The sequence below is a fragment of the Leucopleurus acutus genome (assembly GCF_964270905.1).
Source record: "Leucopleurus acutus genome assembly, chromosome: X".
Taxonomy (NCBI): Eukaryota; Metazoa; Chordata; class Mammalia; order Artiodactyla; family Delphinidae; genus Leucopleurus; species Leucopleurus acutus.
In genome coordinates this window covers 54,759,573-54,831,661 of record NC_139148.1, presented here as the reverse complement: position 1 = coordinate 54,831,661, position 72,089 = coordinate 54,759,573, and the positions used below count along the sequence as shown (strand labels likewise).

The following is a 72,089-nucleotide window of genomic DNA, read 5'->3' as shown; positions in this document are numbered from 1 at the left end:
GATTAAATGCTCCCACCAAAAGACACAGACTGGTTGAATGGATACAAAAACCAGACCCATATATATGCTGTCCACAAGAGACCCACTTCAGACCTAGGGAAACATACAGAATGAAAGTGAGGGGATGGAAAAAGATATTCCATGCAAATGGAAATCAAAAGCAAGCTGGAGTAGCAATTCTCATATCAGACAGAATAGACTTTAAAATAAAGACTATAAGAAGAGACAAAGAAGGACACTACATAATGATCAAGGGATCGATCCAAAAAGAAGATATAACAACTGTAAATATTTATGCACCCAATGTAGGAGCATCTCAGTACATAAGGCAAATGCTAACAGCCATATAAGGGGAAATCGACAGTAACACTATCATACTGGGGACTTTAACACCCCACTTTCACCAATGGACAGACCATCCAAAATGAAAATAAATAAGGAAACACAAGCTTTAAATGATACATTAAACAAGATGGACTTAATTGATATTTATAGGACATTCCATCCAGAAACAACAGAATGCACATTTTTCTGAAGTGCTCATGGAACATTCTCCAGGATAGATCATATCTTGGGTCACAAATCAAGCCTTTATAAATTAAAGAAAATTGAAATCGTATCAAGTATCTTTTCTGACAGCAACGCTATGAGACTAGGTATCAATTACAGGAAAAGATGTGTAAAAAATACAAACCCTTGGAGGCTGAACAATACACTACTTAATAACGAAGTGATCACTGAAGAAATCAAAGAGGAAATCAAAAAATACCTAGAAACAAATGAAAATGGAGACACGATGACCCAAAACCTATGGGATGCAGCAAAATCAGTACTAAGAGGGAAGTTTATAGCAATACAATTCTACCTTAAGAAACAGGAATCATCTCAAATAAACAACTTAACCTTGCACCTGAAGCAATTAGAGAAAGAAGAACAAAAAAAAACACAAATTTAGCAGAAGGAAAGAAATCATAAAGATCAGATCAGAAATAACTGAAAAAGAAATGAAGGAAACGATAGCAAAGATCAATAAAACTAAAAGCTGGTTCTTTGAGAAGATAAACAAAATTGACAAACCATTGGCCAGACTCATCAAGAAAAAAAGGGAGAAGAGTCAAATCAATAGAAATAGAAATGAAAAAAGAGAAGTAACAACTGACACTGCAGAAATACAAAGGATCATGAGAGATTACTACAAGCAACTCTATGCCAATAAAATGGACAACCTGGATGAAATAGACAAATTCTTAGAAATGCACAACCTGCCAAGACTGAATCAGGAAGAAATAGAAAATATGAACAGACCAATCACAAGCACTGAAATTGAAACCGTGATTTAAAATCTTCCAACAAACAAAAGCCCAGGACCAGATGGATTCACAGGCAAATTCTATCAAATATTTAAAGGAGATCTAACACCTATCCTTCTCAAACTCTTCCAAAATATAGCAGAGGGAGGAACACTCCCAAACTCATTCTATGGGGCCACCATCAACCTGATATGAAAACCAGAAAAAGATGTCACAAAGAAAGAAAACTACAGGCCAATATCACTGATGAACAAAGATGCAAAAATCCTCAACAAAGTACCAGCAAACAGAATCGAACAGCACATTAAAAGGATCACACACCATAATCAAGTGGGGTTTATTCCAGGAGAGCACGGAATGTTCAATATACGCAAATCAATCAACGTGATACACCATATTAAAAAATTGAAGGAGAAAAACCATATGATCATCTCATTAGATGCAGAGAAAGCTTTCGACAAAATTCAACACCACTTATGATAAAAAACCCTCCAGAAAGTAGGCATAGAGGAAACTTTCCTCAACATACTAAAGTCCATATATGACAAACCCACAGCCAACATCGTCTTCAATGGTGAAAAAATGAAACCGTTTCCACAAAGATCAGGAAAAAGACAAGGTTGCCCACTCTTACCAATATTATTCAACATAGCTTTGGAAGTTTTAGCCACAGCAATCAGAGAAGAAAAGGAAATAAAAGGAATCCAAATAGGAAAAGAAGAAGTAAAGCTGTCACTATTTGCAGCTGACATGATACTATACATAGAGAATCCTAAAGATGCTACCAGAAATCTACTAGAGCTAATCAATGAATTTGGTAAAGTAGCAGGCTACAAAATCAATGCACAGAAATCTCTGGCATTCCTATACACTAATGTTGAAAAAATCAGAAAATGAAATCAAGAAAACACCCCCATTTACCACTGAAAAGAAAAGAAAAAAAAACATCTAGGAATAAACCTACCTAAGGAGACAAAAGACCTGCATGCAGAAAATTATGACACTGATGAAAGAAGTTAAAGATGATACAGATAGATAGAGAGATATACCATGTTCTTGTATTGGAAGAATAAACATTGTGAAATTGACTCTACTCCCAAAAGCAATCTACAGATTCAATGCAATCCCTATCAAACTACCACTGGCATTTTTCAGAGAACTAGAACAAAAAAATTCACAATTTGTATGGAAACAGAAAAGAACCCGAATAGCCAAAGCAATCTTGAGAATGAAAAATGGAGCCAGAGATATCATGTGCCCTGACTTCAGACTACACAACAAAGCTACAGTAATCAAGATAGTATGGTACTGGCTCAAAAACAGAAGTTTAGATCAATGAAACTGGATAGAAATCCCAGAGATAAACCCAACACATATGGTCACTTTATCTTTGATAAAGGAAGCAGAAATATACAATGGAGTAAAAGACAGCCTCTTCAATAAGTAGTGCTGGGAAAACTAGACAGGTACATGTAAAAGTATGAAATTAGAACACTCCCTAACACCATACACAAAAATAAACTCAAAATGGATTAAAGACCTAAATGTAAGGTCAGACACTATCAGACTCTTAGAGGAAAACATAGGCAGAACACTCTATGACATAAATCACAGCAATATCCGTTTTGACCCACCTCCTAGAGTAATGGAAATAAAAACAAAAATAAATAAATGGGACCTAATGAAACTTAAAACCTTTTTCACAGCAAAGGATACCATAAACAAGACCAAAAGACAACCCTTAGAATGGGAGAAAATATTTGCAAATGAAGCAACTGTCAAAGGATTAATCTCCAAAATTTACAAGCAGCTCATGCAGCTCAATAACAAAAAAACAAACAACCCAATCCAAAAATGGGAAGAAGACCTAAATAGACATTTTCCCAGAGAAGATATACAGACTGCCAACAAACACATGAAAGAATGCTCAACATCATTAATCATTAGAGAAATGCAAATCAAAACTACAATGAGATATCACCTCACACCAGTCAGAACGGCTGTCATCAAAAAATCTACAAACAATAAATGCTGCAGAGAGTGTGGAGAAAAGGGAACCCTCTTGCACTGTTGGTGGGAATGTAAATTCATACAGTCACTATGGAGAACAGTATGGAGGTTCCTTAAAAATCTAAAAATAGAACTATCATACGACCCAGCAATCCCACTACTGGGCATATACCCTGAGAAAACCATAATTCAAAAAGAGTCATGTACCAAAATGTTCATTGCAGCTCTATTTACAATAACTAGGACATGGAAGCAACATAAGTGTCCATCATTGGATGAATGGATAAAAAGATGTGGCACATGTATACAATGGAATATTACTCAGCCATAAAAAGAAACGAAATTGAACTATTTGTAGTTAGGTGGATGGACCTAGAGTCTGTCATACAGAGTGAAGTATGTCAGAAAGAGAAAAACAAATACCGTATGCTAACACATATATATGGAATCTAAGAAAAAAAAAAGGTCATGAGGAATCTAGGGGTAAGATGGGACTAACGACACAGACCTGCTAGAGCATGGACTTGAGAATATGGGAAGGGGGAAGGGTAAGCTGTGACAAAGTGAGAGATTGGCATGGACATATATACCTTGCCAAACGTAAAATAGATAGCTAGTGGGAAGCAGCCGCATAGCACAGGGAGATCAGCTTGGTGGTTTGTTACCACCTAGAGGCGTGGGATAGGGAGAATTGGAGGAATGGAGACGCCAGAGTGAAGAGATATGGGAACATATGTATATGTATAACTGATTCACTTTGTTATAAAGCAGAAACTAACACACCATTGTAGAGCAATTATACTCCAATAAAGATGTTAAATAAAAGCAAAGATATTACAAATAAATGGAGAGATATACCATGTTCTTGTTTTGGAAGAATCAATATTGTGAAAATGACTATACTACCCAAAGCAATCCAGAGATTCAATGCAATCTCTATCAAATTACCAGTGACATTTTTTACGGAACTAGAACAAAAAATATTAAAATTTGTCTGAAGACACAAAAGACCCCGAATAGGCAAATAGTCTTGAGGGAACAGAACGGAGCTGGAGGAATCAGACTCCCTGACTTCAGTCTATACTACAAAGCTACAGTAATCAAGATAATATAGTACTGGCACAAAAACAAAAACATAGATCAATGGAACAAGATAGAAAGCCCAGAGATAAACCCATGCACCTATGGTCAACTAATCTATGACAATGGTGGCAAGGATATACAATGGAGAAAAGACAGTCTCTTCAATAAGTGGTGCTGGTAAAACTGGACATCTACATGTAAAAGAATGAAATTAGAACACTCCCTACCACCATACACAAAAATAAACTCAAAATGGATTAGAGACCTAAATGTAAAACCAGACACTATATAACTCTTAGAGGAAAACATAGGAAGAACCCTCTTCGACATAAATCACGCAAGATCTTTTTTGATCCACCTCCTAGAGTAATGGAAAGAAAAACAAAAATAAACAAATGGGACATAATGAAACTTCAAAGCTTTTGCACAGCAAAGGAAGCCATAAACAAGACAAAAAGACAGCCCTCAAAATGGGAGAAAGTATTTTCAAATGAATCAATGGGCAAAGGATTAATCTCCAATATATATAAACAGCTTATACAGCTCAATATTAAATAAATAACCCAATCCAAAAATGGGCAGAAGACCTAAATAGACATTTCTCCAAAGAAGGCATACAGATGGCTAAGAAGCACAAGAAAAGCTGCTCAACATCACTAATTATTAGAGAAATGCAAATCAAAACTACAATGAGGTATCTCCTCACACCAGTTAGAGTGGGCATCATCAAAAAATCTACAAACAACAAATGCTGGAGAGGGTGTGGAGAAAAGGGAACCCTGTTTCATGTTGGTGGGAATGTAAATTGATACAGCCACTATGGAGAACATTATGGAGGTTCCTTAAAAAACTAAAAATAGAACTACCATATGACCCAGCCATCCCACTGCTGGGCATATACCCAGAGAAAACTATAATTCAAAAAGACACATGCACCTCAATGTTCATTGCAGCACTATTTACGATAGGCAGGTCATGGAAGCAACCTAAATGCCCATTGACAGATAAATGGATAAAGAAGGTGTGGTACATATATACAATGGAATATTACTCAGCCATATAAAGGAATGAAATTGGGTCATTTGTCACACAGTGCCAGTGTCAGAGCTGCCATAATTTCTATTTCAGTGCTCTTTTTACCATACTATTCTCTTTCAGATCCTGCAGAAGATGAATAATGGCTAAAATTTATGGAGCAGTTATTCTTTTCCAATCTCTGAGCCAAGCAATTTATGTTTATTAGTTGAATTGAGAAGATGGTTGGTGGTATACACAGAATGAATTGAAGAAAGATTGAGGGTGGAGGGCATCAGATGGAAGGCTATTGAAATTGATTAGTTGGAATAAAATTCATACTAGGAAACTGGTGGTGAGAATGGAAAGGAAAGGGGAAGTGGGAGATACTTCCATTGGATTAGCTGGAAACAGCAGGATCCCTAGGACACTGGACACATGAGTTTTGATGTAGGAAAAGATAAACAAATGTGTGCTCTAAAGAAAGGTGCTATCCAGATTGCTATCCAGCATCTGTGAAGCTAGCTAGTTTCTAGAAGAATCCCAGCCTATATATATATCCCATATTCCTGTCTACTCCTCCCTCAATATGGAACTTCTCTCAAATGTGGGTATTCATTGGTAGCGTAGCTCCAAATGCATCCATGTGCTTGCCATAAATCCTGCTCCACAGCCCCTCAAAATTCCATTAGCTTTCATTTCTGCAATGGGTACATCTGGGCAAAAGAGGAATTGGCAGGATCTCCTGCAGAATTTTGGTTCTGCATAATCTAAGTGAGGATGCTCCCTAGCATGTCCAGCTCCATCCTATCTTCTAAATACACACTTATACCCACATCTCAAATTTAGCATGTTTAAAACCTGCCCTTGATTCAACCTCTTTGATTTTCTAGGTTCTATAGACAGTCTCTCCATTCTCCCATCCTTGCGAGTTAAGTCCTGGAATATCCCAGACTTCTTCCTCTCTCTGACCTCCCACATCAAATCAATCACAGAGCCCTATCAATTCACCCACTGCAGCAGAGCTGACATCAGTGTGGGCCTTTTCTTCTGCACTGCCCAAATTAAAGCTCTCATTACCACTGATACAGGTTATTGTAATATGTGTTATTCCTGCCTCCTCTTTCTTACTCCTGTGATATATACTGCACCAAACACCCACCTATTTACTGAGGCCTTATGATGGCCTCTACACTGAACTAGTTGTGGAGATACAGATAATAACAACATTGCCCTTAAGAACCTCACCATCTGGTTAAGGAATACAGGTGAAAAATCAATACAAAAATATTTTTGCAAGTATTACATTGGAAGCGTGAATGAAAATGCTATAGAAACTTTGTGCTGATTGGGCGAAATTATTTGAAAGGACAGCTTCACAGAGGGGGTGACACTTGAGTATGATCTTAAAGGTTAAATAGTCGACCTGGTGGAAAAGCAGGAGAAAAAGCACTGTAAGCAGAGGAAGAACATGCATGATGATATAAGGTGGTTACACCAGGACTGTTGAACAGTCTGAATGGTTAATACACAGAAGAAAACCAGTAAGGCAGGGGATAGGGCTCAGCCAAACCAGGCAGAAACCCATGCCCCTTTTGTAGGAAGTGGGGGTGGGGAGAGGACTGTACAGCCGTCTCAGACAGGATTCAGACTGGTCAGTGGAGCTGTCCAAATGCGGGCTTGTTTCTTGGCAACAGTATGATAACCCAATAACTGTGTCCAGGGGACTGTCAGAGCAAGACTGTCATTCAGGAGCCACCTCCTTCTGGCCCCACTTGAGCAGTCAGCCTAGCTCATGCGCCTTGCACTTTTCCCTAGGGCTACAGTCAGGGTTGTCTCCAGTCCTCGTCCCACCGAGCTCTACCATCAGCTAGTTCTGCCTACCTCCCCATCAGCATCTCCAGAACCTCCTCATCTCCACCTTGTGCTTCCCTGAAATTGCTTGTGCTTTTCCCAAGGAAACATCTGGTCTACACATTCTTTTCCAGGCCGCATCAACATTTGGCACTGTACATATCCAGAGCACCCCCAAATTCTTTGCTTTTACTCTCTCATCCCCAAATACTCTCTCTTGCATGAAGCCCCTCAGTCTTGCTGGCTCATACTCTGTGTGTGTGTGTGTGTGTGTGTGTGTATGGTGTGCTACTTCCACTAGCTCCCTCATAACAAGGGAGGGAAGCACTCACCACAAGGTCTTGAAGATTGGAAAGATCCAATGAGAGCAGGATTGAGCTCTAAACCCAAATCATTTCTTCTTGCCCTTTCCTATGTCCTTGGGGTATAATTCCTGTCACTACAAATTAGCCAGACATTCTTCCAAACATTCTCCTATGCCTTCATCCCTCAGTGCCCCCCTCCTTTCATTCCCCACTCCCTTCAGAATCACTCAGCTAGAGGTCTTTTCTTGCCTTGTACTTTCCTCTCTGCTCAGGATCCCCAACCCCTGTCTTCCCTGGGGCACCCTAGCCCCTGCATCTCTCTACAGTGGCCCCAATCCTGCCCTCTCTTTCCTGGCCTCCCGAAGCATAAGGGAGACATGGTCCGCTATACCCCCAGCCCCTTACTCTGAAGCCCTATTCTTATGGAGTCTTCTGCAGCCCCCGCCCCAAACACTGCGCTGTCAGATCTGCACCAGATTCCCTCCCCTCCCCTTCGCAGCTCTCCAGTAGCCCCTCCCCAGGGCGGTCTTAAGGTCAGAGGCTCTTTCCAGCTCAATTCCGTCCAATCCGTCCCAGTCCAATCCAAACCGCCCTCAGCCCCCGCCAGATGACTCACGTACGTATTTAACACGCGAGGGGGGTGATCGGCGGCTGGCAGGCTACAGGGAGGTTCTGAAACCCTCCAGTGGAAACCAGGAATTTCTGGTCAAAGACTGTTCCGCGCTTTCAGGGTCAGTTCTCGCTGCGTCCCTGTTCACCTTCTTCTCTATCGGTCTCCAGGCACTTAGGGCAGCCTCACTCGCTAGCCCGCTGGGCGCCGCCACGGGCCTGGGGCCCCAGGGCGGGGACGGGGAGAATACAGCCGATTGTTGAAGAGAGCTTTATTCCTGCGGCAACCCGCCACCATCCCGGCTACTGCTGCTGGCCCATGACAGCGCTGAGGGCTTCTGACAGGCTACCACTGCGACCTCGCGGACCATGTCTCCCCTATCCTTTGGGCGAAACGCTGGACAAGCCCCGCCGATCGCTCTCCACTAGCCAGATCTGGCCAACTTTAGTGCCTGGGCCCCCGTAAAGAAGATCAGAGCAAGGTATGTAGTTGGGGCAGCGGGGATGGAACAGGAGGCAGTTGAGCTCTACAACGTGGCCAGGCTCCGCACGAGAAGGTGCACGTGGGAATAGCAGCGAGGGGAATCAGGGCTGAGGGAGGGTCCTCCAACACCGACTCCACCTCCCATAACTTCAAAGCCCTGTCAACACCCTGATCTCCCACCCCAAACTTGAAAGTATATATATGACCTCACTTCCGAGGTGCGAAAATCACTTCCTTCTTCCCTGACATTCCTGGAGTGCGAGCTGGAGAGTCAAATCCTAGAGTGCCAGGGACTCTGCAGGGCTGGGTTCTTCCCAGTCAGAGAAATGTAGCACAGGCAGAGGCAAGCCCCCTCCCCAGACTGGGCATGATGATTCCCCACTCCCACTCAGCATTCAGAGGGGGTGGGGGTTCCACTTTGCTCCATACAGCCCCAGAAGCTTTTCTCCACTAAGCCACAGTTTATTCATCTGTTAAATGAGGCTACCAAAGTCCACTCAGAGGGCTGCTGTGAAGATTACTGGAGGTAATGTATGTGCATAGCTCTTGACACACAGGGGTCACTCAGGTTTTTTTTTTTTTTCCATACGCGGGCCCCTCACTGCTGTGGCCTCTCCCGCTGCAGAGCACAGGCTCCAGACATGCAGACTCAGTGGCTATGGCTCACGGGCCCAGCCGCTCCGCGGCATGTGGTGTCCTCCCGGACCAGGGCACGAACCCGCGTCCCTCGCATCGGCAGGCAGACTCTCAACCACTGCGCCACCAGGGAAGCCCAGGTCACTCACCTTTACTTTTCTTTGCTCTTGCCCCTACAACCTTTGAATGATAGAAACCTGGCACATTTCCTATGGGGTGATATTCTTGACCTCGCAGGCACAGATCATGCTGAATTAGCTACCTCAGGGACAGAGGCTCAAGAGACAAGTAGGAGTGGGCCGGAAAAGTCCAGAAGAAACGAGGAACTTGCTAATGAAAGGAGAAACTTTGGTGACTAAAGAATCCCAAGGAGAGGAAGAGCCCTGCAAAGTAGGAGGAGATGCCAGCAGGGAAGTAGAATCTGAGAAAGAGGTAGAGTCCAAGGGATTTGAACAGGGTAGCCCCAGGAGAAAAATTAAACCCCCAAAATAAAAAAGATTGAAGCCTCAGATTTAGAAAGGATACTGAAGAAGAAAAGGTGGTGCCACAGAGACATGGGGGACAATGAATCCCATGAGACCTAGAAACCCAGGCGAAGAAGAAGATTGCAGAAAAGTGGTGGAATCCCAAGGATGCCCAAAGGAAATAACTGGATAGAGATGAGACTGCAGAAAATGAGTGGGGTCCCAGTGGTACAAGGAAGAGTCTCTAAAAAACAGTACTCCGGAAAAGGGGTGGAATCAGGAGAGGGAGAGAAGGTTTACTGAGAGAGATAAAAACTGCCCTGCCAGGCTTCCCTGGTGGCACAGTGGTTGGGAGTCCACCTGCCAATGCAGGGGACATGGGTTCGAGCCCCGGTTGGGGAGGGTTCCACGTGCTGCGGAGCAACTAGGCCCATGCGCTACGGCCGCTGAGCCTGCGGGCCACAACTGCTGAGCCTGAGTGCCACAACTACTGAGCCCGCGTGCCACAACTACTGAAGCCCACGCTCCTAGAGCCGGTGCTCTGCAATGGGAGAGGCTGCCACGGTGAGAAGTCCGCACACCGCAGCAAAGAGTGGCCCCCACTCACCACAACTAGAGAAGGCCCGGGCAAGGCAGTGGGGACCCAAGGCAGCCAAAAATAAAAATAAATTAAAAAAAAAAACCTCCCTGTAGTGCCAGGGATTTAGGGAGAAGAAAACATAAAAAAAGATAAGATATGCAAGCATAGGGGTTCCCCAGGAAAGGTAAGATTCCAGAAAAAAAGGTGAAGCCCCAGGGAAAGATGGAATGGGGGCCTAAATAAAATTTGGACCCAAAGAGGGGTAGGACTCTATATCTAAAGGGAGGGTATTTTAGAAATGAAATAGAACCTTTCAAAAGACTGGCCTGTATATTGGAGGGACATCAGAAAAGGGAAATAGGTCCAGGGATTTGGGGTAGTGATAGCAGAAGAAAGAATGAAGAAAAAGGGTAGAATTGCAGAGATACAGGAAGGGCACACCAGAAAAGTGGTATAGCCCTAAGATGTGGGGAGACCCTGAGAAATAAAAGGCCCCTAAATGGTGTACAGCTTCAGAGATGTAAGGATGAGTCCCCAGGAGAGACATAAGACACCCCCTCATAAAAGGCAAGGCCCAGAGACATAGAGAGTAAACCAAAGGAGAAAGTTAGGACTCTATTAAAAAGAAAGATGACTGCTAACAAATATGGGGTTTATTTTGGGGATGATGAGAATGTTCTCCAACTAATTATTATGGTGATGGTTACACAATCCTGTGACTGTAATAAAAAGTATTGAAGTGTACACTTTAAATGGTTGAATTATATGGTACCTGAATATCTATCTAAATATATCTAGATAGATAGATAGATAGAGGGAGAGAGAGAGAGAGAAGGAAGGAAGGAGGAAAGGAAAGAAAGTACAGGGAGGGAAGGAGAAAGGAAAGCTGACTTGCCGATATAGGAAGGAGAGCCCCAAAGAGAATTTGGACTCCCAAATGGATTGCCCTAGATATAGAGTGAGGAGACACCAGGAGCAATAGAGGACCCCAGAAAAAAAGTGCCCTGCAAAATTGGTGGCATGCAAAAAAGGGGTAACTCCAGTAATTTGGGGCAAGTAAGTTGAAGAAGAGACTTCAGAAAAGGGGTAAAGTCACAAAGATGTAAGGAGGGGCTTCTAGGCACGAAATAAAACTGCCTAAGGTGGGGAAGTCCCAGGGCTGCAAGGAGGGGACCCTAAGAGAGAGAGAATTGGCAATCAAAGTTGAAACCCCAGTGATTTGGGAATGGAACTCCAGGGGAGAGGCTGAACCCCAGAGGCTTGAAGACCATGATTCTAAGATAGTTATAGAACTTCAGAAAATGGCCACAGCATTAGAGATTGGTTAAATGTATTGTTAAAAAGGTGGGGGTGGTAAGACAAATAAAAGAGACTCAGGACAAGAAGGAGTACCTCATAAAATTTTAGACTATCAGGGATTTCAGGGAGTTGGGGAAGAAAAATTTCAAGAAAGGGATCGATACCCAGAAAAAAGGAGAATCCCTGGGAGAGAAGAGCAATTCAGCAAGCCAGGTAAACACCCAGAATTTAAGGATGAAGACCCCAGGAGAACAGTGTGATCAATGAAGAAGGGGCTTTGGGGAAAGAGTTTTATCCCAGGAGAGGGCTGAAATCCCAGCCCGGCCACTATCTTTTACTTTTTTGTCCCCCCAGCCAGCTGGGCTGAGATGACTAGTTTAAAACTGTGTATCATAGGTTAAGAAGATCCTCAAGGAGGGGATTGGGCTAGGCCACAACCCCCAGCTTCAGGGTCTTAATTAAAACATTCCCTACCCCTTTCTTTCTTCTTTCTTTCTTCTTCCCTCCTTTCTTTCCTTACCTCTGGCACCCACCCTGGCCTTAATCTTAAAGGGCTTATTGACCATTATATTTTAAGTGATATTTGAACAGAGGGGCCTTCTTGTCTTTTTCAGATTTCAGCTGCTTACTTATTTGCCTGAGGTTTCACCCTCCCTTCTCATTTAATGCTAATTTTATTTCTGTTTTAGTCATTTCATTAATATATCATTATTATTATCATTACAATCACTGTTGTCAGAATAAAGCTAAAATATAAGCCTACTAAGGAGAAGTGACATCATGTAATAAGACAAAGTCAAAAACACTGTATTACCTAGTTCTGTATTGAACTTGGGAGTGCTGAGCCAATTTTCCCAGCTGAGCCTCAGTTTCTTCATCTGAAATTCTCTATGTGATTCTGTGATTCTATAAACCAATTTCTGGATGACACATTTACTCATCAACTTCAGGGTAATCAGTTAAGGGAGTTGAGGTAATGGCTGGCGCTCAGGGCAGCCTATTCCCCCTAGTAGAGTCTCAAGAGCTCTCCAGGTAGTCTCACTGCCAAATTATTCTAGTGGTCCTGGCTGGGCTACCAGGGGATCCTGGGAATCCAATTTTTGGTGCAGGTGCAGGTGCAGGAAGATTCTGCTTCCATATCCGGCTTGGTGGTCTGACAATCACTGATGCTTCTACCCTGTCAGTGAGTGAGACAAGAGACTGATTGCTTATGCCTGCTGATCACCACTCAGAAGAAAGATTATTAGACTCTAAGGGGGCTTGGGCACCCTGTTCTCTCCAATCCTGAGCTCATACCCAAGTGCCTTTAGGTGGGGCACCAGGAGAATCCCAAATGTCTTCAATCAACATACCAATAAAAGATATCTGAAGGATTATACTGCTCCCACAGAGTGCAATGCCCTCTCAGTTGCTCCGATCCCACAGGAATCCTAATTTATTAAATCGGTCAGCTCAGTCTGAATTGTTTCCAGAGAATGCTGGTTAAGTTCCTTTTCTCCTTGTTCTCTCTCTGCCCTACCCAGAACCTCTGCATTTGTTGGTAGCTGCCAAAGAGTAAGAACCTCTGTGGGGTACTGCATTGCTGCTGCTGCCACAAACCCAAGGAGAAAGACCCAGAAAGACCAAGGTTTGCTGATGGATTTTATTGGGGACCTAAAAGTCTAGGAATTATGTGGGTAATATTTTAAAACTAGCACTACTATTTAGCTTATGATAAGTACCCTGTGTCAATTATGAATATACCGAGCTTGACTGGTCCCTGGTCATACTCTTTAGCCACTAAAAACCAAGTACGCACACCCTGTCCCATGAACATATCCTCTATGTCTTCTCAGCTCTAACCAGGGTCAAACACAAACGCCCTGGGTCCCAGGTATCTTTCTCCTTCCCATCCCCTCAGATGAAATGAAGGGTGCCTGCTCTACCCAAAGATCCATGGGAGGGGAAAAAGTAAACCATTCCTCTGCCCACCTTTCCCTCCCAAGGAAAACACTCCTAGGATAGAGCATACCCAGCCTTCCTGACAGGAAAGAATAATTAATATTTAGTCTTAAATCTCCCCTTACCTAATCCCCCTACCCACCCTACATTTAGCTAAAGTGAGTCCAAATACAACCCTTTCATGTCTGTCAAAACTGGAAGGGAACCAGACTGTCCTCTTCACTTTACAGGTGGTAAACTGAGACCCAGAAAGAAAAGATTTTCTCAGTAACACTGTTAGTGGCAGAATAGGATATAAAACCTGCATTACCATTTCCCTCTCAGCACCACCCCTCCCACCCACTCTCACACACAACTCTGAGGCTTCTTCAGGACTGGACCTATTCATTCACAATGAAATGCTAGCCATCTATTGTATTTCCCTTCCCAGGTGGATTACCCCTGAAAAGAGGACCTCAGGGCAGATTTACCCTTAACCAAATGAATGTCCTACCAGATACCTTCTAAAGTATCTGGTATCTGGTATCAATAATAGACTGGGAGAGATTGGAGTGGAACAGGCTATGAAGGGACCCAAGGAGAAGGAATGTAGACAATGTCTTCATTTTGACTTAGATTTATAAAGCCCACTCAGCTCATGCATGACCCTTCTCCATCACAGGCAGTTAACTCTGCACCCCGTACCCCACTCCCTTGCTAAACTGTCCTCCTGAAGCCAGCCCTAAGACAGGTATCTCAGGCAGGAGTGAAAAGATAAAAGGCCAAGGTAAACACTCATACTGTTTTATTCCTTACCTACCACTCAGTGGCCCTAGACCAACCTTGGTTATCTGAAGTTTTGTTATGGAAAGTGGAGTTTTCAAGAAGCCCCCATATTATTACTTACCTTGGGCTCTGGACTGCATTTTTTATCCCTGAAAACCAATTCCTTTGCCTCTGGTATTATGATACCATGGGCTGCCCACATAGACTTCTTCACCAGATAAGGCTTAGTAGCTAGACAAAGAAATGAGCAATGAAGCTTTGAAATTTCTGGGGTTTTTTTTTAAGGGAAGAGAGGTGGTATGTGTGGAGGGGATCTATTTATAGATATTGGTTTTTCAAAGACTCCTCTAGGCCCAGAATTCTGGTCCATTTTACACATCATCTTGGCAATCATCTACCCTGGGAACAGGAATAAGGGGGTGAATACTTACTTTTCTTACTATAGTGTGACTTCTATGTAAATTATGTAAGTGAGTGGTGTTGTGTGTGTTCATGATTATATTTGTGAGTATGGTCGGTTGCACAGGTCAGTTTTACAAGTTTGTGTGTTCATATTTCAGCTAAAATTAATGCAGTTAATATTGCAGGTTAACTTTGGCATGAATGAAAACAAACTTCCAAGCACTAAAATTATATGGAACAAAATCCATATATTCTAATTTCCCTAAATACTACAGAAGAGGCCTGTGTGCACATCAGTCTTGGCCATCCCCTGTCCAGCTTCTTCCCTGGATGGGGGTCAACTCCTTGGCTTCAGGGAAGCACTTCTCAAAGTGATCAGGGTGAATGGTAGGTAAGTAGACTGCTTAGTAAAATCATTTTGAGCCCAGAAAGCCCTATCTCCACCAAGTTTAGAGCAGGAAGTACTGGCATCAGCCCATTTGCGCTTGGACCTCTGCCCAAGCGCAATGGAGTGGTGTTATTCCTTTCTGCTTGCTTCCTTATGGTGGTGAGGGCCCTTCTTCAGGACTATCCCTCCAGAACTTCTATTCCCTCCACCTTCTTCCAACCCTACCCATTCACCTGCTCACAGATTTTTTTCTTTTTTTTTGGAGGCGTTGCAGCATCATGTGAGATCTTAGTTCCCCGACCAGGGATCAAACCCACGCCCCCTGCATTGGACGTGCAGAGTCTTAACCACTGGACCACCAGGGAAGTCCCTCATAGATTTTTTAAAGTCACTTCACTGGATCTACAAAAGGGCCAATAGTAAACCCTCCATGGGAGTGAAGTTGTCACTGCCTCTTTTCAATTTCAGGGTTGCCAAGTAAGGTACTGTGATCTCAAAAATTATCCTCCTGGATACTGTTGCTATCTTAATCTTATGAGTCCTAGACACTTCAGTGGAAATGACCTTGCTATGGGAGAAAAGAGCATGGCTATGCCCTTAGGCAGATTGCTTCTCCTCTCCCTTACTTTATTCATCTGCAAAATGGGGCTGATCAGTCCCACCTTGATCGTCTTACAAGGTCTTACAAGGATCCAACAAGACAAAGCATGGTCTTTGTGAACCAAAAAACACAGGCCAAATAATGTGGATACCAAAAAATACCAACCAACCAAACAAACAAACAAAAAAACACCAGGCCAAATATCCATCAAATATTTATTCTCAAGTCTAAGAAATAAAAATAAATTAATACAAATGAGAGGCAGGGTTACGGACAAGGGCATAATTCAAATATAAATTTAGCCCAAGTACCACTTCTGTTGCCACTAAGAATAGCAAGAGGAAAGATGGAACAGAGGGATGGAAGTATGGATAGCAGTAGAAGATGTCTAACTTTCTCCCCTTAGTTTGATCACCACCTGAAATTCAGCCACCTGACCTGTTCTGCATATTTTGAATTTTCATTTTTGGTTTTCTTTTCTTTTCAGGTGATTTCTGCATGGGAGATATGGGGACTAAGACAGTAGGGTAAGAGGTAAGGGTAGCTAGGGCAAGGCCCTAACAGATAGTGGGCAGTTCCTTTTTTTCAGCCCCAGTGTAAGGGCTGGCCCCCTTACATTTCTGGAGGAGACTTCTCTTGTGGTACAAGTGGTTTGAGGGCCTGCAACGTTGCTAGCCCGGAATCATTCTGGCCTCTGACTCTGTGCCCATGGACAAGAGACTCAAAAATCACCCTCTTTGTCCAGGCCACAAAGCTGGAAGCTGGCCACACAGGCTGCTTGGCTGCTGTCTGTTTTGGCAAAAGCCATCCTACCTCCAGCAAGGAAGAACTAGATCCAGGTGACTCCTCAGGGGCCATGAGGCATTTGAGGGTGGTGAGGTAAGGGTACAGGTTGGAGAGATCCAGCATTCTTTCTAGAGACATAGAACAGCTGGGGCTGGTTGTGAACCAGTTTGCCTCTAAGCCTGTCTAAACTTTTCCCCATTCCTTTTAGGAGAAGCACTGTCTCCTCCTTAGGGATAGATCTGAGAGCCAGCCAATGAGACTGAAAGGATCCATGAAATGCAAGTCCAATCCTCTCTGAGATGCTGCTCACAAGCCAAGTGACCAGGGCCCAGAGTCCACAGCTGGGTCCTGGGCCCCTTCAAACTACCTCACAGGGTTGTTGTGAGGATGTCATGAGATCATGACAGTAAAGAGCTCAATAAATGTCTCTTGAACAGATCCATACATGTGATGGTGCTTTGCAAACTATAAAGCTCCATACCAAATGGTAGAGAGAGTCAGGACACTGTTTTGCAGTCACATAAAGGAAGTGATTTTTGCCACTCATTCTCACCCCTCACTTAAGACTGGGGCATGGGAAGGAAACGGAGAGGAGAAGAGAAGTTTGAAATAGGAAATAAAGGAATAAGAGAACAACAAATAAAAGAAGAATCTAAGGTAGATGATTCTCCAGTGACCAACTTGTATTTGAGAGTGGCAATGAAGATACAGACAGGAGGGACTTAGAGCTCTTTCTAGGGACAGAAGAACAGAGGTCAAATGGATCTTAGATATTTACTTCAAGACTCCAGCTCCTGTTTGAAACACCTCCAATGATGGGTAACTGTTTTCTCCCTGAGGCAGCTTGTTCTAATTATAACCAGTTCTAATGGTTAGAAAGTATTTCCTTGTATTAAGCTGTTTCTTGCAGCTTTAAATTCTATCCCTTGGTGCCATATAGAAAAAAGCTAATGCCTTGACATCATGTGAGCATTCAATAAGTGTCTGTTGACTGACACATGGGCAGGTGCTAGGGAGGAGTAGACTATCTCCTTTTGTGTCTTCAGGAGCCAGTCAGCACAGCCTTATATTTTACTGAAGGTTCAATAAATATGTGTTGAATAAATGAATGAATAACATCCCAGGGTAGGCATGACTGCTACAATCTCTTGAGTTGAAATGGTCCATTAAAAGTCATCCAAATCTATCAACCTACCTCTCAAAGAACTCTAAGCCATCCCATAAGATTCTGAGTCTTCAAAATAAACACCTGGCTGTTCAGTGACTTTGGGCCAAACTGCAGTCTTACAGTGAGAAAACTAATCTCTTATTGATTTACCCTCATCCTCTTCCACACCCCAAGGCTGATGGAAGGCAACATCTTAAGTGGAAAATGACTCTCAAATCCAATGTGTGACAAATGCTCAAATAGAGGGTGCTATGGGAGCACAGGTGCAGGAGTACTTGAGTCTACCTGGCTAGGAGGGGCTGTATGAGGACATTCTAGAGCTGAGTCCTGAAAGATAAAGAAGCTGCATGTATAAATGAGGTTGGAGGAGGGGGCAGGTAGCTCAGATAGAGGGAACTTCATGGAGTCCTGATCATGCATTCATGGGAAATAGCAGGAGTTTGCAAAATGGCTAAGGCTTCCTAAATGGGGTCCTGAAATTTGGATGGGGGGCGTGGTGAGAGAGCAAATAAACACTTCTAATTCAATTTGATTCTGGAGGTGGCCCAGAGTTTGGCAAGAAGCTGGGCCATGATTAAGTAATCACCATAGCTACTATGATCAGCACTGTTCATCTTCACCGCTCTCATCTCATGTGTCACCACTGGCATCATCACCATTGTCAGGACTGTCATCGCTGCTACCCAAAGTGTCAACATAATTGCTACCATTCCAGCCCACTAGCATTCCAACTATTACTTCACCCATGCTTTTCACCACTGACATCCACCATCACTCTTGTCATGGCCCTCTGAGCCAGTGTTTCTCATATACTCCAGGAAGTTGGGGGGAATATTCTGTCTTTCTGGAGTGTGCTAGGGATGCAACCCAAAACAGCTAACTACAAGCCAAATTTTCTTTGAAATGTTATGTTATGTATCAAATATTTATGCAAGTTTTGTTTTCTTTGATATAGCCATGTTTGTTTTAAGATAAAAGCAACACTATTTAAATTGTTTACTCCCCCCAGGCCAAATCTGTAAGTAAAACTGATGTTGCATGAAGGTGTTTTGTGTTTACCCTGCCACTTCCTGTATCCTTCTGTGCCTGAACTATTTCCTTGCTTCCATCCCATCATTTTCTGTCCCTGATTTTCAGAGGCAACAGAGCATAACAGTTAAGAGTATGCATCCTGATGTCAAATAGCCTGGATTTGAATCATATTATACTGTGGTATGTCCTTGGAAAAATTACTTAGCCTCTGTCATTCTGTTTTCACATCTCTAAAGCAGAACTAATAATAGTACTTACCCGTAGGAATATTGTGTTTTCGCAATGAGTTAGTGCATGTAAAGTGCTTAACACAGTGCCTGGCACATAATCTGTGTCCAATAAATTTATTAAACCATGGTTGAATCAATTCAGTCTTTACAGAGCACATACTCTATGGCAGACATAGTGATAGGCTATGCTGTTGGGGGAGAAAGAGTGGAGTCAGATATGGGACTAATCTTTAAGTTGCTCACACTTGGTGGGGTAGGACATGAAGTGAGGAAGGCTCATTACAGAGTATGAAATAAAATGTATTTAATCAATACCATAAGAAAGAAAAAATCAAGTTGTGCCATGGAAAATTTAGCATTTAATAAGGATTTTGAAAGATAGGTAGAATAAAGACACACAGAAATGTAACAGATTGAAGGAATCCCACGGGTGAAAGGGTAGAAATGGGAAAATAGAAGACACAGTGAAGAAATGAGTGTTGCAGTTTGATTGGAGCATGGGATTTTTTGAATAGGGAAATATAAGATTGACCTGTGAAACAAAGACCTATATGTAGAAAAGAAATTACTGGAAAGAGAATCCAGCAATGTATTTACCGCGATTGTGTTTTAGAGCTGGTATACTAAGTAATTTTCTTCTTTTTTGTATTTTTCAAAATAAGCATGCATCATTTTTATACCAAAGAAACAAAAAAGGTATATTTTATTTTTTCTTGAGGGAAGATGAATTGTGTCAGGTTATCCAGGTGGACTTGAAAGGACCTATAGGTTAGTATAGTGGAGGCCTGGGGTCTCCTAACCACCAACCCGCCAATTCTGCCACTGTGTGACTTTGGATAAATCTGTTTCAGTTGCCGTATCTGTAAATTCATTAATTGATTTTAAAAATGCTTACTGAGCACCTACTATGAGCCAAGTTCTAGGTGCTGGGGATATAGCAGCAAACAAAACAGAGAAAAATTCCTGCTCTGTTTATTCTAAGCTTTAAAATAAAAGTCTTCTTATTTTCATCATGTGAAATCTTCAAAAGTATCCCCTACTTCCTCAGACTACATAAGGCCTGTTGGCACGCTTTATTCTCCATAGGCCCTATTGAGGAACTTACGTGTTGGTTCCTATGCCTGTCTGAAGACACCTAAACATTCCTATTAACATTTCCTCAGCTGCTCACCCCTTCAATGATACCACCTGTTTGTTCAGTGACCTTGGACCACATCTTCAATGATTCTTTCTTCCCTCTAAGGTCACTTTCTAAACCAACCAACTAATATACCTTCATTTCCACAACTCCCAAGGGATCAGGCCATGGGAAAGAGGGTCCGAGATCTACCTTCATCTACCATGGGCAAATGCCCCATTGCCCTTGGTGCCCTGTTCCAAATTCAGCTTGGTACTATTCAGCAGACTTAGGTGAACACCTGTGCCAGGCATGGTGCTGGACTGCCTGGTAAAATCTTTGCAAAGAGATAGAGTTTTAGATGGGTAGCTCTGCATTCTCTAGAGATCTCCAAGTTTCAGAGAAACAGGCTAATAAAAAAGTATGTCTCTCTGTTCTTAAGGAGCCTCTGAAAGAAAGGCCTTGGTCCTAGTGTTAATTCTGTCACTGTTTCCTTACTTCAGAATGGGAAGTGCTGATGAGGGGCAGTATCTCATTTAAGGATAGGTTTCCTGGAAATATTCCAGGGTGCAAAGACTGAAGGTGGCCACTTAGAGAGAACTCTAAGTCTACAGGGAGCATTCCTAGACTGGTATCCCCAAACCTAGAGCAGAGCTCAGTAGCCTTAAAACCCTATGATAATCTCAGATTCACTGTTATAGGGATGGTGGGTGATAGGGAGGGGTGTGGTCAGAGAAAGAACTATAGATGTAGCCCAATGTAAGGTTCTCCCTGCTATCAATGAACACAATGCCCTAAGCCTAAGTGGCTTGCTGAGAGCAAGGAACTAATCATATCAACATTCAGCCAAGGTTTGCTTCTTTTTTCCCACATCTTGCCCTTTCTTAGCCCTTTCTATAAGAATCTAAGACCAAGGCCAGTCCTACTGCCCTACACTCCACTCCAGCTACTTGACCTTTCTGTGACTCAGTGTCCTTAGCTGTAAAATGGAAATAATAATGATACGACTTCACAGGGCTGAGGAGAGGGTGACATGAGTTAATCTAAGTAAGTGCCTAGTGCATTTACTAGTGCATTATTACCATCATCAATATTATAACAAGTGGTATTTAATGAGTCCAAGGTAAGTTTTGAGACTCAAGGCGTATCTGAGGATGGAATGTTACTTTAAGGAAGGTATTCCCCTCAACCCAGGAGAAAGAGAAATTTTTCCAAGCCTTAGGAGTGACAAAATATCATCCCACAAGAAAAAATTCAATAGCCTCTTTTTGGAGCATCTACCACCTTTCCTCAGGAGCAAATGACCCATACCTGCCTAGAGAGGGAAGGAGAGCAAAACGAAAATATCGAAACAAAACACAAAACAAAACAAACAAAAAACGCCAGACTTGACCCTGATGCCACACCAGATAAGGTGGGACCCTAATCTCTTTGGGCTTCAGTTTCCTCAGCTACCATATAGAATAATGGTACTAACTTTATTGGGTTGTGGAGACTATCATGGATATAATAGAGGTGAAAACAGTTTTCAACTATAATACATGCTCCAAACATAAGGTCTTAATGGGGACAGAAACTAACTGCTCCTGCCACAAGAAGAATTTAAACTGTACTTAAGGAAGAACTTCCTGGTAACTCAGGGTTTTCTATTATTGCAATGGGTTAGGGAGAGGGAAGAAGAAAGAGACAGTGACATCCTTGATAATCAGAAGCCATGTGCTCTGCCTGGCTTGGCGTTAGTATAATCTTTTCTCCCAACAGGAGAAAGGTCTAATTTCTGATGATCCCTTCCTCACTGAAGATCCCAGCTTTCTTTGGTTGCTGGACAGACTAACACTGTGAGTATCATACCCAGCTTCTGTTTGCATTCAGTTTCCCCCTTTCCTTCCTTCCTATCTTCCATCTTCCTTCTTTCTTTCCTTCCTTCCATCTTCCTTCCTTTCTCCTTCCCTCTTTCCCTTCCTTTCTTTGTAAAAATTATTCCCTGACATACATCAACTACTGCAGTCCCGTGTGGGGAACTGTAATTGCCAATCACCTGTTCTCTTCCTTAGCCCCTCCTTCTTGCCCTGTCCCAACACTCCTTCCACATCCCTTCATCCCATTATCTAGATCCCTGTCTTGGGAAGATGAATTAAACTGTGGTGGTAGTATCAGATTTGAAGTTTTACTGAATCTACTCAGGGGATAGGCGAACATCACTCTCAGCCCTCTAGCTCCGAACAGCTTGCTTGGACTTCAGTAAGGCTGAAATTCTCAAATTTCAAAGGGCAAAAGGAGGAAAGTTGGGAATTTGAGTGTGAGAGGGACTAGGAAGGTGTGAGCCTTTAATGGCCATCACCATTAATGGTCTTTAATGGACATTCACCATCCTGTGTGTTTTAGGGAAGGGAAAGGGGACCAAAAAGAGTAATAATAATGCTTCTAAAGCACCTACTATATACTGGGTAGTTCGTGTGGTTAGGATTATTATTGGTCCTCCATCTTACGGAGGAGGAAATGGAGGATCTGAGAGATGAAATAACCTCTCCAAGAGTACACAGTTAGTACGTACAAGTGCTGGAACTGACACCCAGAACTGCCTGATTTTTCCAGCCCAAACAGGCAATGGTCAATTAGAAACTGGCATAAAAAGTGGACACTCTGACCACTAGATGCAAGTATTTTTTTTGAAGTATAGTTGATTTACAATGCTGTGTTAGTTTCTGGTGTAATTAAAGTGATTTAGTTACATATATATGTATACATATATATCTGTATACATATGTGTATATATAATATTCTTTTTCATATTCATTTCCATTATAGTTTATTACAAGATATTTAATATAGTTCCCTGTGCTATACAGTAGGACCTTGTTGTTTATCTATTTTATATATAGTAGTTTTTATCTGCTAATCTCAAACTCCCAATTTATCCCTCCCCCACACTCTTTCCCCCTTGGTAACCAGAAATTTGTTTTCTGTGTCTGTGAGTCTGTTTCTATTTTGCAAATAAGTTCATTTGTATCACATTTTAGATTCCACATATAAGTGATATCACATGGTATTTGTCTTTCTCTGTCTGACTTACTTCACCAGCATGATGATCTCTAGGTCCTTTCATGTTGCAGCAAATGGCATTATTTAATTTTTGTTTATGGCTGAGTAGTATTCCATTGTGTGTGTGTGTGTGTGTGTGTGTATTTTATATATATATATATATATATATATATATATATATATATATATATATATATATATATATAGCATCTTCTTTATCCATTCATCTGTTTATGGACATTTATGTTGCTTCCATGTCTTGGTTTTTGTAAATTGTGCTGCTATGAATATTGGGGTACATGTATCTTTTTGAATTAGAGTTTTCTCTGAATATATGCCCAGGAGTGGGATTGCTGGATCAAGGCAACTTTTCAGTTTTCTAAGGAACCTCCATACTGTTTTCCATAGTGGATGCACCAATTTACATTCCCACCAACAGTGTAGGAGGGCTCCCTTTTCTCCACACCCTCTCCAGCATTTATTATTTGTAGACATTTTAATGGTGGCCATTCTGACTGGTGTGAGGTGATACCTCATTGTAGTTTTGATTTTCATTTCTCTAATAATTAGCGATGTTGAGTAGAAGCAAGTAATTTAGGATGTGACTTTGGTCAAGTCACTTCTCCTCTCAGCTTCCTCTTCCTCATCTGTATAATGGGGTTTGAGTTGGGTTGGTTTGGGGAAAGTGGAAGCAAAGGTGTTGGGCCACATGATATTAAAGATCTTGTAGACCACTGACATTTTCTATGTCTCAGGTGTTATGAATATGTTCCTCATGGTCATGCTCCTTTGGGATGCTTGGTATTGAATGAGATGGGTAATAAAAAAGGTCATTTGCCAGGAAGACAGATGATTTCTTTCCCTCCAGACATACAGGCTGAGAGCAGGGCATCAGTCAGACCAGAGAGTGGATACGGGGCTCTGGGCTAGGTGCTGACTGGGGAACTGCACAATTAGGGACGTAGATCATGGGGCAGACAACTTGTGTACATTTTCCCTCTCAAAATATCTTCTTTTAGGCATAAATTCCAAAACTTATCTAATATTTGCAATCACTTGGAGTGGGAGTTCTTTCAATTACAGATTGCCAGACATCTCCCTTGAATATTCTGAAACAACATATTTGGGGTGGGATTGATTCCTCCAAAGTTGGATGGTCCCTCACACGTGGCACAGACCTTTTTCCAAAGGGTCCTCAGCTGAGACTAACATCCATCAAAAGTGATAGTAACAAATCCTAAAGAATAGAAAGGAAATAAGTACAGAAATCATGAATAGGAAAAGAACAGCCAAGTTTCTTAAGTATAGTATACATTGATTGATTTGCCCATATTAAAGAATCCTTGCATCCCTCAGATAGTTCCCAGCTGATCATGGTGTATAATCCTTTTAATATGTTGTTGGATTTGGTTTACTAGGATTTTTGCCTCAATGTTCATCAGTGATATTGACATGTAATTTTCTTTTTTTGTGATATCTTTGTCTGGTTTTGGTATCAGGGTGATGGTGGCCTTGTATAATGAGCTTGGAAGTGTTCCTTACTCTGAAATTTTTTAGAAGACTTTCAGAAGGATACGGGTTAACCCTACTCTAAATGTTTGGTAGAATTCAACTGTGAAGCCATCTGGTCCTGGACTTTTGTTTGTTGGAAGAATTTTAATCACAGTTTCAATTTCAGTATACGTGATTGGTATGTTCATATATTCAATTCCTTCCTAGTTCAGCCTTGGAAGGTAGGACCTTTCTAAGAATTTGTCCTTTCTTCTATGTTGTCCATTTTATTATCATACAGTTGCTTGTAGTAGTCTCTCATGATCCTTTGTATTTCTGTGGTGACAGTTGTAACTTATTTTTCATTTCTAATTTTATTCATTTGAGTCCTCTCCCTTTTTTTCTTCATGAGTCTAGCTAAGGCTTATCAATTTTATTTATCATCACAAAAAAAAACACCTTTTAGTCATTTATCTTTGCTACTGTTTTCTTCATCTCTGTTTTGTTTATTTCTGCTCTGATCTTGATGATGTTTTTCTTCTACTAACTTTAGGTTTTGCTTGTTCTTCTTTCTCCAGTTGCTCTAGGTGTAAGGTTAACTTGTTTATTTGAGATTTTACTTATTTCCTCAGGTAAGACTGTACTGCTATATACTTCCCTCTTAGAACTGCTTTTGCAGTTTCCCATACATTTTCGTTCGTTGTGTTTTGGTTGTCACTTGTCTCTTGGTATTGATTTTATTTCCTCTTTGATTTCTTCAGTGACCCAGTAGTTGTTCAGTAACATATTATTTAGCCTCCATGTGTTTGTGTTCTTTACAATGTTTTTCCCTGTAATTGATTTCTAATCTCATAATATTGTGGTCAGAAAAGATGCTTGATATGATTTCAATATTTTTTAATTTACCGAGGCTTGATTTGTTACCCAATATGTGATCTATCCTGAAGAATGTTCTGTGTGCGCTTGAGATGAAAGTATATTCTGTGCTTTTGATGGAATGTGCTATAAATATCAATTAAGTCTATCTGGTCTAATATGTCATTTAAGGCTTGTGTTTCCTCTTTAATTTTCAGTCTGGATGATCTGTCTATTTGTTTCAGTGGGGTGTTAAACTCCCCCACTATTATTGTGTTACTTTTGATTTCCCCTTTTATGGCTGTTAGCATTTGCCTTATATATTGAGGTGTTCCCATGTTGTGTACATATATATTTACAATTGTTATATCTTCTTCTTGGATTGACCCCTTGATCATTATGTAGTGTCCTTCCTTGTCTCTTGTATCAGTCTTTATTTTAAAGTTTATTTTGTCTAATGTGAGTATTGCTACTCCAGCTTTCTTTTGACTTCTATTTGCATGGAATATCTTTTTCCATCTACTCACTTTCAGTCTGGATGTGTCCCTAGGTCTGATGCGGTCTCTTGTAGACAGCATATATATGGGTCTTGTTTTTGTATCCATTCAACTAGTCTGTGTCTTTTGTTTGGAGCATTTAATCCATTTACATTTAAGGTAACTATCAATATGTAAGTTCCTATTTCCATTTTCTAATTGTTTTGGCTTTAGTTTTGTAGGTCTTTTTTCTTCCCTTCCTCTTTTGTTCTCTTCTCTTGTGGTTTGAGGATCATCTTTTTGTATTTGGGTTGCTTTTATTTTTGTGTGTGTATTTATTGTAGTTTTTGGGTTGCTTTTCCTATGAAGTTTTGATATAGCAGTCTATACATGTACAAGGTTGTTTTAAGTTGCTGGTCTCTTAATTTCAAATGCAATTCCCATATTCTGCCTTTGTACTCTCCACTTCTCATGCTTGCTCGTTTTGATATCATATTTGTGTATGGATGGTTTCCTGCATTTCCTGTATGTTTGCTTTTACCAGTGAGCTTTCCCACTTGTGGTTTTCTAGTTTACAGTTGTGGCCTCTTTTTTTCCCCTTGCTAGAGAGGTTCCTTTAGCATTTGTTGTAAAGCTGGACTGGATGTGCAGAATTCTCTTAGCTTTTTTTTGTCTGTAAAGCTTTTGACTTCTCCATCGAATCTGAATGAGAGCCTTGCTGGGTAGAGTACTCTTGGTTGTACATTTTTCTCTTTCATCACTTTTTTTTTTACATCTTTATCAGAGTATAATTGCTTTACAATGGTGTGTTAGTTTCTGCTTTATAACAAAGTGAATCAGTTATACATATGCATTTGTTCCCATATCTCCTCCCTCTTGCAACTCCCTCCCTCCCACCCTCCCTATCCAACCTATCCAGGTGGTCAAAAGGCACCGAGCTGATCTCCCTGTGCTTTGCGGCTGCTTCCCATTGGCTATCTATTTTACGTTTCGTAGTGTATATATGCCCATGCCACTCTCTCACTTTGTCACAGCTTACCCTTCTCCCTCCCCATATCCTCAAGTCTATTCTCTAGTAGGTCTGTGTCTTTATTCCTGTCTTACCCCTAGGTTCTTCATGATATTTTTTTTCTTAAATTCCATATATATGTGTTAGCATACAGTATTTGTCTTTCTCTTTCTGACTTACTTCACTCTGTATGACAGACTCTAGGTCTATCCACCTCATTACAAATAGCTCAATTTCGTTTCTTTTTATGGCTGAGTAATATTGCATTGTATATAAGTGCCACATCTTCTTTATCCATTCATCCGATGATGGACACTTAGGTTGTTTCCATCTCCTGGCTATTGTAAATACAGCTGCAATGAATATTTTGGTACATGACTCTTTGGGGATTATGGTTTTCTCAGGGTGTATACCCAGTAGTGGGATTGCTGGGTCACATGGTAGTTCTAATTGTAGTTTTTTAAGGAACATCCATACTGTTCTCCATAGCGGCTGTACCAATTCACATTGCCACCAGCAGTGCAAGAGTGTTCCCTTTTCTCCACACCCTCTCTAGCATTTATTGTTTCTAGATATTTTGATCATGGCCATTCTGACTGGTGTAAGATGATATCTCATTGTAGTTTTCATTTGCATTTGTCTAATGATTAATGATGTTGAGCATTCTTTCATGTGTTTGTTGGCAGTCTGTATTATCTTCTTTGGAGAAATGTCTATTTAGGTCTTCTGCCCATTTTTGGACTGGGTTGTTTATTTTTTTATTATTGAGCTGCAATGAGCTGCTTATAAATTTTGTAGATTACTCCTTTTTCAGTTGCTTCATTTGTAAATATTTTCTCCCATTCTGAGGGTTGTCTTTTAATCTTGTTTATGGTTTCCTTTGCTGTACAAAAGCTTTTAAGTTTCATTAGGTCCCATTTGTTTATTTTTGGTTTTATTTCCATTTCTCTAGGAGGTGGGTCAAAAATGATCTTGCTGTGACTTATGTCATAGAGTGTGCAGCCTATATTTTCCTCCAAGAGTTTGATAGTTTCTGGCCTAACATTTAGGTCTTTAATCCATTTTCAGCTTATTTTTGTGTATGGTGTTAGGGAGCATTCTAATCTCATACTTTTACATGTATCTGTCCAGTTTTCCCAGCACCACTTATTGAAGAGGCTGTCCTTTCTCCACTGTACATTCCTGCCTCCTTTATCAAAGATAAGGTGACCATATGTGCGGGGCTTTATCTCTGGGCTTTCTATCCTTTTCCATTTATCTATCTTTCTGTTTTTGTGCTAGGACCATACTGTCTTGATTACTGTGAATTTGCAGTATAGAATGAAGTCAGGGAGCCTGATTCCTCCAGCACTGTTTTTCGTTCTCAGGGTTGCCTTGGCTATTCAGGGTCACTTGTGTTTCCATAGAAACTGTGAAATTTTTTGTTCTACTTCTGTGAAAAATGCCAGTGATAGTCTGATAGGGATTGCATTGAATCTGTAGATTGCTTTGGGTAGTAGAGTCATTTTCACAATGTTGATTCTTCCAATCCAAGAACATGGTATATCTCTCCATCTATCTGTATCATCTTTAATTTCTTTCACCAGTGTCTTATAATTTTCTGCATACAGGTCTTTTGTCTCCTTAGGTACGTTTATTCCTAGATATTTTATTCTTTTTGTTGCATTGGTAAATGGGGGTGTTTTCTTGATTTCACTTTCCAATTTTTTCATCATTACTGTATAGGAATGCCAGAGATTTCTGTGCATTAATTTTGTATCCTGCTACTTTACCAAATTCCTTGATTAGCTCTAGTAGTTTTCTGGTAGCATCTTTAGGATTCTCTATGTATAGTATCATGTCATCTGCAAACAATGACAGCCTTGCATCTTCTTTTCCAATATGGATTCCTTTATTTCCTTTTCTTCTCTTGTTGCTGTGGCTAAAACTTCCAAAACTATGTTGAATACAAGTGGTGAGAGTGGGCAACCTTGTCTTGGTCCTTATCTTAGTGGAAATGTTTTCAGTTGTTCATCGTTGAGGATGATGTTGGCTGTGGGTTTGTCATATATGGCCTTTAGTATGTTGAGGAAAGTTCCCTCTATGCCTACTTCTGCAGGGCTTTTATCATAAATCGGTGTTGAATTTTGTTGAATGCTTTCTCTGCATCTGTTGAGATGATCATATGGTCTTTCTCCTTTAATTTGTTAATATGGTGGTAATATGGTTGATTGATTTGCATATATTGAAGAATCCTTGCATTCCTGGAATAAACCCCATTTGATCATGGTGTATGATCCTTTCAATGTGCTGTTGGATTCTGTTTGCAACTATTTTTTTTTTAAGATTTTTGCATCTATGTTCATCAGTGATATTGGCCTGTAGTTTTCGCTCTTTGTGACATCCTTGCTTTGTTTTGGTATCAGGGTGATGGTGGCCTCATAGAATGAGTTTGGGAGTGTTCCTCCCTCTGCTATATTTTGGAAGAGTTTGGGAAGGATAGGTGTTAGCTCTTCTCTAAATGTTTGATAGATTTCTCCTGTGAACCTCTATGATCCTGGGCTTTTGTTTGTTGGAAGATTTCTAATCACATTCTCAAGTTCAGTGCTTGTGATTGGTCTGTTCATATTTTCTATTTCTTCATGATTCAGTCCTGGCAGTTTGTGCATTTCTAAAAATTTGTTCATTTCTTCCAGGTTGTCCATTTTATTGGCATAGAGTTGCTTGTAGTAATCTCTCATGATCTTTTGTATTTCTGCAGTGTCAGTTCTTACTGCTCCTTTTTCATTTCTAATTCTATTGATTTGAGTCTTCTCCCTTTTTCTCTTGGTGATTCTGGCTAATGGTTTATCAATTTTGTTTATTTTCTCAAAGAACCAGCTTTTAGTTTTATTGATCTTTGCTATTGTTTCTTTCAATTCTTTTTCATTTATTTCCTATCTTTATGATTTCTTTCCTTTTGCTAAGTTTGGGGCGTTTTTTTCTTCTTTCTCTAATTGCTTGAGGTGCAAGATTATGTTGTTTATTCGAGATTCCTGTTTCTTAAGGTACGATTGTATTGCTATAAACTCCCTTCTTAGAACTGCTTTTCCTGCATCCCATAGGTTTTGGGTCGTCGTGTCTCCATTGTCATTTGTTTCTAGGTATTTTTTTATTTCCTCTTTGATTTCTTCTGTGATCACTTCATTATTAAGTAGTGTATGGTTTAGCCTCCATGTGTTTGTATTTTTACAGATCCTTTCCTCTAATTGATATCTAGTCTCAGAGCGTTGTGGTCAGAAAAGATACTTGATACAATTTCAATTTTCTTATATTTACCAAGGCTTGATTCATGACCCAAGATATGATCTATTCTGGAGAATGTTCCATGAGCACTTGAGAAAAATGTGTATTCTGTTGTTTTTGGGTGGAATGTCCTATAAATATCAATTAAGTCCATCTCATTTAATGTACATTTAAAGCTTGTGTTTCCTTATTTATTTTCATTTTGGATGATCTGTCAATTGGTGAAAGTGAGGTGTTAAAGTCCCCTACTATGAATGTGTTACTGTTGATTTCCTCTTTTATGGCTGTTAGTATTTGCCTGATGTATTATGGTGCTCCTATGTTTGGTGCATAAATATTTACAACTTTTATGTCTTCTTCTCGGATCGATCCCTTTATCATTATGTAGTGTCCTTCTTTGTCTCTTCTAATAGTCTTTATTTTAAAGTCTATTTTGTCTGATATGAGAATTGCTATTCCAGTTTTCTTGTGGTTTCCATTTGCATGGAATATCTTTTTCCATCCCCTTACTTTCAGTCTGTATGTGTCTCTAAGTCTTAAGTTGGTCTCTTGTAGACAGCATATATATGAATCTTCTTTTTGTATCCATTCAGCCAGTCTGTGTCTTTTGGTGGGAGCATTTAAGCCATTTACAGTTAAGGTAATTATCGATATGTATGTTCCTATTTCCATTTTCCTAATTGTTTTGGATTTGTTATTGAAGGTCTTTTCCTTCTCTTGTGTTTCTTGCCTAGAGAAGTTCCTTTAGCATTTGTTGTAAAGCTGGTTTGGTGGTGCTGAACTCTCTCAGCTTTTGCTTGTCTGTAAAGGTTTTAATTTCTCCATCAAATCTGAATGAGATTCTTACTGAGTAGAGTAATCTTGGTTGTAGTTTTCTCTCCTTCATCACTTTAAATATGTCCTGCCAGTCCCTTCTGGTTGGCAGAGTTTCTGCTGAAAGATCAGTTGTTAACCTTATGGGGATTCCTTTGTGTGTTATTTGTTGTTTTTCCCTTGCTGCTTTTAATGTTTTCTTTGTATTTAATTTTTGACAGTTTGATTAGTATGTGTCTTGGCATGTTTCTCCTTTGATTTATCCTGTATGGAACTCTCTGTGCTTCCTGGACTTAGTTAACTATTTCCTTTCCCATATTAGGGAAATTTTCAACTATAATCTCTTCAAATATTTTCTCAGTCCCTTTATTTTTCTCTTCTTCTTCTGGAACCCCTATAATTTGAATGTTGGTGCGTTTAATGTTGTCCCAGATGTCTCTGAGACTGTCCTCAGTTCTTTTCATTCTTTTTTCTTTATTCTGCTCTGCAGTAGTTATTTCCACTATTTTATCTTCTAGGTCACTTATCCGTTTTTCTGCCTCAGTTATTCTACTATTGATCCCATCTAGAGTATTTTTCATTTCATTTATTGTGCTGTTCATCATTGCTTGTTTCATCTTTAGTTCTTCTAGGTGCTTGTAAAATGTTTCTTGCATTTTGTCTATTCTATTTCCAAGATTTTGGATCATCTTTACTATCATTTTTCTGAATTTTTTTTCAGGTAGACTGCTTATTTCCTCTTCATTTGTTAGGTTTTGTGGGTTTTTATCTTGCTCCTTCATCTGCTGTGTGTTTTTCTGTCTTCTCATGTTGCTTATCGTACTGTGTTTGAGGTCTCCTTTCTGCAGGCTGCAGGTTCGTAGTTCCCATTGTTTTTGGTGTCTGTCCCCAGTGGCTCAGGTTGGTTCAGTGGGTTGTGTAGGCTTCCTGGTGGAGGGGACTAGTGCCTGTGTTCTGATGGATGAGACTGGATCTTGTCTTTCTGGTGGGCAGGTCCACGTCTGGTGGTATGTTTAGGGGTATCTGTGGACTTATTATGATTTTAGGCAGCCTCTCTGCTAATGGGTGGGGTTGTGTTCCTGTCTTTCTAGTTGTTTGGCATAGGGTGTCCAGCACTGTAGCTTGCTGGTCGTTGAGTGAAGCTGTGTGCTGGTTTTGTGATGGAGATCTCTGGGAGATTTTCACTGTTTGATATTATGTGGAGCTGGGAGGTCTCTTGTGGACCAGTGTCCTGAAGTTGGCTCTCGACCTCAGAGGCACAGCACTGACTCCTGGCTGGAGCACCAAGAGACTTTCATCCACACCACTCACAATAAAAGGGAGAAAAATGAGAAAGAAAGAAAGAGAGAAAGAGAGAAAGAGAGAAAGAGAGAAAGAGAGAAAGAGGATAAAATAAAGTTATTAAAATAAAAAATAATTATTAAGAAAAAAATTTTTAAAAGAAAAAAAAAACCACAAAAATGGATGGATAGAACCCTAGGACAAATGGTGAAAGCAAAGCTATACAGACAAAATCTCACACAGAAGCATACACATACACTCTCACAGAAAGAGGAAAAGGAGAAAAGATCATAAATCTTGCTCTCAAAGTCCACCTACTCAATTTGGTATGATTCATTGTCTATTCAGGTATTCCACAGATGCAGGGTACATCAAGTTGATTGTGGAGATTTAATCTGCTGCTCCTGAGGCTGCTGGGAGGGATTTCTCTTTCTCTTCTTTGTTCAGACAGTTCCCAGAGCTCACCTTTGGATTTGACCCCGCTTCTGCGTGTAGGTCATCAGAGGGCGTCTGTTCTTCGCTCAGACAGGAAGGGGTTAAAGAAGCAGTTGATTCGGGGGCTCTGGCTCACTCAGTCTGGGGGGAGGGAGGGGTGCAGATGCGGGTTGAGCCTGCGGTGGCAGAGGCCGGCGGGATGTTGCACCAGACTGAGGCAAGCCGTGCATTCTCCCAAGGAAGTTGTCCCTGGATCCCGGGACCCTGGCAGTGGCGGGCTGCACAGGCTCCCCGGAATGGAGGTGTGGAGAGTGACCTGTGCTCGCACAGAGGCTTCTTGGTGGCGGCAGCAGCAGCCTTAGCGTCTCATGGTCGTCTCTGTGGTCCGTGCTGTTAGCCACGACTCACGCCCATCTCTGGAGCTCCTTTAAGCAGCGCTCTTAATCCCCTGTCCTCACCCACCAGGAAACAAAGAGGGAAGAAAAAGTCTCTTGCCTCTTCGGCAGGTCCAGACTTTTCCCGAACTCCCTCCCGGCTAGCCGTGGTGCACTAACCCCTTCAGGCTATGTTCACGCTGCCAACCCCAGTCCTCTCCCTGCACTCTGACCAAAGCCCGAGCCTCAGCTCCCAGCCCCAGCCCGTTCCAGTGGGTGAGCAGACAAGCCTCTCGGGCTGGTAGTGCTGGTCCACTGATCCTCTGTGCGGGAATCTCTCCACTTTGCCCTCCACACCCTGGTGGCTGCACTCTCCTCCACGGCTCCGTAGCTTCCCCCCTCTGCCACCCGCAGTCTCCGCCCATGAAGGGGCTTCCTAGTGTGTGGAAACCTTTCCTCCTTCACGGCTCCCTCCCACTGGTGCAGGTCCCATCCCTATTCTTTTGTCTGTGTTTATTCTTTGTTCTTTTGTCCTACCCAGGTACGTGGGGGCTTTCTTGCCTTTTGGGAGTTCTGAGGACTTCTGTCAGCGTTCAGTCGGTGTTCTGTAGGAGTTGTTCCACTTGTAGATGTATTTCTGATGTATCTGGGTAGCGTTGGAGGGCAAGAGGACCGGGGAGCCCTCAGGAAGAGAAGGAGGCGGCAGAGAATGGGCTTCCCAGGCCTCCGTCTGCCACAGCTCCAACCCCTCCGGAAGGAAACCCTTGTGTGAGGAGACTCTTTCGTCACTTTAAACATATCATGCCACTCCCTTCTGGTCTTCAGGGTTTCTGCTGAAAAATCAGCTGATAGCCTTATGGAGATTCCCTTATATTGTGTCTGTTGCTTTTCCCTTATTGCTTTTAATATTTTTTCTTTGTATTTAATTTTTGTTTGTTTGATTATGTGTCTCAGCATGTTCCTCCTTGGGTTTATCCTGTATGGGACACTCTGGGTTTCCTGGATCTCGGTGACTATTTCCATATTAGGGAAGTTTTAGACTACAGTCTGTTCAAATATTTTCTGAGACACTTTCTCTTTCTCTTCTTCTGGGATCTCTATAATTTGAATGTTGGTGCATTAAAAGTTGTCTCAGAGGTCTCTGAGACTGTGCTCATTTCTTTTCATTCTTTTTTTTTTAATTCTCTTCTGTGGCAGTGATTTCCACCATTCCATCTTCCAGCTCACGTATCCGTTCTGCCTCAGTTATTCTGCTATTGATTCCTTCTAGTTTATTTTTCATTTTAGTTATTTTATTGTTCATCTCTGCTTGTTTGTTCTTCTAGGTCTTTGTTAAACATTTCTTGTATTATCTTCTCAATCTGTGCCTCCATTCTTTTTCTGAGATCTTGGATCATCTTTACTATCATTACTCTGAATTATTTTTCAGGTAGTTTGCCTATCTCCTCTTCATTTAGTTGTTCTTATAGGTTTTTATCTTGCTTGTTCATCTGCAACATATTTCTCTGTCTTCTCATTTTGTCTAGCTTACTGTGTTTGTGGTCTCCTTTCCACAGGCTGCAGAATCATAGATCCTCTTTCCTCTGTTGTCTGCCCCCTGGTGGGTGAGATTTGTCTAGGGGCTTGTGCAGGCTTCCTGGTGGGAGGGTCTGGTGCCTCCCCTCCTGTGAGTGGAGCTGGGTCTTGTCCCTGTGGTTGGCAGGGCAATGTCAAGGGTTGTGTTTTGGGGTGTCTGTGAGCTTAATACAACTTTAGGCAGCCTGTCTGCTGATGGGTGGGGCTGTGTTCCTGTCTTGCTGGTTGTTTGGCCTGAGATGTTCCAGCACTGGAGCCTGCTGTCTGTTGGGTGGGGCCAGCTCTTGGTGTAGAGGTGGGTACCTCTGGGAGAGCTCACAGTGATTAATATTCCCTGGGGCCTCCACTACCTATCCCCTTGCCGCCACAGTGAGCTACATACAGCTAACCCCTCCTCTCTAGGAGATGCTCCAAGACCCCTAGGTAGGTCTAGACCTGTGTTCCTATGGAAGTACTGCTTTTTGCTGGGTTCCACTGTACATGAGGCCTTGTGTGTGCTCTCCAAGAGGAAATGTCCCTGTGTAGCCTGCATCTGCATGGGGTTAATTTTTTTTTTTTTTTGGTCAAGGGCTCTTTTTAGTATGGATGACTGCCACCTCTTTCCTCAGTGTGTGCTGGTCATTTTTCCCTTGATAAGGTGTTTGATTGGTGTCTTGGTGACCAGAGCCTACCCTGGATACTGAGTGGGGCCTCCCCTTTGCTGTGTGGTTGTCACTGCCCTGTCAGGGACAGTGTCTTCTCCTTAGTTTTTGGAGTAGTGGCCCCCAGTTCTGTTTCTTTACTGTGTTTCTGATCTGCGTTGCAAGGTAGGTGGGATTGGAGCACTCCCACTGGGAGAGAAGGCACTGAGAATTCTTCCTCTGGAGCTGTTCAACTGTGTGTGTGCTCTGTTGTGTCTCCTTTCACCCATTGTGCTGGCTCACAAAGTACACTGTTGTTGGGACTGGTCTCAGTCCTTTCACCATGGGTATGCTGGCAATTGGCTCTGGTGTCTCTCAGGCACTCTTTCACCAGGCCACCAGTGCAGAATCACTGTGGTCAGGTCCCAGGACTGCAGTAATCATGTACCTGGACCTGCTATTGGAGCTATTGAAGTAGCTCAAATTCTGGCCTGACCCAACCCCCATGTACATGCCCACAAATCCCACATCTGCTAAAGCCAGACCCATCTCAGCTGCAGGAGCACTTGTCTGTTCGGATGTTGTGCAGGCGCTGAATTTAGGAAGCCTTTAGCAGAGTTATAACTCTACCATTCACACTGGTGGGAGGAGAGATTTCAGCTCTCCTTGCTTAGTCACACCACCTCTGGGACTCAGCTGTGGTTTCAGTCTCACCTCTGCATGTGGGCCACCCACTGGCATCTGCTCCAAAGTCTACCAGAGCACACAAGCTTGTCAAGTGGGAGGGAGCTGCAAAGGCGATGGGGCAAACGGGCTGCCCAGGAAGGAGGGAGCAGAGGCAGAAATCGGAGCTAGCATGTTGCCCAGGTGGGGAGGGGCAGAGGAGGCATCGGTCGTGTAAGCCTACTCCTGCGGGGCCCCTCCCTAGTGCCCATGGAGGCAGGGGTCAGCACCTGAGGGCAGAAGCTGCAATGGTGGCCCCACCCTTTGCACCTCACACAACAATGGTGCTTTGCTTCTCTGGTGGTCCGGGCTTCTTCCATGAGCACTCCTGTTTGCAGATTTCCTTACTCCCGTCCCCTCAGGCTGTCTCTTCACAGCCAACAGCAGTCCCCTCCCCATGTCTGCTCTCCAAACCCCACGTTCCAGCACCCATCCCCCTTGTGCACTGGCAGACACCCATCTCAGCCTAGGGTGTGCAGAGCTAGATGGCACAGACCATCTGTGTAGGTCTTACTTTGTCTTGCCTGCCACATACCGGTTGCTGTGCTCTCCTCCAAGCCCCCGAAGCTCCCCTTCTGTCCCAGCTGATCTCCTCACCAGTGAGGGGCCTTCCCCAGATGCAGAAACTTCTCCTCTTCTTTAGTTCTCCCCCAACCAGGGGTGCAGGTCCCATCCCACTTCCTTTCCTCTTCCTTTTCCCTTCTTTCTTTTGGCCTACCTGGTTATGTGGGGATATTTCTTGACCTTTTAGGTGTCTGAGGTCCTCTGCTAGTGTTCAGCATGTGCTCTGTGAGAATAGTTCCATATGTAGATGTATTCTTGCTGCATTTGTGGGGAGAGATGAACTCCATATCCTCCTACTCCTCCACCATCTTGACCTCCCTCTTTGCCATTTTAATGTGTCTTGGTGGTGTCCTCTTTGGGTTGAGCCTGTTTGGGACTCTATGCTTTCTAGACCTGGGTGCCTGTTTCCTTTCCCAAGTTAGGTAAGTTTTCAGCTATGATGTCTCCAATATGTTCCCTGTACATTCGTCTCTCTCTCTCTCTCTCTCTCTCTCTCTCTCTCTCTCTCTCTCTCTTCCCTCCTTCTGTGACCCCTATAATGCAAAAATTAGTATGCTTTATTTTGTCCCTGAGGTGTCTTAAACTATCCTAATTTTTTAAAATTCACTTTTCTTTTTTCTGTTCAACTTCGGTAATTTCAACTACTTTGCCTTCCAGCTTGCTGATTCATTCTTCTGTATCCTATAATCTACTGTTCATTCATTCTAGTGTATTTTTTATTTCAATTATTGTATTCTTCAGCTATGTTTGGTTCTTTCTCTATCTATATTTTCTATTTGTTAAAATTCTCTGTCTGTTCATTCATTCTTCTCCCAAGTTCATTAAGCATTTATGATTGTTATATTGAACTCCTTTTTGGGTAGGTTACTTATCTCCATTTATTTTCTTTTTCTGAGGTTATATCTTGTTTTTTTTTTTTTTTGTGGTACACGGGCCTCTCACTGTTGTGGCCTCTCCCGTTGTGGAGCACAGGCTCTGGACGCACAGGCTCAGTGGCTACGGCTCACGGGCCCAGCTGCTCCGCAGCGTGTGGAATCTTCCCGGACCGGGGCACGAACCCATGTCCCCTGCATCGGCAGGCGGACTCTCAACCACTGCGCCACCAGGGAAGCCCTCTTGTTCTTTCATTTGGAAGATAGTACTCTGTCTCTTCATTTTGCCTAATTTTCTCTGTTTATTTCTATGTATTATGTAGGTCTGTTACATTTTCTGACTTGGAGAAGTGGCCTTATGTAGGAGACATCCTATGAGGCCCAGAAGCATACTCTTCTCTGGTGACCAGAGCTATATTCTCTAGTGGTAACTTCCATGTTGGTTGCATGGGCCCTACTCTGTGGCAAGGCCTACTACTGTGGTTGTGCTGGTAGGTGAAGATGGCCACCAGCCCAGTTGACTGCCAGGCCCTGCCTTATGTGATGGTCACTGGCCCACTGGCTCACTGGCAGGCAGGGCTGGTCCTGGTGCAGCTGGCTGCAGGGCCCAGGGGACTCAGGGTTAGTGCTGGCCCACTGGTGGTGAGTAAGCCTCCGGCATTTGTTAAATTAAAGGGAGAACTCCAAAATAGTGCTTGCCAGCATGAGTGTCCTCACAGTAAAATGAGTTCCCCAAAATGGCTACTGCCAGCATCTCCATCCCCAGGGAGATTCTCAATTGCTCTCTCTCTCTCTCTCTCTCTCTCTGGGAAGCTCTCTAAGATCATCAGTGTGTCTGACCCAGGCTCCTTTCAAATTACTGCCTCTGCACTGGGACTTGGAGCATGTAAAATTGTTAATAGCAGAGTCTGTTTCCTCTGGCTCTCTGATATGCAAGCCCTGCTGGTGTCAAAGCCAGATGTTCTGAAGGTTTGCTTTCCTGGGGCAAGACTCCTGGGCTGGGAAGCCTGATGTGGGGTTCAGACCCCTTGCTCCTTGGGGAGAACCTATGCAATTGTCATTATCTTCCCATTTGTGGGTTGCACACCTGGAGGTGTGGGCCTTGACTATACCATGTCCCTGCCCCTCCCAATCATCTTGTTTTGGTTCCTTTTAAAAGTCTTTAGTTGTAGAAAATATTTTCTGCTAGTCTTCAGATAATTCTCTTAGATAGTTGCTCTGTAAATAGTTTTGATTTTGGTGTGTCCATTGGAGGAGGTGAGCTCAGGGTCTTTCTACTCCACCATCTTGGCCACACCTTCTATAGCTGTTTAATTTCTCTGTGCCTTAGTTTCCTTCTTCATCTATAATGAGGTAATAAAAGTATTTACCTCATGGAAGCATAATGAGTATGATTTAATATATATAAAGAGCTTAGAACAGTATCTGTCATATAAGAAGTCATATGTTTTATTTATTGTAGGTGTGTATGTGTTGGGAGTTGGGGACTAATTTAGATAGGGTAGGAAAGGAAGGACTCCATGAATTGGGACCTGAACAATTAGGAGCCAGCCATTGGAAGAGCATTGCAGATAGCGGGACAGTTAAAGGCCTTGATACTGGAATGAGCTTAGAATATTAAAGGAACAAAAATAAGGACCAGGACCAACCTGGTAGGAGAATCTGAGCAAAGAAGATGAGAAGGGTATAGGGGTTTCTAGCAGGTGGCTGGCAGCAGAGGGTAGAAAGGTATACAGGAGATCTAGTGAGGAAGCCATGGCAATCGTCCCAGCACCAGAGGAGGAGTAAGGAGATGTGGCATTAAAAAGTTATTTAGGGAACAGTATTAAAGGCAGGACTGGGAACAGGGACATGGTAAGACGAGAGGGAATTGTCAAGGAAAATATCCAGGTTCTTATTTTGGAAAAATGAGTAGATAGTGGTGCCACCAAGTGAGAGGGGAACAGATGAGGATAAGCAGAGTAGGGTGACAATATAGAGAATATATTTGCTTATTAGACATTCTGAATTTGAGGCTCCAAGAAATATTTAAATCTTGTCTCTGTCACTCCATGCTGTGTGACCTTTGACAATTTATCCTCTCTGTGCCTTAGTTTCCTCATCTGTAATAATTGGCCTTGACTCAGAGATGTGAAAATAACATGAAGAACTATAAAGCACACTGAAGAGTGTCCAACATACAGTAAGCACTTAGTAAACATTAATTATAATTACAATTATTATTACAAAGCCATGAGCAAATCTGAGATGTTGAGGGGCTGGGAAGGATCTATGTCTAGAATGTAAAGTGCTGGGGGAAGACAGATGATGATGAATAGTGGAAGAAAAGACAAGTCAAATTCTGAAGAGTCATGAATGCTCCCTAAGCTAAGCAAGGTAATGGATGTTCTCAAAGAGCAACAGGCTTGGAGCCCTCCATTTCAGCTCTAGAAAAATGATCTAGAAGTAGTGTGGCCTATTTCCTTAAGATCTTGACTAAAGGCTTCAAGAAACATCACCTATGCACAGATATGTAAATGTGGGATGGGGGGATATCTTTAGGAAGAAGATTGGAAACAAAGCAGCTAAGGCAGTAAGGGTGCCCCATGGTAGACTGTGTACAGGTCTGGGGCAGATACAGGAGATAGTTCAAGGCTAAGTCCTGCCATTGTGACTGTGGACAAGTACCTTGGATCCTTGAGCTTCAGTTTCCCACTCTACAGAATGGGGAGAAAGGATTAGATCCAGAAATCTCTCTGGTCCCTTCCTGATCAGATATTATAATTAAGGGATATAGTAAAGCAAGCAATGGAGCACTCCTCCTGGATGGCAGAGAAGGCCTGACCTAGGCCTTGAAGGCCTACCGAAGAGTCAGGAAGCAAGTTCTAGGCCCCTATCTGCCTGACTGCTTGTGTGACCTTAGACAAGTCTCTTATCTCTCCTCAGGAAAGTATTTGTCTAGTCTGGACTCCAGTGGCTCTCAAAGTGTGGCCCCTGGAACAGCAGCATCAATGCAAATTCTCAGGTTCCACTTTAGACCCACTGAATCAGAGACTCTGGAGGTGGAGTCTAGTAATCTGTTTTAAGCAGCCCACAGAGATTCCAATAGACAGTAAAATTTGAGAACCATTATTCTAGATATTTTCAAACTTTTGCAGTGAGGGAGCCCCCCCTTTATCTTTTCTTTTTTATGGATTTGTAATTTATATACATCTTGATGAATTTTTACATGTTTGTACCCTGTAACCACCACCCAAACCAATTGTATTTCCATGACCTCAGGTTTCCTTGTGCCACTTTCCAGTCAATCCCTCGCATCCCAGCTCCAGACAACCACGCCTGCTCTAGAACTTGACATAAATGGAATTATATGTTCTCTTTTGTGTCTACTTTTTTTTTCTGTACAAGATATTACCTGTGAGATTCATTCATACTGTAGTGTCAGTAGTTGTTTTTTCTTTAATTTCTACTGCTGAGCAATATACCATTATATGAATATACTATTGTTTTGTCCATTCTCTAGTTGATGAATATTTGTGTTGTTTTCAGATTTGGAGCTATTGCAAATAGTACTGCTACGTCTTTTGGTGGACAGAAGCACTCATTACTCTTGGATATGTACCCAGGAGTACCACCACCCCTTTTAAAAATTAAATCTTTTTCTTTTGAGATCACTGTAGATTCACATGCAGTTATAAGACAAATAATACAAAGAGATCTCATGTATACTTTATTCACTTTCCACCAATGGTAATACCTTGTAAACTATGGTATAATATCACAACCAAGATATTAATATTGACACAGTCAAGACAGAGTATCACTGCAAGGATCTCTCATGTTGCTCTCTTATATATCCAGATCTACTTCTCAGATGGCTTCCCCCCACTTCCTTAACTGCTGGAAACCTACACTTTGGAATCATTAAATACATTGATACCTGTGTCCCACTACTAGAGATTGTAATTTGATCTGAGGATGTGGTCTAGGCTTTGGAATCTTTAAGATTCTAATATGCAGACAAGTTTGAGAGCCACTGCCTCAAAGGGTTGTCGTAAGGATTTAAAGCTCACAGAATACATACTTACTTTTCCTTGCAAGTATTGGCTCACCAAGAAGGGAGGTGGTAAGTGAGAGTATGCCAGGTCCAAAACGGCCCGGAAGGCTGATCTGGGTCTCAGTTTCCTCGCCTGTAAAACTGGGATAACCACATCTAGGCTACAAAATTGCCATGTTTTATAAACCATAAAGTACAACATCTTTTGTACATACATATACTACTCTCCATTCTTACTTCATACTCCACTCCCTATTACCTTTTGCAACAGTGCTCAAGGTAATTTCTCTGACCTTCACTGGCACTGCAATAAGTGAGGACAGTAGGTGAGCAAGCCTGGAGGCCTTCCTGAAAAGAGGCAGGATAGGGCCTGACCACCCCAGGGGGAGTCCAGAGATATAAACCACCCCCCACAAGCAGCCCCAAAGCTCCAATGCCAAACAAGCCCAGGAGCATCATATGGTCAATGCAGGGCCCATCTACACCAGAAAAAATTGGCCTAGGGCTACGGAAAGGACACAGGCTATTAAGTCATACAGTCCTGTGCCCTTGGGCAGTTATTCTACTTTTTCAAATCCATTCCCTCCTCTATAAAACGAGGATAGTCATATCCACTCTCCATAGGACTGAAGTGAGAATGAAATGAGACCAGGGATAGGAAAGTGGTCCACAGAGTGCAAATTACAGTGAAGTATCTTACAGCCACCCACTCATGCCACAAAGAAAGATCAAGTCACAGTGAAGTCTTCCTAGATTTTATTGGCACTGAAATAGAACATTGGTTAAGCATAAACCCCTCCAAAAACAAATTTTAAAAACCCCAAAAATACACACACAAAAAAACTGAATATAAAATCTAACCTTTTTCCCCAGCTTCCCTGGGGTGGGGGGGTACTACCTTTAAGGCAGCTAGATTGCCCCACAATTCCAGGTTTGAATTTAGCCAATATAGGGCGTATCACCAAGAGAGTGTCAATATAATTCACAGCAATGCACATAAGACTCCGCAAGGTCAAGCAGGAGGCAAGGGGAGGGAGGGATCAAAGCCATGGGCTCTGGGCTAGGGGCACTGCATGGAAGGACAGTAGGGCCCCTTGGGGAATGAACTCTGAGGAGAAGGCAAAAAAAGGAACAATAAAACCAAATACCAAGAACCTTAAAAAAGGATTGTATGACCTATAGTGACAGGTGATATCACTAATACTGAAAGCTTCCTACATTAATTTTTCTGGCAAAATATTCTTTTACAATATAGTATATGCTTCCTAGGTGTAGGGGGTGGTAAGGGAATGAGGCCAAAATAATCCTGTCCCAACACTAATATCTTCTAAGGGTGTATTAGCAAGAAACACAGAAATCAATATTTAGTTAGATGCCACTAAAATATATAATACTGGTGGAAAGAAAAAGAACACACATGAGACAGAGAGGAGGAGGAGGCTGCTCCTGGGTTGAAAGAAAGAGGTGGGAGTGTGAAAAGGACCAGGCCAGAGCCCCTAACAGCTCTCTGGTTTACAGCTCCAAGGGATAGCACAGTTGGTGGCAAGACCTGGGTTAGAGATTTATTAAACAGAGGCAGGACCAAATCACCACCTTGGAGAGGTGTAAACTGTAGGATCTAGGCCACAAGCTTCTCTCACCATACTCAGCTTCTTCTACCCACTCACCAATTGAGCCAACTGACATCAAGATCTAGGGCTCACCAAACCAAGGCCTTAATGGCCCTGAAGCAGGAGCTGTGGTCCAACTCTGAAGGGAGAAGTAGTCTGGGACCCCTGGCAGGTAAAATACTGAAGCCACGTGTGAATATTTCCTCCCTTTAGCAAAAGTCCTGGATGGGGCTGGCTGGGTTTGGGGGTAACCATCCCTACTGTTCTACTTGGAGGGGGTTTGGGGATTGGAGTGGGGAGGGGCAGATCCCAAGAGGGGAAGAGGAACACAGAATAATAAGGGATATCTCTGCCCATAGAGCTCACTTGAAACAAGTCTAGGCTCCCATAAGGCATAGGGGCAGATCCTCTACCCAATCTTGTCTGAACAGAATGGCCAACGGCCTTCCAGGATGTTGGTGAAGCCTCTTGCAGGCACTGTCACCCCCATATCACCCTGAAGAGAAACTAAGTCCCTGAACTCAGGGACAAGGTTTACTGGGACCAAGTTTGTAACAGGTCCAATCTGGGAGGTAGAGAGAAGAATGAGTGAACATCTTTTTAGCCTCCAATCATTACAAAGCCTAAATAACTCTAGAAGGGATGGACACTGGGAGGCCTAATCCTAGGGCAGTTGACATCCTAGAGCATATAGCCAGGGCTCCGCCTCCTTCTCTAAACCCTATGATGTTCCAATTCTGCAAATCACAGGACCATGAAGAGGAAGGCAGTGGTGGGGGCTAGTTTTCAACCTACTACACTTGACTCCTGCAAAGCAACAGTAAATGTGGGGGTATTTCCCAAATCAAGTGGGAAGTGCCTCTGAGCTGAGAAAGTGATCTCTTCTAGAAAGCTAGATCACCTGGGATAGAAGAAAAAGAGGGTCCCATCATCACCATAGTGGGCCATCTCTCTGCCTAGGGAAGTGAGTGAGGGCTGAGGGGCTAGGTTTGGTCCCATGGCTGTACTGAATGCTTGGCATGACTCCTGGGCTGCTCTAGTTAGTGGCTCCAGCACAGTGTGAGTTAGGCAAGAGTGTAGGAGTGTGAGGGCAAGGAAGAAGGGAGGAGGGGTCCCTAGAGGCTGGGTGCCCATTACATGGACTCAAACTCATCAATGCGCTGCTTAGTATTGCCCTGCCGGATTTGGCGCAGGGTCTTGTACTTGTCTCGACCCAGTCGCATGTTCTCAGCATGGATCATGTCATTAGCAGTCTTCTTGGACTCATCACGGGCATTGGCCAGCTCTGAAGTGAGGGCCTGTGAGGGTGCAAGGGGATAAGGGGTTAATGGCTTCCTCTCATTTTACCTCCCCTCGTTAACCAGATGTACTTCCTGATTTATTTCCTTCTTACCTTCCTCCCACCCTCTCCACCACCTTTCTCTCTCACTCCCCCACCCCTGCCCCCCTCTTTATACACACAAACACAGACACACACATTTTTTGAGAGCCATTTCCAGCTCTGTTAGAACTGCAGTGGGGCAAGAATAATAAAAAAAAAAAAACAAAACCAGAACACCAACTTAGCAGATCAACTGATGACAGAATCCTGAGAGTAGAACAATACACCAAAGAGATTCAAGTAGGAATTGTGACAACTAAGTATTTTCTGAATATGAGGTAAATGGAATATGGGTGGAGGATGGAGCAAAAAAACAAAAAAAAAGGAAGAGGCGGTCCAGGCTCTGATTAATAAGTGAGAGCTGGGACTTCCCTGGTGGCGCAGTGGTTAAGAATCCACCTGACAATGCAGGGGACACGGGTTCAAGCCCTGGTCCGGGAAGATCCCACATGCCGCAGAGCAACTAAGCCCGCGTGCCACAGCTAGAGAAAGCCCACGTGCAGCAATGAAGACCCGACACAGCCAAAGATAAAATAAATAAATTTATAAAAATAAAAATTAAAAATTAAAAAAAATAAGTGAGAGGTGCTCTCCCTTAAAGCTCTCATTGAGAAATGCTCAAGCTCCCACAGAGCACTGAGACAGGCTCCTCTACTGCTCCCGTGCCCCGATGATCTAGGGAAGGCCATAGGCTACTAAGTCAATACACATGGTCTCCATGACCCTTTGGGTCAGCCTTGATACCTTCAGGTGCTTCTGCACACGCTCATTCTTCTCTGCCTCAGTGGTACGTTCCTCCTCGCTGCGATCCTTGGCCATGGCATCAGCCCGCAGTTCAGCGCTGGCCTCTGCACCGTTCTCATCCTGCTCATCCTGCTCATTCTCGGCAGGCTCTGCCACATGAGGCGTGCTCATGGCAGTCTTCAGCTCTGCACGGGTCTTCTCCAAGTCTTCTTGTACCATCTGAGCCTGCCCAGTAACAGAGGAAGAGAAGGTCTGGCAGTCAGACCAGGCTAACTTGCGGCATCCCTATGTGTGCCTAGAATGGCCCAGCAGAAAGCAGGCACCAGGTAGGCCAAGTCACTTTGCCTGAATGATCCTGAGTTCCTTCAGCTGTATAATAGGAGTAATTCCTATTACTAGTACCAAATTCCCTGGGGGTACTGGAGAATTCTGGGAAGTATTTGAGAAAGGCTTGAGCTCCTTCTCCCATGATACCCACTGTCAAGGAAGGATGGAAGCGTGAAGAAACCCAAATCCTCACATTGGTCAGAATGGCCATCATCAAAAAATCTGCAAACAATAAATGTTGAAGAGGGTGTGGAGAAAAGGGAACCCTCTTGCACTGTTGGTGGGAATGTAAGTTGATACAGCCACTATGGAGAACAGTATGGAGGTTCCTTAAAAAACTAAATAGAACTACCATATGACCCAGCAATCCCACTACTGGGCAAACCATATACCCTGAGAAAACCATAATTCAAAGAGAGTCATGTACCACAATGTTCACTGCAGCACTATTTACAATAGCCTGGACATGGAAGCAACCTAAGTGTCCATCGACCAATGAATGGATAAAGAAGATGCGACACATATATACAATGGAATATTACTCAGCCATAAAAGGAAATGAAATTGAGTTATTTGCAGTGAGGTGGATGGACCTAGAGTCTGTCATACAAGAGTGAAGTAAGTCAGAAAGAGAAAAACAAATACTGTATGACAACACATATATATGGAATAAAAAGAAATGGTTCTGAAGAACCTAGGGGCAGAATAGGAATAAAGACACAGACGTAGAGAATGGACTTGAGGATACGGGGAGAGGGAACGGTAAGCTGAGAAGAAGTGAGAGAGTGGCGTGGACATATGTACACTACCAAATGTAAAATAGATAGCTAGTGGGAAGCAGCCGCATAGCACAGGGAGATCAGCTCGGTGCTTTGTGACCACCTAGAGGGGTGGGATAGGGATGGTGGGAGGGAGATGCAATAGGAGGAGATATGGGGATATATGTATATATACAGCTGATTCACTTTGTTGTACAGCAGAAACTAACACACCATTGTAAAGCAATTATACGCCAATGAAGATGTTGAAAAAAATAAAATAATTTTTTAAATAAAATATAAAATAATGGGGCTTCCCTGGTGGCACAGTGGTTGTGAGTCTGCCTGCCGATGCAGGGGACATGGGTTCGTGCCCCAGTCTGGGAAGATCCCACATGCCACGGAGCGGCTGGGCCCATGAGCCATGGCCGCTGAGCCTGCACATCCGGAGCCTGTGTTCCACAACGGGAGAGGCCACAACAGTGAGAGGCCCACGTACCGGAAAAAATAAATTAAAAAAAAATAAAAGATACTTCCAGGTATTATCTTTAAAAATAAATAAATAAATAAAAGAATCTAAGGAACTGGAGCCTATGCATATGATACCCCATCCCACACTGCTTTGTCCTGGGCACGGTATCTTACCTTCTGCTGCCATTCCACAGCCTCACTCTCCTTTTTCTGTCGGGCCATCTCCAGCTGGGAGATCCGAGATGTCAGCTCTGCCATTTCCAAGGCCTGTGGATCAATAGGAAGCTATGAGAGGTGGGCCTTCTGGTCCTCAGGCCCCAGGTGTCTTCAACCCCAGATCCCCTGAGAACTAACAGGGAACTTGCTGCTCCACTTGCTTGCTGCTCTTGGAGGCTCTTTTTACCACACTTCCTCCAGGAAGCCCAGAGGAACACTCATTCTCAGATCTACTATAGCACCCTATTAACTCCAAACTAATTCCTTATAAGTCAGAGCTCCCTGCCTAGACTATAGACCTGAGGACAAACAACGTGTCATCTCTGGCTCTTCCTCATCTCTCTCTCCCTCTCTCCCTCTTGGTATTGCCAATTGCACAGTTAGGGCCTCAGTAAAGCTTTGGAGATCACTGTGTCACTGCCTGAAGTGGCAGACCCTTTCCTGTTATCCTACAATGCTCAGGGCTCCACTAAGACTCTTCCCAGGACAAGTATAGGAATGACACTCAAGTGTCACAAAGTGATCTGAAGAAGGGAATAAGCTTATGCACGCCCTCACACTTCGGGCAAATCTCCCAGAGGACATTTCCCCCTGAGAATTAGGTTTTAGGTTCTTGCACTCTCACTCCAAACAGTACAGGGGAAGAGCATACGTCAAGGAATTTGGGACACAGGTTCTTAATTTCTGAGTCACAGAACCCTTGGAAATTGTGATGAAAGAATAGATGCTCACCCTTCTCCCCTAAAAAATGTATAGACACACAGTTTTACGTGTGCTTTTAGGGAGCAAACCTTTAAAAGAGAGGCAGAAATGACTTCTCATTCTTACTCAGTCACAACAGTGTGACCTCTGACGAGTCTCTTCAACCTCTCTGAGTCCTAATTTCCTTTTCTGGGCATATTATCCCACAAGGATTAATCTCATAGGGTTATTAGGAAGAGGAAATAAGGAAGTAAGGAAAAGGGAAAAGTTGCTAGTATAGCTTGTAACACACGTAGCTAGTCAATCAAGTGTGAATCCCTTTACTACTTTCCTCCCTCTCTCCTTTGTCAGGTCATCAGCTCAAATCCCCAATTGCTAAGAAAGAGAATAAAAGTAAGGGTTAGGGAAGAGTATTTGCAAAATGACTTCTCAGCTTGCTTCTGAAGGAGCTATCTGCTGGAAGCCTGCTGAGAGTTACCCTGCTGGAAAGAACCAGTCCTGCAAGCAGAGGTAGCTGTGAATAGGTAGGCAGACAGAAGAGAAAACTAAGGTCCCATAATCCCAGCCCATTTTGTAGCTTTACCAGTTGTTCCTGGGTCTTCTTCTGGTCCCGGGAGGCCTGCAACAGGGCCTCCTTGGCCTCTTCAGCTTCTTGACGCTCTTTGGCCAGTTTCTCAGCCTCGCTCTGGGCACGCTTCCGCTCCTGTTCAAGTTCCAGAGCCCTGCGGGTCTGTTCTTCCAGTTCTGGGAAGAGAAGGTAGGGGAAAGGTGGTGAAAAGTGCAGAGATCAAGAAGGGACACCTAACTTCCTTCCTGGAAATGCTTCACCCCAGGACACAGCTGGCAGAAAGTTCTAGGCACTCTTCCTCTTGCTCCATCACTCCTCTATTCTTTAGTCATATCTGGAATATATGGCCTGAGTCTGCAGCTCAGACAGAAGGGTTTCCAGTTCATAGAGTCAGACTGTGGGAAAACCCAGTCTCCAAGGTGACTCCAAGCCTCACCTTGTTGAGCCTTCTTAGTCTGTTCCTCGATCTGCTTCAGCCTCTCCATCAGTTCCTCCTTTTCCCGTTCAATCTTCTCCTTCTCCTTTTCTGCCATCTCACGTTTCTTCTTCTCATTTTCCAGCAGAGCACTAGGAAAGGAGAAAGAAGGGAGGGAACAGGATAGCAAGGCCACATGGAAGCCTTGGAATTCCCAAGGCTCCCTGGCCCTGGCCCCTCAGTCCCCACCCATCCAACACACTCAGGGCTTGTGAGACAAGACCACTCTCCCTTCTCTCTACATTCTTGTCCTTACATCACAGCCCTACGTGGGCCGGTATGCTCAGGGCCCTGTCAGTTTGTCCCAGAATCAGGAGATCCAACCTGGACTCTCAGCTTGTCCACTACCCAGTGGGTAATCAGTGGGTGACCTTAGCTACATCATTTCTTTGCTCTTGCTCTCAGTAACCTTATCTGTAAAATGGCCAAATAAGTCCTGCCCTATCTACCTTATAAAGTTACAGGGAGAAAAGTTTTGGATCTGTGCTGATATACTGTGCTTCAAGTCTGGTGATCCCTATGGCTGGGGCATCAGTCCTCTGCCTGCCCTCTGAAGCTCAGCTCTAGGCTCCTTTTCTCCAGAATTTGTTGTAAATCTAAAATAAGTATTTGCTTTTTCTTGCCCCAGTGCCTCTTCCAGGAGGCCTTCTTTTCTCCCTTGGCTAGATGTCTTTTCTCTTTCTGACCCCTCAGAATACTTGGCCTACCCTTCTCCATATCCCTCCTCCCTGTTATTTTTCTCCATAGTACTTCTTATCATGTCACATACCATATAATATGCTTATTTGATCTGTCTGTCTCTTCCCACTAGAATGACAGCTTCATAGGAGCAGAGCAGAGATTTTTGTCTCTTTATTTTTCACTGCTCAATAAATATATATTGAGTGAATGAATGACACAGCATTTGTACCTTGAACCGTTATATATATACTATTTTTTCCCTTTCTTCTACTATACTGTGAGGTCCTTGAGGGCAGGTTCCTGCCAGATCCAGTTCTGTAAACTGCCCCTAATTTCATTTTTCCAGAATAAATGTGAACTTTGGTGTCTAACCTCCCATACACGGAGTCATTTTCCAGCCTACTAGATTAGAAGCCTCCTGAGGTTCCAAACTCTTTATGACAGAGTATCTACTAAAACAGTGCTCTCAAACATTAACATGCACAGGAATCACCAGGGATCTTATTTTTCAAATAACTTACTGAGGTGAAATTCACATAATATAAAATTAACCATTTTAAAGTGAATAATTCAGTGGCATTTAATACATTCACAATGTTGTATGACCACTACCTCTATTAGTTCCAAGACATTTCATCACTCCAAAGGAAAACCTCATACCTGGTATTAAGCAGTTTCTCCACATCTCCCCTCTCTCCAGCCCCTGACAACCACCAATCTGCCTTCTGTTTATCTATTCTGGATATTTCATATAAATGGAATAATACAATATGTGACCTTTTGTGTCTGGTTTCTTTCACTTAGCATAATGCTTTAGAGATTCATCTACATTGTAGTATGCATCAATACTTTGTTCTAAAATTTTTAATGGCTGAATAATATTTCATTGGATGGCTGTACAATTTGTTTATCCATTCATTCACTGATGGACATTTGGGCTGTTTCCAATTTTTGGTTATTGTGAATTGCACAGCTATGAACAGGTATGTGCATGTACCTGTTTGAACACCTGTTTTCAATTTCTTTCAGTATATACCTAGGAGTGGAATTGTGGAATTGTATGGTAATTCTACATTTAATTTTTTGAGGAACCATCAAATTGTTTTCTACAGCAGCTGAACCATTTTACATTCCCACTAGCAATGAGCATGTGTTCCAATTTCTCCATACGCTTGCCAACAACTGTTATTTTCTGTTTTCATTTATTATATCCATATTAGTGAGTATGAGGTGGTACCTCACTGTGGTTTTGACTTGCATTTCCCTAATGACTAAGGGTGTTTTCATGTGCCTGCTGGCCATTTGCATATCTTCTTTGAAGAAATGTTCAACTAGGATCTTAAGTTGCAGATTTTGAATCAGCAGCTTTGAGGTAGGTCTCAGAATACTGCCTTTCTAAAAAGTTCCAAAGTTGATGCTGATGCTGCTGAGCTTTGATGCACTTTGAGTAGCAAGGGTCCTCAGTGCAAAAGGGCTTGGTAGGGAAAATTCTGGTGGCTCTGCCCAATTCCACTCAAAAAACCCTAGAGTCCAGGTTTAAATGTGCATGAAGCCTTCTGCTACTGCTGCTATACTGGTCAGATAGCCCAGAGCAACCCAGAGTCCACCTAGAAAAGCAATGGCATGAGGGTCATAGATAATGGGGAACTATGAAATGTCCCTCCCTCCTATCAGCCTCTGAAATCCTAGGGTTCTAAATGCCTGCCTCCTGGGGATGGGGATGCCTGAGACTTAATGGAAGGGGTGTATCCCTGTACATCTCTCTCTCCCCCAGTACCAGGATGGCTTCATGCCTTGCCTTTAGCAGGCTTGGCACCTCTGAGAAGCTTCCTTGCCACAGCCCTGGCCCCCACTTCAGTTCCACGTCACCTACCGCTCCATCTGTTTCTGGTGCTTCTCCTCCCGGGCCTGTGCCTTCATCTGCTGCACCTCGATTGTGTCGGGCTTGCGGCGGCGCATGTATAGCTCATGGTTCCCCATACACAGAGCCAAGATCCGCTTGTTAATCCGCAGTCGAGGAGCATAGAAGACGAAGTCCTGGTGGAAAACCAGCAGTCAGAAAGAGTTTAGAGGGACAGATGAAGGTGGGCTTCTGCCTTCTGAAAAGCTAAGTCCAAAAGCACTGGAAAGATCATGTTACAGATGGGAAGACCAATTATCAGAGTGGTGAAGTGACTTGCCCAGGGTCAGATGGCAGGTTAGTGGCAGACCCAGGACTGGAACCCAGGCTTCTTGACTCCGAAACCAGTGCTCTTTCCACCGAGCCACAATTTCTTTCAACCTTTGCTTATGAAAAGCATCCTAAAATACCCTCAATGCAGTTGAAAGATAGAAACTGACTTTATCTGCTAATTAGATATCCTGCTGGGTCTCAGGGGCCTCTCTTAGAGGCCAAATAATCCCTGCATAATACCGTGGTGAGTGTAGTATGGGTGGGCTGGACTGGTTTTATAATCTCCTAAAAGCATATCCTAGACCCAGTCCCTTCAATCCTGTTTGGAATAAGGCAGTTTGTAAATACATACATGAATATATAAATCTGAACATCGATTATCCTGGTTGTTGTTTTTTAAATATGCCCTTGATCTCAGCTGACTTTGTTACTTACCTTTTTCTGATGAAAGTTGAGCACAGCAGCAGTATTAAAAAAACAAAACAAAACAAAGAAAAACAAAAAAAACAAAAAAAAACACACACACACAAGAAAATCCAGTGAGTTTGAGTTTGTTACTACAAATACCACTGGACCAAGGTCACCAGCTGATGGACTAACCACCAGCTCCTCTGCCACTGAACCCAAACTGCTACCATCTCGCATTGCTTGGGGTGCAGTAGAAGAAGCACAAGAACCAGAGGTCAAACAACCTAGGTGTAAATCCCAGCTCTATCATTTTTAGCTATGTGATCTTGGGCAAATCACTCCATCCCTCTGAAACTCAGTTTCATCACTTATAAAACAGGTATGCTACTACCTACCTGACAATGTCGTTGAGGGTTTAAAGAGACAACATATATAAAGTTCCTAGCAGGGCAAGTTCAGAGACCTCAGAGCTGGAGAGGAATGGTTGAGGCCTCATGAGAAAGGTCTGGTTCAGCATGGCCATTGGCCCTTGTTGGACATGAGGTACATCAAAAGAGGAGAGTCTCCTCTCAGTTTTCTATCCTATTCCCAAGCACCAGCTTTCCAGTCTTGTCAGCCACAGGCAACTGAGTAGGTGACAGGAATGGCAAGCATGTTAGAGGAATGACTGGACTGAAAGCACTTTCTTGGTTTTGGATTGCTCTGGAAAGAAGTCTTGAGAGGACAGCAGCAAAGTTATAACAGAAAGAACACCTGGAGAATCATCTTTGGATCTGGACTTCTCCTGGCTCTGTCCTTTCTCCAGAATTAAAGATAAATCGAGTACATGAACAGTTTCCACTTTCTAGGGCCTAGAGGCTTTAAAAGATAAGATGTACTCTCTGTTTCCACCCCAGAGCCTCAGGGAAGTAAAAGACAGTGGCTAAGAGGCAGTAATTAGACTGCCTGTGGCTCTCCATAATCCATGCTTCTCCTGAGACACAGGTAGCAGTGTGGCACCAGTTATAGGATGCCTCCTGACCATTTCTTGGCATCAGCATCCCCTTTCATTGCCAATCGCCTTTTGTGCCTCCTATTCCCACCCACATACACAAAAAAGCCAAAAAAGGGAGAGAAATATAGAATGACACAATTGCTTTTAGCATTATCCAGGCCTTGGCAAGTACCTGTGTTGGCCAGTGGGAGGAGTCACTTACCGGGGCTTTTTTGTCAATGGGCTTGATGACAAATTTCTTGTCATTAAAAGAGATGTTCCTGATTTCACTCCAGGGGAAGCCTATCTTAGGAGTCAGTCTGTAAAAATGGATGCCAAGAACATTAGGATAAAGGCAAGACAAGAAGGACTTAGAGGGTTGGTGCCTTGCCCTCCCCACCACCAACTTCTCCCTTAAGGAGGTGGATTCATTGCCAGCTCAGCCAGTGTCATCACATGCCACCAGGTCAGTTGCCAGCATTGAGGGTGCACAAAGGACCTCCTGATACCACAATCAACATATCCCTTGTCCCAATATCTGAGGTTTGTTTTATTTTATTTTTTGTTGAGGCATGGACCTTGTAACAATCTCTCACAAGAATCCCCAGCCCTACTTAACTGGAACTCTTCTATTCTACCAAGGTTGTAAAAGTTGGGGAGAAGGTAAATAATAAGTTCCAAGACTCAGAAGTTACACAAAACAATAATATACTGATCTCCATCCTCATCAAGAGCAAGCCAAGAAGGGACTTCCCTGGTGGTCCAGTTGAGAACCCACCTTCCAATGCAGGGGACATAGGTTCGATCCCTGGTGGGGGAACTAAGATCCCACATGCTGCGGGGCAACTGAGCCCACATGCCGCAACTACTGAGCCCACGTGCTCTGGAGCCCACGCGCCACAACTAGAGAGAAGCCCGTGCACCGCAACGAAGAGCCCATGTGCTGCAACTAAGTGCCAACATGGCAATAAATAAATAAATATTTTTTTTAAAAAAAGAGCAATCCAAGGAAAAAAAATAAGCTAGTGCGATAAGGCTGTAGCAAGAGGGATTATAGGCCAAAAGGCACTTAATCATCATATGCAAAGGAGATTAATTACAAATCGTGACAAGGTAGGTTTTAGACCAGTGTTGTCCAACAGAAATATAATGAGAACCACACATGTAATTTTAAATTTTCTAGCAGCCACATGAAAATAAGTAAAAAGAAATAGGTGGAATTAACTGTAACAGCAGTTCATTTAACCCAGTATATGTAAAATACTATCATTTGTACATGTACATCAATATTTTTAAAAATATTAGTGAGATATTTTGTATTCTGTTATTCACACCAAGTCTTCAAAGTCCAGTATGGAGTTTACACTTATAGCACATCTCAATTCAGAGCAGCCACATTTCAAGTGCTCAACAGCTATATGTGGCCAAAAGCTACCATAGCAGACAGTGCAAGTCTAGTCAATGCAAGAAGTATAATTGTTGACAGGAAGTATAAGCCTGGGTCAACAGCCATATTTCAAGTGCTCAACAGCTATATGTGGCCAAAAGCTACCATAGCAGACAGTGCAAGTCTAGTCAATGCAAGATTTAGAGACCTGAGGGAGGTTGTACAATCATCTGGACTGGTCTAAACTAGGTAGAAGAATGATATAGGTGGGACCCAGGAAGTATAATCCTACTCTGTCAAATCCTAGGTGTCAAAGTGGCCCAAAAAACTAAGTAAGCTCTGAACTATACCTGTCATTCTGCTCATAGATGTTGAGACCCAGGGCATCTACTCCCAGCCACAGCTCTGAGCCTTTCTTGTTCTTGATGCTGAAGTAGTTCACACCATACATCTCCAGATCCTGGGCAATCTTCAGATACTCCAGGACAGCATCCTCCCTAAACAAGAGAGCAGGGTGGGGCGGGGGCGGGGAATATAGGGGACCCTGTGAATCAGACCCGGGGAGACAGAAAGCCTACTTGTTCTGCAATTCTGACAAGAATCTTGCTATAAGGGGTGGGAAAGAGGATGGAAGGTGAACAGATGATGGCGAACAGAACACAACATGACTTTTGCCAAAACATGCTCACAGGAGTCTCAGGTCTGAGGTTCCCAAAGGGGAATAAAGGCGGGATGACCCTTGCTGGCCTCTGGCATGTTTGCTATCACAGAAGCCTCGTACGCAGGCACATTATTAGCAGAGCCCAGATGAGGTGGTGATGGCAAAATGGTAAAATTTGTTCTTCAACTAGACAATTCCCAAATGGTATGCCACGTTTATAGAGCTCCTTCTTCATTTCATTCTTGGGGAGGAGACCCTGGTGGCGCAGAAGCTCCCTAGGGATCCTGAGATCCCCTCCATTTCTTTATGGTCAAAATTGTCTGGGCTATCAGTTGCCATCATTCACAAAAAGTACAGCTTTATGATGGCCCTGATTTGCCTTCCATTTCTAATTTCCTGTTTCTCTCTCTCCAATGTCCTCCAGTGTTCCTTGCCCTCTGCCTCTTCTCTCTCCAGAATCAACTCTCATTCTCCCTGCAGGGGCAATAGAGCCCACAGTTGCTAGGGCCGGCTTACCTGAGCATGCCCCGGTGCTCCTCATGCCACACCTGGATACGTTCCTCCCACTGGTCCTTGTTAAGTTTGTGCTGTTCCAGGACCCTGGAAAGACAACGCATGGTGAGTAGTTTAAAGCACAAAGTCCAAAAGCAGGGGTAAAGGGAAGTCTACTTAGCTCCCCAAGGGGTTGATGCAAAAAGTATGTGGGGTCATTACACCAGAAGCAGACTGAAATTACAGCAGGAGGTATTAATTAGACATAGGGAACTGCCTGAGGAGTATGAGAGATACAGAATGGGTGACCAAGAAAGACAATAGGAACACCTTCCTTTGTACCTTTAACCAGAAAATCCAATAATGTGCTGTGGTCTCTAAGCAGAGCAATAACATATCAACAGTCTGTGCTGGCTTGTGGGGCTAAGAGTAGGAACAGGCCTCATGGAGGCATGCACGCGCTCTCCTAGATCTTTGTGGTACCAACAGTTTGCATTTGTGAGACTATTGCTCAGGGATAAGATTACAGCCTGTGGCTACAGAACAAAGAACTGAGCCCAAATGGCTCTGGGAGAAACTATTGATAATGGGCTCAACCTCCCAGATCTACTAGATCATAAACAAGGCTTGCTTTAAATATGCTATCTCAGACATTATGGCAGTGACTTAGGTAGAGTCCCAGGGCACCACTATCCCTAATACCTTCAGGTGAGTTGTACATTTGCCACAGCTCCACTGGGACTGAGGCTACCAGAATGAAACAGAACTTTTCCTTCCAATCCAAAAGCCTATGAAAATAGCAAATGGATGCAGTGGGGTTAAAAAAATCAAGAGACTAGGGTTCTAGGTCACCTTAAATGAGCTGTGGGAGATTGAGCAGGTCAGAGTGAGCACCTCTGCACATCTATTTCCTGAGCTAATAAGGATTGTGCTGCCTTATTCATTTTCTATGTTGTTGTGATGCTAAAACAAGAATGAGTGTTTGAGAATGTTCAATTTTGAACTTTAAAAAAGCAGAAATCTCTGTACACTGGTTATCAATATTAAAAGACTGTTTGAGCTCCCCACACCCCTGGCTTAAGTATTTCTCACTCCTATGAACCTCTGATATAAGAGGTCTAAATCAGTGAAAAGGATTGAGAAAATGGAACTGGGGCAAGGAGAATTAATCCATCTCTGGTTCTCTATATAAGCACCTGTTTCCAGGGGAATGAAGTCCTGTAATTAGGCAAACAGAGGAGGAAAAAAAGCTTTTTATTTTGAGAACCAGAGAAATAACAACAGGGTATAGTGCCATATGCAAATATGTCTGTCTGAGCAGCATAACACGGTCTTCAGACAGACCCTAGTGGAGAGGGACAGATCTGGCAACCTCTGTATAATAGGGATCAGTCAGCTTTGGGCTGCAGCCCACTCTGAACAGGGCAGATGGCCAGTACATCACCTCACCTCTGTGGCAGCAACTTGTCCCCGGCCAAGTAGCCAGACTTGTGGACTTCCTTATTGAAGTCACCATACTTGGACTGGACAGCATAGGAGGCCAGCAACACAGCAGTCTCAGGTGGGCAGTAAATATCATCATTGAGAATGCCCTCCTTCACTTGCAGGAAGAATAGTCGCTGTGTGATGTCCTGGATCAATTCCTCGGATACATCCTCAGGGTAGAACTTAGCCCGGAACTTGAAAAGCAGGGGGCTTTCCTTCCGCACATCCTGGGCAGTCACCTGGGAGCAGCAAGGGGTTATGGGCTCTCAAAAAAAAGACTTTAGGGATGGGGGAGTGGCTGTAGGGTGGGGAGAAGACACTGAAAAGTCATCAATTTGGATAATCCCAAAGAGTTGGGTGGCAATTCTCCTGATAATTCAGAAAAGAGACACATTACTTTCATTGGGGACCCAATCCCATATCCATAATTGCTTCCTGTAGGGAATTTCTTCCTGAAAGAACCTAACACCCACTGATAGTCATAAGCCCTTAAGCCATCATCATCTGACAATATATCCAGCTGCCCCCACGTTCTGAAAGTAGGCTTAAGAAACTTCTCTCTTAAGGCCCCCCCAACTCCATAAATCAGCAAAATAAAGACTAGGATGTATGACTGAGGTCTGGGTATTGACTATAGGCAAAAGCACAAATCAGACTGTCTTTTAAAGCCTGAAATTGGCTATTAGCGGCTCCACATTTTTCCAGCAGAAGTCTCCACTCTTTGTGAAAAGAAGACTCTGCCAGCAGAAGGTGGGGCACCCATCCCCTAGACACTGTCAGGAAAATAAGCCATAGGACAGTAATGGAGACCTCCAAGGACAAAGTCAGCCAGTTTGAGGATAATGAGATGGAGAACTGCCATGTTCCTGCAGAGATGCTGCTTGGAGGTGGAGAGTTTGAATGGACATATACTTAAACCATCCCACTTGGAGTTCAACTGAGAGAGAAAATCAAGAAAGGACACATCTGTATGGGGCTCAGGCAACAGTTGACAGGCAAGAAAAGGGACAAGATAAAGATTATGAGACTTTCAAGATTCTTTCCAGTTTAATAGTCTATGACTCTCTGTTTAACAAATTTCCTAAAGCCCTTCAGTTTGGAAAGGAAAAAAGGATACCAATCCCGTCCTGAAGAACTACTAATGGCTATGGTCCATAAGTGGGTCCCATCCTCCTTGGACACTGGCCATTCTCGCTGTTAGGAGTCCAAGTGGAGACAGCAAGAGGTCTGCCCTTATTCTGATCTAGTGGTCGATCAGAATTTTTCACTCATGAAAAACTGAGCCCTAGATGCCCTGCATTTGCCAGCGAACACATTTTACACCCCTGAGAAAGATCTGGCAGAGGAGTGAATTCCAAACCTGACGATGGGATAAGCAATTACCTTCTTATTGAGTTTTAGCCAAGTAGAGAAACCCTTAGTGTCCTGGTACTGCAGACCAAAAAACCAAACTTCCCTCAGGCCGATAGTTTTCACCACCTGAAAGAAAAAACACAAAACAACCACTAGTTGAATGCCTACCTTGTGCCAGGCACAGAGGACAGAAATGTGGAGCTCACATGGTCCCAGGGTCTGGCAAGAAAATATACTTGGGCAGGAGCTAAGAAACCATGTCAACATCTCTCTGAACAAAGTACTTTCGCTGAGGTAGGGACTGGATCAATTACTTATGAGCACGACCACACACCAATAACTTGATATCCATTATTTCCTTGAATGTTCACAATAGCCCTATGATATAATTACAATTGGGCCAATTTTATAGATAATAAAAGTAAGGTTCAGAAGTGAAGGTTCAGTTAGTAAGTAGCAGAGTCAGGTCTGTTTGACTCCAAACCCATTCAAATCCAGTGCTTTCTGCCACCACCACCAGCCCCCTCAATTATGCCATGCAGCTTCACACACCCAGGATGGATTAAAAGCTGAAGGTAAAAACTGTTGGTTTAAATCCTGAATCTTGTTCTCCTGGATTACTTCTTTATGTTTAGCAACTAGGAATAATGCCCACACCCTTCAGACTGAGTCCTATTTACAATATCCAAATAAAGAATGTTTGAGGAGACAGAGCAGGGACTGTAGTATCTATACACCCCAAAGCTGTGCTGTGCCTAGGGGCTGAGATGCTTCTTTCCAATCCTGATTAGAGTTCAGTCATGATTCCCCTTTACCACTCACACAGGTTGAGAGTGGGAATGAGGGTGGAAACAGGGTGAGCACCTCAATGTGGTAGCTGAGGGGCCCCATGGTGTTCTGGGCATCTTGGCTGAGCAGTGGGCAGGAAAGGGAGGCCAGCCAGGAGAAGACAGATGGGGTCTGTTTTCCAGTCCCCGACATTAGCATGTAAATAGTTCTGGCCGGTGGCTCAAACCCAGCATGCCCACCACTGGGGATAGAGGCAATAAAGCTGAGCCACATCCTAATGAGGTCACACTGGCATCAGAGTCTTCTTTATATTTTCTTCTATTGTGGGGGGGTGCCGGGGGGGGTTGAGGTGAAGAAATTTACCTGGACTTAGAAACAGGTAACAAGGACCCAGTGTTGCTTATGTCCTCCCTGTGAATAAATCAGTATCTCCCCTCAAAACGCACACACGCACGCTCACACACACACACACACACACATACACACACACACACACACACACACACACACACACACACACACACACACACACTGCACTGTATCCAAAGTCTGCACTACACATCCAAGGCCAGGCCCCATAGTCACTCCCAGAGCTTACGATCTAGAGCTTCAGAGGTCCCAAGGAAAAAGTAGATCATGTTTATTAAAGTACCTGTTATGTGCCAGGTATCAAACACTGAACAACCATGAGATAGTTATTATCTCCATTTTATAAATGAGGAAAATAAGGCTTAGAGAGGCAACCTGTCTAAAACTGTAGAGCCTAGACTAGAATCCTAACTGTATGACTCCAAAACCTATATACCCTTTTCTCTTGCATGCTATCTCCTAATGCCAAGGGCTCAAAGGATCTTAGAAGCCCTGGGGTTCCCAAGTGACTAACTCCCTTGTCTCTCTTTTGGCCCAGATATCCCAGCCAGACAATGAACTTTGACTACCTCTGCATCTAGATATAGTTCCTGGCTTTCCCACTAGACTCAGTCAACAACAGCTTTGGAGAGAAGCCATATCCCGAGGTCATTAACCTTCGTGAGCTCACCAGGGTATGCATGGTGATCACCCCTCCCTTTCTAGCTTGAATCAGGTATCAGAAAACCTCAGTGGAAGTCTCAATTCTGTCTCCAATTTGCTGTATGATCTTAAGGTAGCATATTTCCCTCTGTGGGCCTCAGCTTCCTCATCTATCCAGCTTCCCCATCTACTACAAATGGTGTGGCTTAAATGACCTCTTTCTGCTCTCAAGTTCTACCATTCTACTAATTAGGTTATTTGTAAATGACCAAGAAATACAACCCCATTTCCCACCTACCTCTTGCCAACTTGGGTAACTAGGAACATGCTTAGAAAAAATAAATGAAGGAAGGTGCAGGGTATGAGGAAAGATCAAAAGACTTCCAGGATTCAATGGCAAGGTGAGTCCTTGAGTCTAAGTCAATAGGCAGTAGGAATTACCAGGTTTTAGATGACAACAAAGTAGTCATGTTGAAATGTGATTTTGGCTTTTTTGCAGAGGACAGAGGGAGAGGATGTGGACAGGAAAGATTTTTTTAAAGCACCTCTTATCCTGTATCTAAGATAGGGCCTAATTAACAATTCTAATGGTTTTTCACAAGGCTGCAAAATAATAATGTACCAAGGTACAGTTGGTGGAAAGAAATAAGTTCCAAGAAACGATTCAGCCCCAAGAGAGAAAGGGACCCACTGAAGATGTTGAAGATGGACCACTACGGCCAGGATGCTAGGTCACGGCAGGGCAGACTGGGAACAGAACTAGTAGTGCAGCAACTGGTTTTTGTCTGTACCAATGGCACAACTGTAGAGGCTCAGAGACCCCAGAACTAAAAGGAAATGAGGAAGGCACGGACTACACAGCCAGTCCCACAGGTCCCAGGAGTAAGTTCCTTAGCCTCTTCTTGCACCATGTTGTCTGTTTCACTAGTGGGATGGGTAGGGGTGTGATGAGAAGAGGATCATGGGAGCCAAAACAGTTCCAGGATCTAGAGTATCTCTGAGGATAAAGTAATAGCTAAAGCGATATCTAAAGAAAGATTTCAGGATCATCAAGGCATTTTAATCTCTCTGAGCACTGCCTCTTCCCTTATGAATACAGAGAAATCAGATGCATATAAATTTTCCACTTCCTTAGGCTGTAGGGCTTGGAGAGATGAGCAATGTCTCTTAGCCTCCACTGAAGTCCTAAAGTGAGGAAGTGAGGGTGTTGGGGGAAGGAAATATGGTCTGAAGTCAGAATCAAGACTGAAAAAGAACAAAGGATAAAACAGATGACCCCCGGACCCCAGGCTATAAGGAAAACTCCAATTAAGGTCCACAGGGTGCTGGGAATCATTTGATCAGGCAACTCTTGGCCCCATTTCAAAGTCCTGAAATATGGAAATGAGGCCAAGCTTAGCTTGCTTCCAGCTTTGCCTCCAGCTGAGACCTTACTCCAGAGGAAACAGAAACCTCGTTTTCTAGTGGGAAAGAGTATCTAGGTCCCAGTTCCAGGAACAACATCTGTGGCTCCAGTGACGGGTCCTTACCATTCCACTCTGAGAAATGGCTGCATCCCTGAGAAAAAATGTCTTTCTTTGCTCCCTTTGATTCCAGAGAGCCAGCTCATCTGGCCTGAGCTAGTATTTCTCAAAGCTGCCATGGAAGAAATCCTTACGCATCAGAAGATAATGAATGCATATACCCCGGGGACGGGGGTGGGGTGGGGTGGGGGTGGCAGCGTGAGATACAAGAAGATGGCTGCAAGCCACAATTTTTTTGAAGCCTGAAGGTTTAACCTTAATCATTTGTGCAAATTTTACTTTCTACTCCTTAAATATCCATGTTTTAATAATGAAATAGATATTATCTACAAGTAAAACTGATGCGCCAAGATACTAAATCACATCCATCCCACGGCTCTGTGTACCTCCTGGAACCTGCCACATTCACCTAGAGGGACTAGGACTTCAGTTTGTAAGACACTGGCTGTGGATTCTATTCAGCCACACAATAGAAACCCCCCAAACAGACTGGAGCATTGCAGGATCCAAGCAGCATAGACTAGAAAACTGGGGTCCAGTGAGGGAAAGAGATTTGCCTCTGAGAAAATCCTCACTAATTACCAGGAGCATCTGGATGTAAGCAAGAACTCCCTTTTGCCTCTCTTTTGCATGTGAAGGCTACTTATGTCTGAGGTCTGGGGAGGGGAGAGGAGATTAGGTCAATTCTGGAAACCAAAGCCCCCCTCCTCATATCCCTTATGCATCTATCTGAGTAAATAAACTAGTGACATAAGCAGTCACTTCAGAAGTCCAGAGCAGGATTGGGAAGCAAGGCTTGGGCCTCAAGAGGAAAACTGCATGAGAAATTATGTGCAAAACTGCACCAATGCCCAGACACCTGAGGCCCACTGAGATCCCATTACAGGCTTGGCAGCAGCTGCATCAGCCACCCACCTGAAAGCAAATCAGTGCACAACTGGAAAATTCCAGGAGGGCTGCCACCATCGCTGCTTCTGCTACCCCACACTGCCTGTGCCCAAGTGGCCACCTGCTCTGTAACACAGAACCCGTTCAGCTAGGGTTCTAAGTTTAGGGACCAAACTTTGTTCTTAGAATGGAAACAGGCAAATAAAGAGGAGGTCACAGAGGACACAGCTGACAAAAGGCACTGGGAAAATTGCAAATGCTATAAGCTTTGGTTCAAGCCACTATACTACTTCCTAGCTATCTGACCTTAAACAGGTATTTTCCCCTCTCCAAGCCTCAGTTCATCATCTATAAGATGGGGATACTATTATTATAATAATAGATATTAGTTATTTTATAAAACAAAAATGGTAAAAAAGAGAAGAAGGGATTGCTGCCTTCAATGCAGAGTCGACAAATCCTAAGGCTTTCACTAAGCCAGAAAAGCATCCTGATTTCATGGCTCCCTTATCTGAACTCCCAGGGGAAATTCCACCCACTTATTTAGCCCTTAACAAGAATAAGCAACATTAGAATGCCTGCTATGCACCAGGCACTTTACTTACTCGAGGATTAAATAAGACTACAAAATCTCTAAGATTAGTGTGATTACTATTTTACTGAGGAAAGTAAAGTCCTAAGAGGCTAAACAAGCCGTCCAAGGTCACACGGCTGAATAGCAGGACAGAATTTGAACCCAAGGCTGACACCAAATCCCATGCTCTATATACCACCTCTATATACAACCTGAGCCTCAAGGGTGTTTGTTTCATTCAATGTGAGAGGAGAGTTGCATGTACTTTTCTCTGTTTCCATAGGTGAGTAACTCCAAGTTCCTTAAGGACAGAGATGGTGTTTGATAGGTCTAGAGATTCTCCTAGAGACACAGTAGACCTTCAGTCAATACTGAATCAGTCAATGAACAGATGAATGAATGGATGGATGCTCTGAGATTTCACCTCTCTTCTAGAGCTCAAAACCTTAAGTGGAGGGGGCAGGTAGAGCTAGAATAGAGCTAGAGCTAGAGACCACGGCTGAGGAGGAGCCAGGCAGAGGGTTCTTAAAGTGGAACTTATTATGGCAGCACTGCCCCTTAGTGGCACCTAGGTAATCAAGAGCCCTCGGAAGAACCTCACGCTTTAGAAATGGGGCTAAGTAACAAAATCGCTGTAACAAAATGTGTTCTCTCTCCTCCCTAGCTGTGAACACACTCACAAGAAGGAACAAAAGCAAACGGGAAGAACTATGGGCCCCACTTCCCTTTCCCACCAGGCCTTGTAACTCCTCAAGCTATGGCTTCCCATTGTTGCCTGTTATTTATCGCTGGTGCCAAGGAGGGTGCTTCCTCTCCAGTCAGCTTCCTCTCTGGTCATCAGCCAGACAACTGCTGGATTCCAGGATGGCCCCAGAGCTTCTGTCAATTCCTCCCAAGGAGTCCAGCTCCTTCCTCCTAGGCCCCTGATCTCCCTGAATGATGGATCTCAAAGGTCAGACAGAATGGACTTCCCTCCTTATGCCTCATCAACTTAGAGAGAGGGAAGAAGGGAAGAGATCAAATGCCCCAGTGGCCTGTGAACACGCATCTCTGAGGATTTCCATCCAGACCGGCCTTGGCCCCGAGAGTGCCAGATGCTCAATTCTGTGCCAGAGTCGAAATTTTTTTTTTCCTGTAGCTTTCACCTATGGGATCCCAGCTCTGCTCCTTCTGACCTCACAGAACATGACTGCCCCCTCCTTCCTACAACAGCCCCTCAGTGATCTCAAGACAGAGAATACATCTTCTCTTGAGTCTTCTCCAAGCTAAACAGGCTCGTTCACCCCAAACAGAGTAGCACAGTAGGGAAAAGTATAGTTTTACAGTCAGAGCTATATTTGAAACTCTGTATCACAATTTACTAACTACATAACCTAGAGTGTGTTTTTTCACCTCTCATAGGCAGGGTCACTACAAGGATTCAAACAAGGTTAGTCCATAGTAGGTGCTCACTAAATCATATTTCTCAATACAACACTTATCTTCCTGGTGAGAAATCATGAATTTCCGGGTTTCCTCCCTTTCCTCTCCCCAACCAGTATGAAAGATTCAAGTCTCTCAAGGGCTTTTTTGGGGAAGCAGTAGCTTTCAGAACTAGCACACCAATCTGGCCAGGGCTCCCTACCAACTGGGCTTCCCTCAGAACCACACCCACAGTACGCAAACCAAACCAACACTAACAAAGAACTATCCGGCCCTGTGGCTTTTCAAAGTTAACAAACCCCTTTGTTCAAGTATTTTTCTGCTCTAGGCTCTAAATTATGCCTTCTTCACCCTCCACAGCAACGCCCTCCAATGCAAATGGACAAAGCCCCCAGTGTTGAAGGCAGGGAACAGTGTCATTTGTTTGAGAGAGGTGGGATATAGAACCAGGGCTCTGGGAAGGCGTCTGGGTAGAGGCCAAGGGAGTCTCTGGTACCCAGCTGGACTATAAAATCCACATTGGCTGATACTCTCCTCTCTACAGATGCTGCCCAGAATGATACTGCTGTCTGAAGCAAAGGGCCCAACAGCCTACCTATGGTATGGACACCTTCTCCCTTTTGTCCCAGAGACAGTAGAAGCCTATCTAGGAAGAGCTGTCCCCTCACCAGGTATCCTTCCCCTCCCCACCCCCTGGCATATGCCAATTACAGATCATACTCAAGTGAAGCATTTCCCTCCTTTTTACAGAAAGGGGTCATCTGAAATCCAAATAGTGGGGTTAGAAATGGGAAAGAAAAGATATGGAATACAGAAATAAATGCCACAGATAAATTTCTGAGAGATAACCAGATTTGAGATATCAGTTAGACAGTGTACAGATGGGGAAACTGAGGCCCAAAGAGGGGAAAGTTTTGTGTAAGGTATCAGGAGAGTTAGTGGTAGAGCCAGGCCTAAGGCTCCAAATTTCCAACTTTCTATCCAGTGCCCTTTCGACTTCACCAGGCTGTCCCTTGAAAAGCTTTCCAGTATAAAACCTGCATGCAAAGGGAGAATGCAAAACCTTAATGTAATCAAAATGCATTCAGTCATTCCAGACTAGCATTGTAATCACTTGTGAACTATGTGAATGTCAGCACATTAATTGTAGTAAATGTGTGTTTAAATGTTCCTCTAACTAATTTGTCTTTTGTAAATTAAATATCAATGACTACCTTTCACCATTCGATACAAAACAAACTCCAGAGAAGAAGCAAGTTCTAGCTAGATCCAAAGTTAGATATGCTGAGGATCTTCAAGCCCATCTCCCAACTCTAGCTGATTAATGAGACAAGAAGTGTCACAGCATTTGGAAGCTATCATTTATTACATCTCTACTACATGCCAGATGCTTCACATAACACTCACTTCTCTATTTATATTTTCTTATTGCCTTTCTCTCCTATTTCTAATTTATCCTTTTGTACAATTATAAACCACCGTAACAAGTTTTCTGAGTAGCAAGTGAGATACAAATAACATACTTTTTCATAACCTCACAAAAAGCCTTTGAGGTAGGTATTAGACCCACTTTTGGGGGGCAGGGCCAGGAGAGGAATGAGACTACCAACCCAGAAAGGTTCAATAATTTTCCCAAGGCCTAGCTACGAATATGAAGATTTTGTTTCCCCATCTGTAAAATGGGGCCAGTACTAATTCCTGCATTCATTGGGCCTTGTGATAGTCAAATGATATGGTACACAAAATGTCTGTCACAGTACCTGACATACTGTAAGCCCTGGACAAATGTTAACTTTCATCTGTAATAGCCATAGACAACAATTTTCCCACTCTACCACATGACATCAGGGACTCAGGAGACATGCCCAAGCTGTCCTCACATTTCTAGGCATATTTTCCTTCCTTTTACAGAGAGATCTGAATGGAAAACAGCCTTGCACCATCCCCATCTCCATCCTCTCCCCTCACCAGTCAGGAGTATTCATAGTAACAGAATGATCTCATTTGAATATAATCTCCTTCTTCCTTTCCTTTCCCAACTCTGGGTAAGCTCTCAGACAGCAGAGGTACTCAGAGAGCAAAGGAAGGGAAGCAAGAGGGCCTGGAAAATCCATTAAGGGGACATGTGGTCCCAACATCCAGGACAATGTTAGACTCCCACCTCACCAGAGGCGGGTGTGGAAGTAGGATAATGGCCCACCTGGAGGGATTCCAATCTCTGGAAATGGGAACCCCATTTTTACTCCTAGAAGTCTGGTCACAGATGGCACACTCCTTTGGCCCCTGGAGGGTCTTTGAATGCTAACAGATTCTGTGGCCCCCACCTGCCTATTATATAGCACATCCCTTTTGACAATGATGATTCACAGCAAAGGAACACCCCTTGGATTGGAGATGGGAATGACCACTTCAGCATTATCTCCATGGCATGATTACAGGAGCTGAGGTATCCTCTTATTGCATTCATCACCCCCAGTGGTATCCTAAGTCCCAATATTCCTTGAGGGAAATGTACATAGAGCACACTACTTCAGGGAGAATATGTTGGTTTCCTTCTACTAGGAAGAAAAAACAATGTGACAGAGGCCATGTTGTAGTGACAAGAACATGGGGTTCAAATACCAGCCAGATACCAGCTGAGTGCAATTAAGTTATTTAATTTCTGAGCGTCATCATCAAAATAGAGATCACTTACATCTTTCAGAGTTGAGAGAAAGGCTTTGCATGCTGACATTTTAAAAGCATCTAGCACAGTCATATCCTACTCACTTCTCTTTTCTCCCATGTTCAGCACCAAGGATAGGATTAATCGGGGCCATCAAGGTGTAGGCTGCCAAAGTTAAACTTTGCCTCCTTTGTTATTAAGGCTGAGGCCAGCCTTTGTTTTGACCTATCCTGGAGGAGTGAGTAGAAGAGATTCCCCAAAAGTGGGTATTATGGTGGAAGCTATTGGGAGAAGTGGGGGGCTAAGGAGCAACAAGTCCCTCCCTTACCTGGTCAAACAGCTGCTTGCCAGTGGTGTTGGGCTGAATGGCAAATTCCAGCTCTGCGTCCATGGTGGTCACACGCACATTGATCTAGGATGAGATCAAAGGAGGCAAGTTAGTTTTCTGGCTCTATACTCAGCAGAGCCTGGGACAAGTCTCTGTTCAACCACAGGAGAGGGAACTAAGATGCAAGAACCTAAGACATTTAGATACTGGTGTGAAGGAAGGGAGACTATTTTAACAAACAATAACCTAGCCCCTGCTCCCAACCAGTTTGCTGAAGACAAAAAACCCCAGAGCTACAGGGCAATGCTTACCAAGGGGCAAACAAATGAATGCAAATCAACCTACTATCAAGAGGAAACAAGTGTTGACTGTACTTCTTCCACCTACACCAGCCAGCTGCAAGCCCACAGCGTTCTCTCCCCACCTCTGATCTATAGCCTGGATTATCTACAGCACTGATCTTTGCAGAGGCAAGTTAAGGGCAGGATAAAGAACACTGCATTCTAAGCCTAGCATCATAACTGGTTCACTCCACAACCTTGGATAAGTCTTATCCCCTTCCTGGGCCTTAGTTCCCCTCATCTGTGCAAGGGCAGGAGTGCAGGGGGTGGAGGTTGTCAGTTACACTAGGCAATCTCCAACAACCATTTCAGTGCTGACGTCTATGGTTCTATATACTGACTTACATTGTTAACACTTCCTGTGTTTATGTCTCACTGGTCTCCCTAGGCTCAAGATAGGAAAGGGGCCTCAACAGAGATAGGTGTGGGCAGCACAGAGGTGCTTGACTTCCCAAAGCCAAGTCAGCAGAGAGAAAAGGAATAGGGACAGGCCCAGATGGAAACACACAGTATTTCACAGGCACTAGAAAAAGTACCCTCTACCTTTAAGAAGAGATCCCCTAGCCAAAGTCAATAATAGCTGAAATTTCATCAATAGAGATATGTTCCTTTGGCTGAAAGCTTGGTGGTGGTGGTAATAGTATTAATAGCAATAATAAGCAGCAGCTTTCATGTATGCAGACTTATTACTCACTAGGCACTTTATATGCACTACCCCATTTAATATCAACAATCACCCTGTGAAGTAGAGAGTATTATCTCCACAGTGGGGATGAAGACTTAGATATTTGCCTAAAGTCACATCACTAGTAAGTGGGGAAGACAGGGTTTGAATTCAGATCTAAGTCCAAGCCTCACAATTTAAACCAATACGCCAAACTCCTCTTACACCAAAGTGTAAAAGTCTCCATTAAAAGAAATCAAAGATTAAGTGTTCTTTGTTGTTGTTGGACATTTTGCTTAAGTAACCTATATGGTATAGCCACAAGATGGCTTGTTACATGGTCATATAAAATATTCATAAAGACTATTTCATGCCCAAGGCAAATACTTCAGTAATATTAAGTAAGGAAGACTAAGCAACAAGATTTCATGAGCTCAACTTTGTAAAAAGTATGCATACAGAGGTTATTGGAACCATACCCAAGTGTTAGTCAGTCTTGGTTTTTGGGTAGTGATCTTATGAGAGCATTCTCCCTTCTTTAAATTAAAAAAAAAACTAATCTACATTTTCTAAGATGCTCACATATTACTTATACTATTGGGAGGGAACTAAAAATAGAATTGTCAAAGATGCAAATCCCCACGGAGTGGGTAAGACATAAGGCCTTATCAGTCTTTGACACCTATGGGCCCTTCCTGAGCACAGGGGTCAGCTAGCAGGGAAGAGAGGGCCAGACAGCAATTTTGCCAGCTAAACAATTCTGATGAGGACTAGGCCTGGGGAACAATTTTGTAAATAAATCTCACCAGGGAGCCAAGGAGGAAATCTATTTCAGGATTGACAATGGGACAGGAAAGGCCATGAAGGCAGGAACAAGTAAGGCAAGTACCCCAGTGGGAGACAACGGGCAGGGTTAGCCACTTTGACTCAGTGTTACCTAGGCTTCCTGCCAATACAGTGACCTCCATAGAATAGGCCCTCATAAGGTAGGGAGAATGAGGCCCAAAGGGCTGGAATTTGGCCTCAACATCTAGCCTTAAATCACCCTTGAGCTGAGTCAGGTGAGTCCTCAAAACACCAATGACTTGATAGGGATAGGGAAGAGTAGAAAAGGGACAGTGGCCCTTTTAGTGCACTGAGAAATTTCATTCTCACCTCAATGTTTCTGTCTTAATTAGAGTTACCTCTCTAGTATCCAAGACTCAGTGGGTACTCACAAGATACTGGCTAAATGAACAGTACTAAGCAAGGGGATATAAGAGATAGATATAACATAGTATACAGAATCAGAGGTGGGAACATTTTACATCTTGACATTTTTGTGCCATGGACCTTGCCAAGCAGTTTAGTGTGGTCTATGGACTTCCTTCTCAGAATATTTGTAAATGCATGAAATAAAGTAGATACAAAGAGACCAATTATACTGAAATAGTTATCAAAGTTTAATATGTACTTCTTTATTATATTATATATTTACCTAACACTGGGTCTTATTAATTATTACTACTGTAATTTCAACTTTGTCTTCGGCATAAATGATATTTTGAGAAATCTATAATAAGTAAATCGTGATACAAAAGTATCTTAGATTTCCACTGGTGACAAAGTCATAGGTACTAACTTTTTTTTTTGGCCTACATTCATAATTGAAAGAGGGGCTAAATTTCAGTGAGAGGTTAGTGAAAACAAATATGTAATTTTCCTCCATCCAACTTCATAGATCCTTCCCACTTCAAATTATACCCATGGACTTCACGGAGGCTCAAGGACTCCAGGTTAAGGAGCTTCCTATAAATTTATTTCAGTTTACCCAATATTAATGGAATAGTATGTTTAAAGAACTATGGTTGCAGTAGAGCTACAGGACCAGTCCCTGACCCCAAGGTACTTACTGAATTAACAGCAAAATTATAATATACAAGGGAAACCCTGAGAAGTGCCATACCAGAACAGAAGAAACATTTTGTGGAAATACCGAACCATAGTTCAAAGTGTTATTTGCACTGGTCTCTAAGGATAACCTGGATTTTGAAAAAGGGAGAGTGTGGGAATTGGGGGGAAGAGCATACAAATGCCCTAGGTAGAGAAAGAAACACGTGCAATGGCCCAAAAGGAGACAGAGATAAAAGCATGCAGGTCTATACTGCTGAACTGAATGAATAAGCATTTTCAGAACTCTAATGGAAAACTGATTAATTCATAAAAGTACTAACAAAAGATCAAGATGAAAAAAAATTAATTACATGGGACTGAGTGAACTGATGAGGATGATTATAATTTTTGTGACTTTCTGTTTGAATAAAAAAAAACACATTTGTAATTTAAAAAAAAAAAGCATGCAGGTCTCCTCCAGGGTAAATGAGGCCTGCAAGGTGAAGAGTGGGCAGAGAGGCCAGGAAGGTAGGTGGAAGGCCTTGAAGAATATGCTAGAAAGCTGGGCCTTAATCCTGTTGAGAGTGGCCAGCCACCCTGAAGGTTCTGAGCAGGGTGCGGCAGAATCAGAACAGGGCTTTTTAGAAGAAAGCACCCAGGGAGGACACCGAGGAAAGGGGTGGGGCTCTAGGGAACATTCCACAGCTAGGAGTTCTCTTTATTTTTTTTTTAAGATTTATTATTTATTTATTTATTTTATTTATTTTTGGCTGTGTTGGGTCTTAGTTGCAGCACGCGGGATCTTCGTTGGGGCATGCAGGATCTTTCATTGCGGTGCACGGGCTTTTCTCTAGTTGTGGCATGTGAATTTTCTATCTCTAGTTGTGGCGTGCAGGCTCCAGGGTGCGTGGGCTCTGTAGTTGTGGCGTGTGGGTTCCAGAGTGCATAAGCTCTGTAGTTTGCGGCACACAGGCTCTCTAGTTGAGGTGAGGGGGCTCAGTAGTTGTGGCACATGGGCTCAGTTGCCCCGCGGCATGTGGGATCTTAGTTCCCTGACCAGGGATCAAACCCGTGTCCCCTGCATTGGAAGGCGGATTCTTTACCACTGGACCACCAAGGAAGTCCCAAGAGTTCCCTTTAATTCACACTACTGGGAAGAATTTTCAAAGGAAATTCAGTGTCTCTTGCAGATCATGTCAATCACAGGTCATACCAATCTATCATCTTCAAGGGCTGGCCCACAAGTCCAAATATTTAACTTAAATATTTGGTAAATAAATGTTTCTTAAATAAATCAACTGGTAGAAAAGAACTCAGCCTGGGTTAGGAATAAGCATGTCAGAGAGGCTAGTACTGTACAGCTTCCTCCCTCCTAATAGAGCATCGCCCCAGAACAAGGGCTCTCCTCAAATCTGAAGCTGTCCAGCTGAAACCAAACTGGAACCTACTTCTCTAGAATCTCTGCTCAGAGTTTCTGTCATTCCACTGTGGCTGCTTCTCGAGGGAAAGCAGCCTGTGGTTCCCTGAACTTCACTGTGGAGACAAATAATCTTAGGTTTAAAAAAACTGGAAAGAAAAGCAAACACAAAGGGACTTCTCTTCTTGCCATCACTTAACTCAGAAGAAAATGTGAGTCATG

General features: G+C 43.1%; 1 protein-coding gene across 1 annotated transcript; it reads right to left on the bottom strand.

Annotated features, from left to right (window-relative positions):
- Positions 1-42,241: 42,241 nt before the first annotated feature.
- MSN (moesin) lies at positions 42,242-67,636 on the bottom strand (the record flags this gene model as incomplete). Its single annotated transcript, XM_082865103.1, has 12 exons — positions 42,242-44,416; positions 45,244-45,468; positions 46,974-47,066; positions 48,301-48,461; positions 48,722-48,852; positions 51,315-51,478; positions 53,219-53,315; positions 54,733-54,879; positions 55,560-55,643; positions 56,985-57,259; positions 58,404-58,499; positions 67,574-67,636. 12 exons carry the CDS (start codon positions 67,634-67,636, stop codon positions 44,252-44,254), a joined length of 1,701 nt encoding a protein of 566 aa, XP_082721229.1. The 3' UTR covers positions 42,242-44,251.
- Positions 67,637-72,089: the final 4,453 nt, after the last annotated feature.